Raw genomic sequence first — 72,089 nt, 5'->3', positions numbered from 1 at the left:
GGACTCCGGGATCATGCCCTGAGTCAAAGGCAGACACTCAATCACTGAGTCACCCAGGTGTCCCTCTTTATTTCCTTTTATCTAGTTTTCCTAGAACCTCAATCTGTTCTTTCCCAAGATTTTCATGCTTGTTCCATGGAGGTTATATCTTTCATACTCTGTTGTTGATGATGAGTAGTTTTAACTTTAAATTTCTAACTTATTTAGTAAATCATTTAAAAAATTGAGCCTTTCCTTTGAGTCTTAAGATTTATGATCATTTTTCTCGATATTTAAGATTTTTTTCCTTTTTGATACTCCCATTTTAAAAAATATTTTGGGTGCTCGCTTTGGCAGCACATATACTAAAATATATTTTAAAATATTTTTATCTTCAAATGAGTAGAAATCTTTCCAGACTCCCATGCTAAGAGGCATGTAGATTTTACTTGATTCCATTCACCTGATACACATATATATGGCTTGAATGCCCTTCTAAGACCTATACTTATGGGTCACTTTATTGTCAATTTGTCAACTTATAGGTCAATTCCCAATGCTCTACCCAAACTCTGTAATCTAAGGCAACGTTTTTCTTTTCTTTCTTTTTTTTTTTTTAAGATTTTATATATATAATCATGGGAGACACAGAGCGAGGCAGAGACATAGACAGAGGGAGAAGCAGACTCCCTCTGGGGAGCATGATGGAGGACGCAATTCCAGGACCCTGGGATCACACCCTGAGCCAAAGGCAGATGCTCAAACCCTGAGCCACCCAGGCGACCTAAGGCAATGTTTTTCAAACTGAAGATTATACCATATTAATAGATCCTGAAATCACTTTAGAAAATTACAACTAGCAATGTCAGTGTGTATTGCACATAACTGTTTTAAGTATTGCTTGGCAATGGCTTTTTTCAGTTGTAGGTACATATACATATATATGTTCATAAAATGCATTTCTTACTATAAACATAGAATTGTTTGAAGAGCACTGCTCTTGGCTGGATCTGCTTTGCTAAAGTTGGTTTATATTATAGTCCCACTGTCTATCTAATCCTTTGAAATACTGGAACACTGGGTGTTATGCTACATGTTGGCAAAACGAACTCCAATAATAAAAAAAAAAGTGATCAGATCAAAATATCAAAAAAAAGAAATATTGGAACATAACAAAATTCGAATTCACTTTCAGATCTACATATTTGTTACATATCAGAATACAATAAAACTTCCTTTGATACTCTGACACGTTTCTCCTTGCCTCTCTCCCTAACCCCTTCTGTCCCTGTCCTTAACAAACACTGCTTTTAAAGATTAAATAAAATAAAAGCAGAAAGATGATTGAAAGAGTTTCTGTCTTTCTCCAATGGACAGCATACACAGCTCAGGGACTACCGTTCAATTTTAGGGTTTCACAGGACCCTATGTTTCTAAACAGAGGAGACAAGAATGAAGTGTCTTTCAGCCTTCTTTCACGTAGATGGAGCTGCTGTATCTGTTTGGAACCTATCAACGCCAGCTGTGTGTTCAGTGAAAGAAAATGACAGTAACATTTCTAGTCTGATGACATTTGAAAGCACTTATTTTATGTAAAATTGTTTGCCTGTTTTTTTGTTTTTGTTTCTTGTTATATCTGTTTTTCCTTTACCATCTTTTCCCTTTTGGTTTACTTTACTTTATGAAAGAATTTCGATCTAAAATGGAATCAGAGGATATAAAATGAAAAATCTCGTGCATATGCTCTCTGCACCTAGAAAAACAAAATGTACAAAATTGATTTTCCATAAATGCCTGACTTACAGAAAACTGGTAATGTTGAAATTTTCTTAAATGATAAGGAATTGGTCAAGGGTTATCTTAAATGAAACTTAGGATTTTTTTTTTTTTTTTGTAAAAGTTTCCAGAAATGTGAACAAGAAAAGCCCAAGATCAGGTCAATCACACAAAATAAGGGGAACTGAGCTTTATTTGTACAGTTGAACTGGTTTTGTCTGCTAGGGGAATTTTCAAAGCTGATCTCTGCTTTTGATTTTAACAGTCTGCAAAGTGATCTCTCTCCTCTTTACATTCCCTGCCCATAAATACAGGCTACCCCAAACCCTCATCATATTTCTCTGTAACTTACTACAGTTTGTGCATCCCAAATTGTAATTCCTCTGCTATTCCTATGTAAACTCATCTTTTTTTGACAATGTTAAGCTTCTTCAATTTACCTCTTTTTCAGATCAATATTCCTTGGTATCAGAAGTAGGATCCAGGGATATCTAGGTGACTTAGTTGGTTAAGCATCCTACTCTTGATTTCTTCACAGGTCATGATCTCAGGGTTGTGAAATGGAGCTCTGCAAAGGGCTGGGTGTGGAGCCTGCTTGAGTTTCTCTCTCTCTCTCTAACTCTGCCTCTGCCCCTCCCCACCTACCCCCTGCTCTCTCCCTTGGTCTAAAAAAAAAAAAAAGAAAGAAGTAGGATCTAAAGGAGATGACCATGAGGGATGACAATCCTACAAATAGAGCAAGGTGCTCTCTCTTCTCCAAGCCCCTTGAGCTCCTCGCTTCCAGAAATTGCTGTTTATGATCAGTTCATGTGTCTCTCACATTCTGAGATCCCTCCTTTTAGATGAGCTTTCTAATTTCATGCTAGATCTGTTCAAGAGCTTTGTCTTTTTTGGTGAATACTCATTTGTTTTCTTGGTTTCCAGAAGCATGCTAGAATTTTAGTATAATTCTTTGGAATTCTTTTTTTTTTTCTTAAATTTTTATTTATTTATGATAGTCACACAGAGAGAGAGAGAGGCAGAGACACAGGCAGAGGGAGAAGCAGGCTCCATGCACCGGGAGCCTGACGTGGGACTCAATCCCGGGTCTCCAGAATCGCGCCCTGGGTCAAAGGCAGGCGCCAAACCAATGCGCCACCCAGGGATCCCCAATTCTTTGGAATTCTTAAGAGCAAAACAGAAAATATATGTTGGTCAGCACAGGTAGAACAAATATGCTAGAGGACCCACCTCCTCCTTATGAAAGATTTTGGTGTCCGAAGCAAAGGTCTTATAAGAGGATAAGTTGGTCATGCACAGGCCAAATTGGCATTTAGTCACCTGCCAACTACAAGACAACATTGGTGGGATAAGGGACACCTGGTCATTGTCGGACAACTAGCACAATGGCCAGGAAAAAAAGAAGCATCCCATGAAAGGAACACTAAAAAAAAAAAAAAAAAAAACCACAACTCCCAACCCTAAAAGCACATCCATCAGGCTATTCAGGAATTATTTGTTTTTCTTTGCCCTCAAGAAAGGGATTTTCTTTGCCCTCTTAGCTAAGGGATTCCAACCACTTAAGTGCTCTAACAGTGGGCACATTTAGAGGCTTGAGTGGTCCCTAAGTGGCCCCACCTTGCTAAAGGTAATTTAGAGCTTCAGAGGCCACTACAGGGAACTTTCCATCCTACCTTTTCTTCAGACTATGTTAGAAGACCACAATAATTGAACAAAAAAACATTAAATAGGATAGCTATTTTAATCAATACCTAGAGGATTCTAGATGTATTCAGCATCCTAAATTTGCCTCTTTATAAAATACTATTTCTAAGTTAACTGAAGGAAAAAAAAAAGGTGATTTAAAAAAAATTGAGTCCTCATCTTTAGCAATATGAGCAAAGGTTCCCCCAACTCCATTGCTCCACTTCCTCTAGATACACCATTACCTTCTTCTAACGCCTTCCTTTATCTGAACTCTTCTTCTCTATAGCTGAAACTTTACCAATTGAACCTGTTAAAATTCTCTCTTTTATTTTTTTAAAAGATTTTATTTATTCATTCATGAGAGACAGACAGAGAGAGAGAGAGAGAGAGAGAGAGAGGCAGAGACATAGGTAGAGAAAGAAAGCAGGCTCCATGCAGGGAGCCTGGTGCAGGACCCAATCCCAGGACCCTGGGATCAGGCCCTAAGCCAAAGGCAGACGCTCAACTGCTGAGCCATCCAGGCATCCCAAAATTCTCCCTTTTAAAATAAGGCCTCTGAAGGTCCTGCTAAACCATTGATTTCTTACGTTCCATAGACCAAAGCTGAACTTAGTGCTACAGTCAAAAATTTTCCCAAGGTAACTGGGATCTTCATAGATTTGCCAAAGGATTCAATATTGTAATTCAGATTTACCAACCTGCCTTCTCTGACCTTTATCAATTAGTCCACGTGCTTGTTGAAGGAAGTTAAGCCCAATATTGGGTGAAAACTGCTAATTGGAAAAGCCCTGAACGATCTTTAGAATTCCAGTTAAGTCAACCACCAGATCTTTTATGTGATCAAGCTCATCCCATGTCCAAAAGGCTGCATCTGTTCATGATTACTATAGTAGACTCCAAGTTGTTTTTAAAGAAAATTCTGGACTCCCTGTGCACATTGAATCACCAGGGAAGCCTTTAATTCAGAGTCTAAAATGGCTTAGAGATCTATTTCTGTTAGTCAAGAGAACCTATGTAGCATGGGGAATAGTATCCACCCTTGATCTCATCAAACTACCTAATCTGTTAGCCCACACCCTAGAATATGATTCCAAAGGAAGGGAACTACAATTTTAAATTTCCAAATTCAGTATGTGGAATTTTTTTTTCTCTTGAAAGGGAAAAATAACTCTTGAGTTCGAATGCCTGAACTGAATGTATATCCCTTGAATATAACCCCCTCCCAAAAGTCTGACACCTTTTCCTTTCACATATACTTTACAAATCAGAGAAGATCAAACTTCAGTTTTCTTCTTCATTATTAATTTTAATATCCCTACTCAATGGGCAAAATCCATAGACATACACAGAATTCATAGTGTCCTTCCTATTAAGATCCAAATTGATCCCTTATAACCTCTCCCCCAGATTATCAACATCCTATAAACAAGGAATTTTGCAAGACATAAGACCTATCATAGAGGACTATAGAGTGCTCAGACTTATTATTCCTTGCATCAATGCTCAAAATATCCCTGTTTTACCTATAAGAAAACCTAATTGGGGAAAAAAAAAAGAAAAAGAAAACCTAATGGTTAAAGATAGAGACTTGTCCAAGACCTCCAAGCAATAAATAACATTGTTATTCCTTCATCCTGTTGTTTCTAATCCCATGCATTACTTTCCCTATGAAGGACAATATACCTAGACAGTAATGTACCTGGGTTTTACTGAAAGTTCTTACTTTTCACAAATTTCAATAGGTGATCTAGAAGATATAAAATTTTCTGGAGACCCCACCTTAGTACAATATGTAGATTATTTACTTCTCTGGCTCACCCTCTCAAGCTTCCTCACAAAAAAGACTCCTCTGTTAAAACTCTTAGCCACTAAGAGACACAGGGTCTCAAAGGAAAAGTTGCAATTTATTCAAACTTAAGTACATTACTGGCCCGACATCTATACATCTTATTTTTAAAAAGCAAGAAGTCCTAAATATAACCCCATGATCTAGGAAAATCAAGATGACTTGGCCTTGAAAACTTGATGGGAATTTTAATAAATTAAACTGCTCTGGGATATTCAAATTATTGGCTGCCCTTTTTTGGTTTTGTATATGCAAAGGAAGAAAATGTTCTCAGATATCCCAAAACAAGGGGGCTGCCACCAATGTGTAGATTATTACAGCCAACAATGAGGTTTCGCCATCTGAGGTTACCCCTATGCTTTAGAACCATACTGCCCTTCTGGTAAAGGTCACTGAAAAAATAGTTATCAGACCTGGGTCCCCTGGGTGGCTCAGTGGTTGAGCATCTGCCTCTGGCTCAGGGCATGACCCTGGGGTCCTGGGATGGAGTCCTACATCAGGCTCCCTGCAGGGAGCCTGCTTCTCCGCCTGCCTATGTCTCTGCCTCTCTATCTCATTAATAAATAAATTAAAATCTTTTTTTAAAAAAAGAAAAGAAAAATAGTTATGGGATTCTTTTTGACCATCTCTGTTCCCTCATGCTATCAAAGCTCTCTTGAACTCACACCATATCCAGCACCTCTCAGCAAGTCACCTAGCTTCTCAGAAAATTCTCTTGCTAGCCACCTCTAACCACCTGTCATACCACTCTCATTTATTGTGACAATTTCAACCTTGCTACCCTTCTCTTTTTTCAGGGGACAAAATCTCCTATGACTGTTTAAGTTTCAAACAATTAAGTGATTAGTTACAAGAAATCCCCTTGAAAAATATTGATTTCTCACGATTTACTGATGGCTCTTACCTGAAAAAGGAAAATGGTAAATATTTTACTGGATATGTGATATCGACCCCTTTTGAAGTCATTCAGACTGCAAACTTACCTTTGGCCATTTCAGGCTAACAAGGCCAACAAGCTGAATTTGAGCCTCTACTCTAGCTAAAGGTAAAACCACAAACATCTATACCAATTGCTAAAGGAGCAGCCCATGGTTTTGGAATGTTGTGGAAACAATGAGGTTTCCTAACTTCCAGAAGATGCAAAATTAAAAGTGGTCCTTACGTCCAAAATTTACTAGATGCTATGCTCCTACAGCGGCTCTAGATATTATTACAGGCCCTGAGCATTCTAAATCTGACTCCTGGGAGCCATAAGGAACTACCTTGCTGATGCCTCCACAAAAACCATGGCTCTTATTGTTTTTCCCTGGTGATGACCTAAGAGGACTAATCAGGGAAATACAAAAATTGGCCTCTGAATAGGAAAAACAGATTTGGAAGTCTAAGGGATTATGAAGAAAAGAAACTTTGATTTGAGCTCAATAACAAACCAGTCCTACTAGAAAGATCTAAAAATTTCCTTTATTAACTACACTAATTAAGTCATTAGTCAACTGATAAAATGATAACATTCATGAATCAATATTGGTGGTGAAACATTGACAAGGTCACAAAAAGTGCTTATCTTGCTTGTTCCATCTGTCCTGAATTTAACCCAGGAAAACCTATCTGTACTTCTCCTAGACATTTTAATTTCCTCAATGGACTATTCAAGGTTTGGCAAATGGATTTCCCACGATTGCTCCCATCTTACAGATATAAGTATGTTATTTAGCCAAAAGTATTATTTAGCCAAAAGTAATAGCCAAAAGTATTACTGTTGGTTCTTCTATATCTTATATCTACTTCCTCCAGGACGCATAAGCTTTTGCCTTTTGAAATAATTACAACAGATGCTGTAATTGTCTACTCCCACTTATTTTTACCCACAACTAATAATGGAGGGTATACTTCAGTTTTGCAAAAGCCTGACCAAGCACCTAGAAAATAATCATGCTCTGGTAGAACAATCTTTCCACAGTGCATTTCCAGGAGATGAAGACAAACTCACATCTTACAATGCGGAAACTTGATCTATTGGAAAGACACCGCCAAAGAAACTGTTCAGCCTCACAGGTGAATTAACTAATCTCTGTGCAGCCAGACTTCAAGGAATAGACTCTTAGATGCATGTGTCACATCTCAAGAAAGCCCCAAAACCTCAATGGACTTGTATACCAACTGGTGACTTCAAACTGGGAATATCTGGGAACTGAGGCAGATAGCATCTGAAACAGACAACTTACTCAAGATACACAAATGAAGTCTGTATGACTTTACATTTTTTTCAAAAACTTACTCTACATTCAGTTGATCATATCATTCAGGGCTTCAACTGATCTTTCTCTGGTTTTCCTACTGTTCTTTAACTTTATTTTTTTTATTTATTTATTTATGATAGTCAGAGAGAGAGAGAGAGGCAAAGACATAGGCAGAGGGAGAAGCAGGCTCCATGCACTGGGAGGCCGACGTGGGATTCGATCCCGGGTCTCCAGGATCGCGTCCTGGGCCAAAGGCAGGCGCCAAACCGTTGCGCCACCCAGGGATCCCGTGTTCTTTAACTTTAAAACGGTATTTTATACTCACCTTGCAGAAACTCTGAATCTGCTACCTTACTGATTATTGGATTTGTGCCAGAGCAAATAATGTTCATGATGAACCTAAATTGTGGCCTGGCTACTGTCCTTAGAAGGGTGGTGAAACCTATCTAGTAAAGATAAAGGATTTTCCTATTGTACCTTTGAAACTACATGTCGCTGCACCTGGGTGGCTCAGTCTGTTAAGCATCTGCCTTCAGTTCAGATCATGATCTCAGGGTCCTGGGATCAAGCCATTCAGCAAAGAGTCTGCTTCTCCTTCTACCCCCTGCCCCTTCTCTCTCTCTCTCTCTCTCTCTCTCTCTCTCTCAAATAAAATAAATAAAATCTTTAAAAAAAACATAAATGCCCTCTTTCTAGAGGACTGGTGCCAAATATTATGGCTACAAAACTGTCAAACTATAAATGTGCTTACTGCTTAGCAGGGGGGAACCTGGGCCCTGCTTGGAGAAGAATGTTATTTTTATGTCAATAATTTAAGAAAAATAACACAAGAACTAAAAATAATGAAAGACAATATCAAGCTGCTAGCAGAAGTGGGCCAAACTACTGGAACCTGGGACAGTTTTTATCTATGAAACAAAGGCAATTGGGGAAATTGGCTGAGAAGTATGTTTCAGTCAATAGCTATCATTGGGCTTCTGGTCATCAGTTTAATTGTAGTATTAAATTTCTATCATTTTTGTGTTAGTAAGCAGATGTCTTCTCCCCAAATGTAGGTACAAAATAAAATTCTTTTCCTTTGGAAGGCTTTTCCTGAAACTCAACTGACCATAGAAACTAAACCATCTGTCTTAGAGGCACATAATGGAGATTCTTCATTTTCCACTCTCTCATTCAGATAAGGCCAGGAAAATTCCATTGCATGTCCCTCCTCTGTGGGACAAGACATATGAGGATGGTCCCCCTGGCTTCTTGGAAAAGATACCTGAGAACAACCCTTCTCAGCTCCATGCCAACAGACAATAAAATCTATAAAGAGCTATGCCCTTGACAAAAATTAGCAACACCTGAAAGACAGAATTGGCCAGCATTGTTTTCTTTGAAAGATGTCGATCAAAGGGGGAAATGTGAAGAAAAGAGGGGCATGTGAAAGAATTTCTAACTAAAAAGGAAAATCTCTGGGGCACCTGGGTGGCTCAGTGGTTGAGCGTTGGCCTTCAGCTCAGGGCATTATCTAAGAGTACTGGGATCGAGTGTCCCACATCAGGTTCCCCGAGGTGAGCCTGCTTCTCCATCTGTCTGTGTCTTTGTGTCTCTCATGAGTAAATGGGTAGAATTTAAAAAGAAGAAAGAGAGAAAGAGGAAGAAAGAGAGAAAGAAGAAAGAAAGAAAAAAAAGAAAGAAAGAAAATTGCAGAACAACATCTCTCAGACTCACATTTTTATTTGACAAAAATCAGGGTTTAGAGATTGTGCTGTTACTCTTAATCATTGCTATACCCTATCATTTTATCACAGAATCAATCATGAAAGCATAAACCTGTTTACCACTGAAACTGAGCTTTGACTTTTGACTCTGCGGTCATTCACTGGCTATGGAATGAACTCCCTGGACTCAAAATGGAGTTTTATCATTTTGCAAAATCCTTGTTTGTAATACCACCTCAAAATATAATTATGTAGAAATATTCTATCATCAGAAACAATGGTAAACAAGAACACTGTGAAAGAGAATGGCATTTCTATCTTCCTTGCATTTACCTATTCCCTTCACTATTTAAAAACATGTTTCCATGTATGAGGTATGTATTTTTACCCATGTCATTAAGAAAAAGGGAAGAAAGTCCTTGTTCTGCTCATAAAAGTATGTAATTGAGTCTCATATATGACTTCTTGCAAAAAGACTAACTCAACAATACATTAGGTAAATCTTTATATATATATAAAGATTATATATATATATTGGAGTTCGATTTGCCAACATATAACACCCAGTGCTCATCCCGTCAAGTGCCCCCCTCAGTGCCCATCACCCAATCACCCCAACCCCCCGCCCGCCCACCTCCCCTTCCACTACCCCTTGTTTGTTTCCCAGAGTTAGGAGTCTCTCATGTCACATTAGGTAAATCTTAACCCATTCTTAACCCTTGAGATGTTGTTCTATGTTAAATATATACATGCAATTCAATGTATTCCCTTATAATTGTTATATACTTTATAAGAGAGAAGAAGCAAGTGTCATGTCTCATGGGCACATGGTTCTTCATTCATTTACTCAACAATGATTTTGCTGGATATAAGTGCATTCACAAGGAACAGTGACCAACAAAACAAAATCAATTTATATTCCAGTGAGAGGTGCCAGGCAATAAACAATAAATATAATAAGTAAGGCATTATATAATATGTCAGAAAATGGTAAGCATTTAAAATTGTAGTCTACCTCCTTATCTTGTGCCACTACTGATCTCCCTTGCTCTGCTAGTAACTGCAAGCTTTAAATAATTATTTGTTGGGACCCTGGATGGCTCGGTAGTTGGGCGTCTGCTATCAGCTCAGGGCATGATCTTGGAGTACCAGGATCGAGTCCCACATCAGGCTCCTCTCATGGTGTCTGCTTCTCCCTCTGCCTATGTCTCTGCCTCTGTGTGTGTGTCTCTCTCATGAACAAATATATAAAATCTTTTTTTAAAAAAAGAAATGTTTAATAATATATAAATAAATATTTGATGAATAAATGAATGAAAAATAATGTACCCATGAGACATGACACTTGCCTCTCACTGAGAAGATGCTAGGTGAGCAAAGGTATAAGGTGAAGAAGTTAGCTATGTCTACATCTGAGAGATAGTAGTGGCAAGCAAAAAGCACAAAGTCTTTCAGATAGGAAGACTTCTAGATCCTGGAAGAAAGCAAGTTCAGTACAGCTAAAGCAGACAAAATAGAATCAGCAGGTTGGGGTTGTGGCAACTGAGGATCAGAGGAATGTGGGGGAAGGTTGTGCAGGTATGGAAAACATCATCCTTCTGAACAAAATTTCCATTGAATATTCAGAGGAAGAAAATTGAGCCACATAGAACATTATTTTTTCACTGGGGCAATTTTTAATGAAGAAAATACAATTGCAGTCTAAATAAAGAATCACAGTTCAGTTGACAAGCCCACTGACCCCAATCTCTGAATCAGCATGGTGATATTAAACATGAGTCTTTGTAATAAGACCCCCCAAAAAAGACATTTCTTGTATTCTTTTTATCATTTGTGTTGCTTCTCAAAATCTGTGCCTGAACTGTTATATGTGAGTGATGAATTACCAAATTCTACTCCTGAAACCAATATTACACTACATGTTAATTAACTTGAATTTAAAAAATAAAACCTGTGCCTGGAAATCCTTGATGCATAAAAATGTGTCCTTCAAGCTTCAGAATTTTCCAGCCTACTCTCTACTAGGCCAAGTATTCACAGGGAGAAAAACATATACAGAAAATCAGCAAGTTATCATAAAGGATAAATTACCGCAGCCAGGATTCCTCTTTCTTTTATTCATTAAAAATATTTTTATGAATGTCCCATGTGTATTAATATGAGTTTCAATGTTATTCTGGCAATTCTCTTAACTCTACCCCCATTCCATGTACACTAATATGACAAGGACACTCATTCTCACCCACTCACAGTTGCTCAATGCTCTGTAAACACATCTTTCTTTGGAAATAACATTGGTTTAGAAATATGTCCAAAGGTAATGATGTCTTTTGTAGAGTTTCTTTTAAATATCTTTATTTTAATAATAAAAATCATAAAGGAATTATTATTATTAAGCCAATTTTACAGATGAGGAAGGAGAAGTCGTGTAATTTGCCCAACACAGCACAGTAAGTAAGGATTTCACCCCAGGCAGTTTGACAGGTGACTCTATCCTGTTAACCCTTGTGTTGTCCAATCCTAAATCCAGTTAAAATACTCCCACAGGTGCCTGAGTGGCTCAGTCAGTTAAGCATCAACTCTTGATTTCCACTCAGATTATGATCTCAGGGTTGTGAGATCAAACCCCATGTCGAGTTCTGTGCTCACCATAGAGCCTGTTTGACCCTCTTCCTCTGCTCCTTCTCATTGCTCTCTCTCTCTCAAATAAATAAAGTCTTTTTAAAAATATCCCACATTGTATTTAGGATTTCTTCTTTTCCAGATACTTTTCTTGCTTATATGAACTTTCTTGCTTACCTTTCTTTTAGCAGGAAATGATATCAAATGATTTTATTTATTACTTCATTTCACAAATATTTATTGAGTGCCTATTAAACTGATGACTGTAATCTTATCACTGTATTTTCATTTGTGTGACTATAGTGGCTACTTACCATTAAAAATTGGAATGCTGACATTGATCCCTGACTTTGACGTTTGGCTAAAATCTGCCATTCAGATTCAGCTTTGGCCTCAACCTATTTGAACATCATTTCTGGATCCTTGAAACAGTGTATAATCAATAAACCTATGATCTTTGTAAGTAATGATTATATAAAAATCACTATTATAATGCTAATAACATAATCAAGGCATAATTTGCAGATCTATTTTAATATACAAATATTCACTTTTATGTATTTAGATTTATCTTGGAGTGGAAAATTCTTGGTGGTCTCTTTAGAAAAGACAATTCAATTGATATTTGCAAAAATTCCCTTAAGACTCAAAGCCCATTATTGGCCTTATTTATCCATCTGTCCTAAATATACTCCCAGAATTAAAAAATATGACATTATAATCGGTAATTTAGGGCCATTTTTTAATATTCTGTATTCTTCGTAGGGGTGAGTGGCAGAAATGATGACAATTTTCATTTAAAACCCCGCCTCCTTTCCCCAATCCTTTTCAATTCCTATTGCCCAAGAGTTAGTTCCATAAGAATAAAGCAGAAAGCGTGGGAAGAAATACTGAAGCGGAAATGTCTTGCTGCATCTAGATAACAAATAACCAGCAAGATTCTAGCTTATCTTAGAATTTATAAGTCTAACAATTATCACAGAGATGTATATTTACGAGTTTATTGGAATTAAAAGTGAGGCATTATTCGTCCTATCAGAAATGTCTCATTTTTTAAAATAGATTTTATTTATTTATTCATGAGACACACACACACACACACACACACACACACACACACACACACAGAGGCAGAGACACAGGCAGAGGGAGAAGCAGGCTCCATGCAGGGAGCCGGATGTGGGACTCCATCCTGGGTCTCCAGGATCATACCCTGGGCTGAAGGCGGGGCCAAACCGCTGAGCCACCGGGATGCCCAAAAATGTCTCATTTGACCAGTTATTTTGACAATGAGAACTGGCTTTGCAAAATTAGGTCATTGGAGAACATTTTCTAAAAATTTAATCAGCTAAATGTATATTTTTAAAAAATAAGTTAAATAATTTTATGAGGTTTTATATTTACAAAAGTATAACTGAGTTAATAATATTTAAATTTTCTAAAAACAAAAAAAAATAAATAAATAAATTTTCTAAGACTTCTTAAGTGTATTAGGCATCTTTAAGTAAGAAAATAGCAATCAGTAGCCATTTATAAGTGCTGGTAAGTCTTTTTTGCATACTTTCTAGAAACTAAGAATGAGATTGATTCTAATGACTGAGTTCCAAATTCTTTTGCAATTGACCTAGTTTCCAGTGTTTTGCTTTCAACGAAATTAAGAAGGCTATTATTTTCAACTGATAGATAAATAAAATTATATTTAATGATAATTATAATGTGAACTTTGGCTTATAACTTAGATGTATAAATAAATATTGTTCTAATAGAATGTCTCTCATTTCTCTCTTTATGTAAATAAGATATCTTGGTGCTTACACCTATATGATAGGGAATAGAACAGGAATATTCTAGAAGAGAAATAAAATAGAATAGAAAAAAATAGGAGGTAAAGAGATAGTGGAAATTGTCTCAATTGACCAATAAGTAATATTCATCCAAGGATACAAAATCTGATTGGGAAAACCAGGTGGATGAAATGTACAATTTATTTCATTAAGAAAGCATTTTCATGTTGGCAAATTGAACTCCAATAAAAAAAATTTTTTAAAGAAAGCATTTTTTAAAAAAAGATTTTATTTATTTATTCATGAGAATACACAGAGAGGAGAGAGAGAGAGAGAGAGAGAGAGAGGCAGAGACACAGGCAGAGGGGAGGGGGAAGCAGGCTCCATGCAGGGTCCCAACGCGGGACCTATCCCCGATCCCCAGGATCACACCCTGGGCGGTAGTCGGCACTAAACCGCTGAGCCACCCGGGCTGCCCAAAACAAAGCATTTTCAAACAAAGTTTTATCTTATGCATTTCATATGTATTAAGATTGTAGTATATGTATGGGGGGGTTGTATATTTTTTTATTGGAGTTTGATTTGCTAACATATAGTATAACACCCAGTGGTCATCCCATCTTCATAAGTAATACATTGACAACACTAGTAATGATAATTCAATCCAGAAAAATTGCATTACTACTCAGAACCTTATAGGTACAAAAACTTTTTTATGATTTTGATTGTCTTTAGCTATAGAAATGAATGACAAAATGTTCATTAAAATATACTGAAGAACAAAACACCGGGATAAAATTATGTGGGAAATTAGAATGGAAATACAAGATCAAGAAGAAACAAGAATGACTTAAAATTTCCAACTGGTTACAAAAGAATTCATGTATGTTTAAAATGAACGATGGTAGGCAATAAATGACTAATGGTATTTAAGTCACATTGGATATGTTTAAAAAGTGATATTACAGTTTTATTTTTCAATATCAGTATTTATAATACACTTTTTATCATCTCGCATATGATGAAAAATTTTAAGTTAAGGAAGTGTGAGGAGTTACATGTTTAATCAATTCTTGCAAATAAGAGAAAAAGGTTGAAAACCAAAGAGTCTAAAAGCCTTAGTTGAGAATGCTAAGAAAAGTATTATTTATGCCACATAATATATATTTTTAATGTGCCTAATAAAATTTGCAATAAAAAAATCAAAATGATTAAATTTTGATGACATTCAATTTATTCTTCCATTCCTGAAGTTCAAGATATGATGATGATTTATGCTTCATACAAATATGGATTCTTATTTTTAGTCATTAAGCATTTGGACAAAATATAAGTTTGTTGCACATCCAGTAAGTTTTAATTATCCCTGGAAGAGGTAACATAAGGGCCTCTTAAAATCATTTATTATTTATTATAAGTTAATTTATCCCACATTGAGCTGGTGCAGAGTAAGTGTATTATTTATGACAGTGCAGGAGTGGAGGGTGAGAATAGTAGGGAGCTCAGAGAAGAGAAAAGAGCATAAAGATTCTAGTGAGAGAAGGACCCAAAATGACACAGAAGAGTTTTATATTCATTCAGCAAACATCTGCCAACTCCTAAGAGCCAGGACAATATTTTATTAGAGTTTATGCTGTTTGATTTGGCATTATATATCCCCTAGTTTATTATTCTCCTTGGAATTTAAATACCTTACATATCTGTAGTTTTACATACAGTTCACAAGGGTTGCCATGTACATTATCATCACTTCTCACTCTCTCAGACCATTTACAAAAATGTACATCAAAGGAGTGCCTGGGTGACTCAGTTGGTTAATCGTGGGACTCTTGATTTTGGCTCAAAACATATCTCTGGGATCTTGAGATTGAGCCCTGCAGAGGGCTCAATGCCCAGTCATGACCAGAGTGGAGCCTACTTGGGATTTTATCTCTCCCTCTCCCTCTCCCTCTGCTTCTCCCCCTGCTCATGTGCTCTCCCTCTTTCTCTCTCAAATAAGTAAATAAATCTTTAAAAAACAATGTATGGGGGATCCCTGGGTGGCGCAGCGGTTTGGCGCCTGCCTTTGGCCCAGGGCGCGATCCTGGAGACCCGGGATCGAATCCCACGTCAGGCTCCCGGTGCATGGAGCCTGCTTCTCCCTCTGCCTGTATCTCTGCCTCTCTCTCTCTCTCTCTGTGTGTGTGACTATCATAAATAAATTAAAAAAAAAAAAAAAACAATGTATGTCAAAACAAAATAGACCTCATCCATAGAAGCGCCTGTTTCTCATTACATCATATTTTAGAGTTTAAACTGGTTCTCTATTCAAAATATGTACACTTCATCTTGTGAGTTCCTAGTTAAATTAACGTAACAGTGTGGATCTTTCTTATTTTTTAAGATTCCATAAAGATAGATTCCTCAATCTCCCTTGGAAAGTAAATAGGATGATGAATCACTATTGATAACATTTTTTTTAAAAGACTGTTTATTGGAGAGAGAGAGAAAAAAAAGAGAGAGAGTACAGGCAAGAGGGAGAGGCAGAAGGAGAGGAAGAAGCAGACGCTCCACTGAGCAGGGAGCCCTACGCTTGCGGGGCTCCATCCCAGGACCCTGAGATCATGAGCTGAGCCAAAAGTAGATGCTTAACCAACTGAGCCACCCAGGCACCTTGATAAAATATTTTTATATTGCTCAAAGTAGAATTAAATAAGAATGTTCATCAAGAATCATGAATTAATTGACTTTCTATTCTAAGTGTTCAATGAACTAAGAAATAATATGTATTACATGGGCTGTATCCAAATGAACTATCATTCTCTTTATAAACAAACATAAGGAGAGCTATAAAATGCAAACATTAAGTGGTTAAGCAAGGAAGAGATTGTCTTCAAATTTATCGTGTCTAAAACCCTGTGATAAACTTCACTTCTTTGTTTCATTAAAGAACCATAGAGGATGAAGCTCAGAGGAATATGTGATGCTCCCTGGACTACCAAGAACCAATTTGGTATATGTATTTCATTAATAGCTCTTTAAAAAAAGAAAATGCAAGTCAAGAATATTAATTGAAAAAAAAGAATATTAATTGATTTCATCAAGTCCATATAATTTATTTTGTTTCTTCTTGAAAATATTTAAGATACTGATTAATAATCAGAGCTAAAATATAGGCTAACAGCAGTATTTTTAAAAGGCTTTGAAAATTTGAGAAAGTGGATAAAAGAATACTGATGGTCATAGAAATAATCTGGAATTGATTTTTTTATACTGGAAGTAGTTAATATGTTACAAAAATAAATGGTTAGCAGTTTACTTTCACTGCCCATCAGGTAAAATAAAAACAAGTGATTCTGGAACAAGAACAGAGTTCAAGGAATCAAGGACTGAGAATCCTATTATTTCCCCTTTCTCTCCACACCATGAGGAGAAATCCACTGCCCATCCCAGTCTTGATTCTGTTTTTCCTGCTCCTTCCCAGAGATGCTTCCACTACTTCAAAACCGTAAGCAACATTTCTATTAAATTCTACTGTCCTTTTCTTTCTCATTGTGTTATCTGCTTCTTGATATGTCTGTCTTACTTTTCTGATTTCCTGTGAAATTATCTGCTGTTGAAGGGGTTTGGAAAGGTCAGTAAGTTGTTATGGCTCATGTGGAAAAAAAGCATACTCCAATTCTAGAAAACACGGAGACATAGGTCAGTTACATTTGTGAAATATTCACCTAATAAGAATACAGAATTATACAACATTCATTAAATAATAATACAGAATTTCTGCCCAAAAGGGGAAAAAAAGGTACATTCTTTATTGTCTCATAAAAAAGGCTGCAGTGTCTCATCCACTGTAAAATGACTCAGTGTCTGTATTTTCCCCCAGTCAGGATCACCAAGATGGATTCATGACCTTCAGACAAGCCAACATTTGTGTGTCAGATCATGCAATTCTTCAGCGAACCTGTGTGGGCTGGCATTACACCTTGGGAATATACAGATTTAACAAAATGTGGATACTGCCCTCAATTTCTCACGGTACATAGAGGAACTAGTGTACAGAGAAAGGAATGCGGTGCAAAACCAGAAGCAAGCATTGCAGGATTCTGTGAGAATGCTCACAGAAAAATCTACCTCCTCCGGGAGCCTTTAGGGGATACAAGAGAAAGGGGCATCACCTAAGTCTGCAGAAAGTTGTTTTTGAGATAAATCTTATGATGCAAATAGACTGTATCCAGACAGAAAAAGGCCACTTCAGAAAGAGAGAGAGGCATAAGGAAACCAGAGCATTGCAAAGTACAGGGCATTTGAGTGGTTGTAAATGATGGAAAAAGAGCAACAAGAAAGTGATATTTTTTTCTGGGTGCCCATGATAATATATTTGGTGATTAGCCTTGCCTGGCTCTCTGATATCAGAGAAATAGAGAGAAATAGAAAAGAGCCTAAATTACTTCTGAAATAGTACTGAAAAGCACTTCAGCTCCTCCTTTTCTATGATTATTTCTTTAGTGTCCTGGAATAAAGAAATTCATATCATCCACATGAAACTCAAGACCCCATGTAAATAGGTTATTAACACTTTCAATGATAATTAATTGGTTAATTACATTTTGTCATTGCTAAAAAAAAGTTTTGAGCTTTATAGACATAATTGACAAAAAATTACAAAAGAATGAAAGTATACCACATGATGGTTTCATATACATATATAATGGAAGGATTCCTCCCATTGGGTTATTTTTTTTTAATTTTTTTTTAATTTTTATTTATTTATGATAGTCAAAGAGAGAGAGAGAGAGAGAGGCAGAGACACAGGCAGAGGGAGAAGGCAGGCTCCATGCACCGGGAGCCCGATGTGGGATTCGATCCCGGGTCTCCAGGATCGCGCCCTGGGCCAAAGGCAGGCGCCAAACCGCTGCGCCACCCATGGGTCCCCCATTGGGTTAATTTAAATACCTATCTCCACCACCTTCTTCTTCTTCTTCTTCTTCTTCTTCTTCTTCTTCTCTTTCTTCTTCTTCTTCTCTTCTTCTTCTTCTTCTTCTTCTTCTTCTTCTTCTTCTTTTCTTCTTCTCTTCTTTCTTCTTCTTCTTCTTTCATCTTTCTTCTTCTTCTCCTCCTCCTCCCCCTCCTCCTCCTCCTTCCTCTTTTTTGGTGAGAACATTTAAATTCTATAGTCACCACATTATACATTATGTCCTCAGACTTTGCTTACCTTACTTTAATTGAAAGTTTGTACCCTTTTACCAACCTCTCCCTATTTCCTTCAACACCCTCACCCCGCCCCAGCCCCAGGCAGCCATTTTTCTACTCTCTGTTTCTATGAATTTGACTTTTTTCTAAAAGATTCTACATATAAGTGATAGCACGCAATATTACCTGTCTCTGACATGTTTCACTTATAGTACCCTGAAATTCCATCCATGTTATTGCAAATGATAAGACTTCTTTATTTAAACTGAACTATATCCCATAATATATAATCTCAGCTTTCTTGATCCATTTCTAAATTTGACAATAATCCTTTTTTACTCCACTCAGCACTGGGTGTTATACTATATGTTGGCAAATTGAAATTCGATAAAAATAATCCTTTTTTAAAATGATTTTATTTATTTATTTGAGAGGAAAGGAGAGAGGGAGAGAGAGAGAGCATGAGCAATGGGGCAGGGTAGAGGGAGTGAGAGAGTCAGGCTCCCCTCTGAGTAGGGAGTCCACTGTGGGACTTGATCCCAGGACCCCAAGATCATGACCTGAGCCAAAGCCAGACACTTAACCAGCTGAGCCATGCAGGCGCCCTTGAAAACAATTTCTATCCAAAATACATAATGACTCAAGGATTGTTTATCTATAGCTTATGCAAATATTGTGAGGGTGAATATCTCCACAACACAAGAGAAGCATAACGTTTAACTTGTTGGAGGTTTCTGAGTTTCTAAGATCTTTTGGATTGGGCTTTGAAGAATATACTCCTCCGCCCTCTTGCTGAAACCTGGCTCTGTTCTGTGATTGGTGATTACAGAAAAGATGATCTAGAAAACAGCCACAAAAATGACATCTTTTTAACTTCTCCTTGGTTGATCCAGACCCCTATTCTCCACAGGCAGTACCTAGTGCTGGTCCCATCACAGCTGTACGCTAAGGTTCCTGAGAAGGCCTGTGTTATGCTTAATGACCTGAATGAGACGGTGACAGTAAATTTAATTCTGGAGTATGCAATGCAAACCAGAACCCTCCTCTCAGACGTGGTGACAAAGAATTCCTTCTACTGCAGGCCCTTCACGGTCAGTATAATTCATTGGTATATGGGTGCACATTAGAAGAAGAGCATATTCGCTGCTACTTTGTGTTCTGACCCCCCAGCAATAAAAAAAGCATAAGTACAAAGTGAACTTCAAATTCAGTCCTAAAAATGAACGTCCTACTGAATATGCTTTCATGAATCTACAAACAATTCTAGCACAATAAGCAAAAAGTAGTGGTAGCTATAGGAAAGATAAACTTGTGAGGTAAATAAAGTTCTTGCCATTACCCATAAAAACTCTGAAACTCATAATTTAAGTGACTTATTTAAGATCTCACAAGTGGTTGATGGTTAATATCTTGTCCTTGTAACCTTTTATTATGTAAGGAATTAAATAGGTAATCATACTGGCTTACTACCAGTGATAGTATATAATGTCGATGTTGATTATTGGAAAATAACATTTGGTAATTATTTTAATAGCATTATATTGCTATGGAAATAAGAGCATGTTATTTTCTTCACTGTCATGACTGGAAGAACTAGTTTGTTTTACTGCAATGACATTTTCCCCTTAAATCAACAAAGCATTACTGTCATGTTACATAAGCATGAGAATCTATAAGTCCAGGGACATAATTCTTGACTTATTCCTTACTCATTCTCTGGGACTAAGCAGAGAATAAGAAAGTCATAAAGGCTGAGACATTCAGAAGTAGATCTGGGCAGATTTTTCAACTCGTTTCTGTTTTACAGATTCCAGAGTTGCCATCGTCCCCAGTGCTCATTACCGTGGAGGTGAAGGGGCCAACCCAACTCTTCATAAAGAAGAAGAAAGTACGCATCACAAAAGTAGACAGCCTGATCTTTGTCCAAACAGACAAACCCATCTACAAGCCAGGACAAACAGGTCAGGAACCAAATGAGCAAGACCAGCTTTAAGGGGTAGGTGGGTGGTTCTCTATAACTTATTCTGCAGTCATGAAAATCCAGCCATGTCATTATCTGTGTTACTGTGGTGGATTCCCATTGGAGGGTTTCATGGGAAAAAATCTTTATGTTTCAGTGAGATTCCGTGTTGTCTCTGTGGATGTCAGTTTTCATCCTTTGAATGAAAACGTAAGTCCCATAACAGTGGATGAGTTGGGAGGAAACAGGCAAAAATGTCAATCCCATCCTTTTGGAGAACCTAAGACCCGTATGATCTCATAAGAGTACCACTGCCAGAAGATGGGGAAATCAGTTCATCAGCTGCACTATTAAAATAAAATATTCAGTTGAAATTATGCATTTCAAGATCCCAGTAATTTTTATGAACACAAGAAAACAAGTGCTCTTGATTTCTCCCTTAGAGAAATGGAGACTTTCTCAGAGATAAATTTCATCTGTAAAATAAACTTATAATTTGGACTTTTTTACCTTAGTATACATTTCCTCAATTGTATAGTACTTCATAAAAGTAAAGTCATGATTTGTCAAGAGATATATGTCCCAAACTAAACATATAAGTTGCTGTGACCCAAAATGGGGCATATTTCCTTGTTTGGACAAGAAATATGCAGACTCACTTCCTCTGATTCAGATATTCTATATTGATAGATCCTGATGTCATGCCTTTCTTTTTCTAACCTCTATCTCACACTCATACTATTTTTTTTCTTTACAGTTCCCGGTGGTTTATATTGAGGTAGGTAATATCTTATATCTGTTGGGATGAGGCCTTACGACAAGTTCTGTTCCATTGCTACCTCCTTGCTCCTCACCAGCACTTCACCAAGACTAAACAGTTTTTCCTGTCTATTTTAAGTCCTCTGGGCAGTGGGTAAGATGTAAATGAAGGAACAAAATCCCCTGAGCTGGTACAACTTAGTGGCTCTTACGGAAGAGCCAAATTCCTAACCAATTTGGGTATGCATAATCTCAAAAAGAGGTACTACAATCTGTAATATCTCATAGCTGGTAACCCTGCCGCCCTTTCCTCAGTGTAGAATTCCTAGACAACTTTGCTCAGTACCTTTGATGTCAATTTACAAAACATCTACTATCCAAGCCCCAATGTGCCCTCCCTGAAAAGCTGTCCCTCTACTCAAAATACATATTTTAATTTTTTCTATGAACTCATAATGTTCTAACCTATAGAATCCCAAAAGGAACCGAATTTTCCAATGGCAAAATCTCAGATTGCAAGGAGGACTCAGCCAGCTCTCCTTCCCACTCTCAGTGGAGCCCACCCTGGGTGCTTATAAGGTCAAGCTGGAGAAGGAGTCAGGGGAAAAAATAGAGCATCCCTTTGAAGTGAAGGAATACGGTAAGAATTCTACCTGTATCCAAGACATTTATGACATTATTTAAGAGTGTAAGAGTTTTTACACATAGGTACTAGCAAAAATCTAGCATATGATAGTTGGAAATTAGCAATTTTTTAATTTACCTAAATATTCACTATGCCATTTTCATGCACTATCTCATTTAATCCTCTTATCAACCATCTGAGGCAGATACTATGTTATCTCCATTTTACAAACGAGTACATCAATAACTAGTACAGTTAGTAATTTACCAAAATTACAGAGCCAGCAAGAGGCAAGAGAGATTTTAATAGGTCCATTACTCTATTCAAACAGAAATTGTGAACCAAAACAATAAATATCTGCATGCATCTGTTGAACTATAACTTATAGCTGAAGGCACCTCCTGGTTGTCTATGACCTACACCTATACTACTCTAATCAAAGCAGCCAGGTACTGAAGCCATTTTATGAGTTATCAGTCATGTGGATTTTCTAATATAAATTAAGTATATCATGCCATGGATGAAGAGACTTACCACAAAACGTGATTCCCCAAACTCACCTGGATTGTCATGAGGATTATAGGACCAGGATTTGTTATAGGAACAGCTAGTCTTGTACAACTGTGAGAGAGGCTAGAAAAGTAAGGGCCCAGCAGGAGGAGCAGGTGGATTGGAGGCACTCACTAACCAGTTCTCCTGAAGCATTAGTGGCGATGAATAAATTATCACCTGTAAGGGTGCCTTCAGATGCTAAAGTGACCATGAAGGGAAACTGATAGAACAATCGATGGAAAACTGTATGTACATGTACCACTTCAATACTTCCGTAATCAAGTTTCTGGTGATGAGTATGGGGCTTCCATTAGTCAGTAGGACCAGCAGTTGGAAAGAACTGGACACACAGAGGGAAAGAATAAGAACAAACTGGAATCCAGAGGCCTCTCTGCACCTCTCACCACATCTAACCATGACCATCTTCAGAGACTAATGGTGCTGCTTTTTCCTTCCATCTTTGAAAGGAGATCCTAGGAAATGTAGTGCCAGCTTAACCAAGTTAACGTGGTACAAAATACCCATGATCATAAACACATCTCCGTTGTCAGTACAGTTCTGCTGCTTCTTATTGTAATTGTAATCATTTCATGTGATCCTATGTTATAAGGTTCTGTAATAGAGTCATTACTAATACTTGCAAGATATCCTACCCACCCACCTTCACCTCTTTCTTCCTTCTGCTGACAACAGTTTTGCCCAAATTTGAGGTCCAAGTGAAAATGCCCAAGACGATTAGTTTTCTGGATGAAGAATTTGTAGTATCCGCCTGTGGCCTGTGAGTTATATTTATTCCATCCCATTTCTATCTCCCTACTCTAAGTGCATTGCAAGTAATTGTTACTGGACTTCAAGTATTTGAATTAGAGAATGACTTTTTCTCCGACATGTCTGAGCTCCAGAGAGTGAGCAGGGGTGGTAGCACAGGACACTTACTTCTACCAATAACAGTATTTACTGAACACTTAAAATGTGCCAGATAATGTTTTAAGTGCCTTGTGAGATAGGGATAGTTACCTTTAGTTTGCAAATGAGGAAAATATAACACATAGTGTTCAAGTTGCTACATATAATAAACATCAGATTGGAATTTAAATCCAACAGTCTGACTCCAGACCCTGAATTCTTCACCACTATCCTATATTGGCTCTGCAATTGAAAAAAAAAAATCTAGCTTCATGAAGCATTCTACATGCCAGACACTGTCCCAAACTGAACACAGGACATTCAGCTCAAGCTCATGCTCATACTCATAACATCTATGCTATTCTTTGTCCTATTGCCCCCATTTCTTATTGCTCCTGATTTCTTAAGCTTTGGAAAATTAGGGGGAAAAAATAAGCAGATCTTCTTAAACTATGGAAAATTAGGGGGAAAAACTAAGCAGATCTTCTTAAATAAATATATATATATACATAATGTAGAATTCACAATACATGTCATAGTTATTTCTTCCCTGATTGCTTTTTAGTTCACTAAAACATATTCCACATGCACTGAGGAGAGACACTTTACCTCTTGCTTTTGAAAACAATATGAGGATCATATTTTCATCTTTGTCACTAGTTTTGGTGCTTTAGATTTTTCCCTCATGAGAGAGAGCCTTTTGAGTCAGATTTAAAGATAAGATTCAACAAAGTGAGATTTAATAAATAATTTATTGCTTTATCAGTACTTCTAGAAATTAGGGAGAAAAAAAAACTATAATGAGGGGATGATTAGAGCTATCAAAGCCAAAGCTCACCTACCTCGCAGTTTTGGCCAAAGCAATAGGCCTCAAACTTAGTGAGCATCAGATTCTATGGCGGTGATTCATTAAAATGTAGACTCCTTTGGCCCCAAATCTAAAGATTCCAATCATAGGGTGTCTGGGTGGCTCAGTGGCTGAGCATCTGCCTTTGGCTCAGGTCACGATCCCAGGGTTCTGGGATCTAGTCTGGCATCGGGCTCCCCACAAGGAGCCTGCTTCTCCCTCTGCCTATGTCTCTGCCTCTCTCTCTCTCTCTCTGTCTCTCATGAATAAATAAATTTTAAAAATATATATAAAAATTTCAATCATAAACCTAAGGAAAGATTCAGGACTCTGAATCTCAATAAATATCTCAGGTAATTTCAGCATAGGTGTTCCATAAAGCACACTCTGAGAAACAAGACTAAGTTTGGCTTCCCATAATATCTTACTTCACTCAGCCTGCTATGACAAAATACCACAGAGTAGGTAGTTCATAAAAAACAGAAATTTATTGCTCATAGTTCTAGAGGCTAGAAATCCAAATTCAAGTTACCAGCATGGTCACATTCTGGTGAAGCTTCTCTCTCTAGTTCATAGCTGATGCCTTCTTGTCATGTCCTCATGTGGTGGGAAGGGCAAAGGATCTTGCTGGAGCCTTTTTTATAAAGACTCCAACCACATTTATGAGGGCTCCACTCACATCATCAACATACCTCCCAAAGACCTTACCTCCTAAGACTATCATCTATGGGTTTTAGGATTTCCACATATAAATTTGGAGGGATGCAAACATTCAGACCATACCGTAGCATATCTTTCCATCAGATTTGGCATAATCAGACTAAGTTATTATGATACTGTTCATTTATAACATATCTGTTCTGTGTGGTCAGTGCTTTTGAATATTTAAATTCCCATTCAAGTTCTCACTTATCCTCTTAAAATAAATATGAATTAGGGAGGACTTAGAAATATACTGTCTACATATCCTTAAATTTTGCCTTAAAACACCTTAGAAGGTGTTATCAAAACTGGAATTATTACCTAGATAATCTGAAGGCAGAGAAAAAGGAAATAAGATAGTCTTAGAGTAAAACCACAGCTAAAAGTAAGGAAAGATCTGAGAAAAACTACATTGTTAAATTTTCATTTAGAGGTATTTTAAAAAGATCCAGTAGGCATTTTCTTAGAGTTGTAGACATGGGTAATAATTAAAATAATTAGATAATTAAGATGTAGTTTCAGAATAAGTGCTTCTAAAGTACAACTGCTATGTGAACAAGATGGCTATATGTGTGGATCAAATCATGTGAACAAATATCTGAGTTATTTATATTAAATATCCCATTGTATAACTGCTTTACCATTATAGATACACGTATGGAAAGCCTGTCTCTGGTGTGGTGACAATTAACATATGCAGAAAATACTCACAATATCATTTTGCCTGCCATGGAATGCATTCGCAAGGTGTCTGTGAAGAATTCAGTCAACAGGTATATGGAAACCATTCTTCCCAAGACACCAACACCAGAGCCTGTTTTCTCATGGATTATAATGCAATAAAGAATATCATACAATAGAATACAATACTGTATTGTGAAAACAGGACAACAGAGAGCAGTGTGGGGTAGGGGAAACACTGTAAGATTGCCAGGCAATGTTAGGAGCCTACTTGAGAATTTGGTTCATTAATTTATAGTGGTATTTATTTGGCCAGTTTTGTAATTTCCTTCTGACAGCAATTAACATGCCAAATATAAAGGCATTAAATAATGTGAAAGTATCCAAAGTCGGCTTTTATCAAACAGATAAAAAGAAAAAGAATGTGGCAGGTGTTAAGAATTTGGTTAGTGGGAGGAGGTGCCTGGCTGGCTTAGGTGGTAAAGCCTGTGACTTTTGAATTCATGGTCATAAATTCTAGCCCCATGCTGGGTGAAGAGCTTACTTTAAAAAAGGGGGGGGGGAGGAATTCAGTTAGCGGGAGAATTAAATTACTTGCTATGGGATCTAAAGCTCATATGGAAGAATATGAAACCCACATAGAAAGATAACATAAAAGCCCAGAGAATGGCAGTGAGTGTAAGGATATGAAAAAGAAAGTTATCAAAGCTGCAGCGAGGGGTGCCTGGGTGACTTAGTTGGTTGAGCATCCAACTCTTGGTTTCAGCTCAGGTCATGGTCTTGGGGTGGTGGAATTGAGCCTCACTTTGGGCTTTGTGCTGAGTCTGGAGCCTGCTTAAGAGTCTCTCTCTCCCTCTGCCACACATATATGTGCATGAAAACAAATCTTTCTTAAGATGTGGGCCCCAATATTTAATTTGGAAATCTAATTACTATGATGATTCATCTATTCAATGAATATATATCTTTTTATTAATGTCCTAGACATGGAGAAATACAGTTAAAAAATATAATCCTTAGTCAATATGTAGATGAAAGCGGTCACAGAGGAGATGTTATATCTGAGCTGAGTTTAGAAGAGCAGTAACTCTTAACCAAGATAAGAATGGAAGAAAGAATGTTATCACTTGTGAAGCAATGTATGCAGAGAGAGTACACTGGTACATTTAGAAACTAGGAAGTTTAATTTGGCAGAAATGGGATAGGCTTTCAGAAGAGAAGGGGGAAGGCAGAGGTTGGCAATGAGTAACTCAATGATCAATGAAGAAACTGGATGTCATTTTTGGCTTGGGAAAGGGTAAGCACCTAAAGGATGGTCAGAATATTTGTAAAATTTCCTTTGGCCAACAAAAATCTTTCACAAATTGATAACTGACTTTTTTTATATCAAACTGGAGGACCCAGGAACTCTCTTTCTTTCTCTTCAGGCAGATAATAAAGGCTGTTTCACACAACTCGTGAAGACCAAAGTATTTCAGCTGAGACAAAGGGGGTATGACATGACAATACAAGTGGAAGCCAAAATCAAAGAGGAGGGAACAGGTTTGTTTGTATTACTTATAAATATTAATTCATTAAGTCACCAATATATTAAGCATCTATCAAACTTCCATTCCATGTAAAACACTTTGTAGTTTCTGGGGACTATGAAAATAACATGGTCCCTGCTGTTAAGGAACTAGAAATCTAAGAAGAAATTATATATAGGTTTGTATATATGTATATGTATACTTGTGTGTATGTATTTATAACCACAACAGAATTTTCATAAGAAATGTAAAAACTAACAGCCAAATGAGTATGAAAAGAGAAAATTAATTTTTATATAGAAACAAAGAAAGTTGATAAAGTAGCATGTGAGCTGATTTGGATAATATTTTGAAAGCTTGTGATGAACTGGGAAAGCATGATTCTTATAAAACAAATATGTTTAGTCTCAGAAGAAACTGAAAATGTAGGTTGGGGCTAAGGTGTGTAAAAAAAAGTAAATCATATGCTAAAAAGATTATATTTTGGGGATCCCTGGATGGCACAGCGGTTTAGTGCCTGCCTTTGGCCCAGGGCATAGTCCCGGTGTCTCGGGATCAAATCCCATGTTGGGCTCCCTGTATGGAGCCTGCTTCTCTCTCTGCCTGTGTCTCTCATAAGTAAATAAATAAAATCTTTTTTAAAAAGGTTAAATTTTATTATGGAAAGCCTTAGGTATCTACAGATATATTTGAGGAGAATGTTCTAAATATATTGATATTTTGAAAATATAGTTCTAGCAGACATGAAGAGGACAGGGTAGATGAAACAATTTTAAGGTGTTACAATTTGATACATCAGATTATTATTCAAAATTGCCCGAAAGATTACAAACCTGGGACCTGGGAAATGGAAATGCCATTAATCAAAGATAAGAAGTAGATAAAAAGAAATATAATGAAATGGGTCAAAGAAAATTCATTCAACAATGAATCATTACAACAATGAGTTATTGTAATCTGGAACATCAAGATAGAAGTTGATTCATTCAGCTTTAAAAATAATTTTAAAAAATAAAAATAAAAATAATTTTTTAAAAAAATCAGAGCAAAATCAGGACCAAAATTGATTCCCATTGTATCTATAGCTCCTAAGAGTAAGGGCAATCATTCTAAAAGTGAACTCACTTAGCATTGCTAAATTGAAGCTAGAGACAGACAAGGAGAGCCCAACGACAGAAACAACTACATTTAGGACATAGTATCAAATAAACCAGCATAATAAAATTAGAAGTCACTGGCATGGGGGAAAATAATAAAGTACAATTTCTTAGAAGACACTGGAAGAGTCTCGGTGGCACTGATTTATAAAGTACTTCTAGGAGTTCATTCATTTTGATCAAGTCTGAGATGAGAATGCTATACTGGGAAGGGTGCCAGGGTGGCTCAGTTGGTTAAATGTCCAATCCTTAACCTCAGCTCAGGTCTTGATCTCAGGATCGTGAGTTCAAGCCCTGCACTGGGCTCCACACTGGGCATGGAACCTAATTTAAAAGAGAGAGAGAGAATATTATATTTGGAGCAAATAAGAGATCTTTTAGACTTTGATAGACCAATGCTTTAGATAATGAAGCCAAGGTACAGATTGCATTTCACTAACTGGAAAGGCACCAGGTGTTGGTTATACTGTAGAAGGGGCATACAGAGAAAAGAAGGGTCTTGCTGGGGAAGTAGTTTGTGATAGACATGTAAACATGTTCTGAGACCAATGTGAAGAATCCTGTTGTATGCAGAAAGTCATGGGGAGAGGAGAGGGATCTGAGAGAGGCTGAAACAAAAATGGAGCAAGATCACAGATCTGAGAAGAGCTTAAGAACACAAATGGAACAAATAAATAAGATACCGGTGAAACCAGAAGAATTGGGAAATTAGGTATAATAATTTTTATCTTGAAGGTGAAGCTAATGTCAAGTTGCTTGTATTTTCTAAGTGTGAAAAATTCTGGAAAGAGTAAGAAATAGAATAGGGATAGTACTTTGTCATGACAAAGCAAAGCTGGAGTGGAAGTAGGAAGTGAGTTGAATATATAGAACAGTTCGATTTCACTTCTTTCTTTTTCAGAGGTGGAACTAACTGGGCATGGATCATGTGAAATCACAAATATCCTGAGCAAGCTGAAATTTACAAAAGCGGATACATATTATAGACCTGGGCTTCCTTTTTATGGGCAGGTAAAATATCTTTTCAATAAAATTCATATTTCGGGAGAGGTGGCCATTAAGAAAATAAATTTTACTACCACAAGAGTACAATTTATTACGAAAATACAATTTATTATAAAAATAAATATTTATTTCAAATGGGGAAAGAAATGGTAGCCATGACAAACTTAAAAGGCAAATAACATCATATCCAGAAAAACAAAGCACACTTTTATTGACTAACTTCCTAACACATCTCTGAAAGACATTTTTCCTGTGTAGTTTGGCTGCATACTCAGATTACCCCTTTATAAACAATGATTTTGTAATACAATTCTTTTTTAAAGATACTCTTTCATCTAGACGATTGAGGGTTTTTTTCATATTGATAGTTTTTAAAAGTTTTTTTTTCCAGTTTCAAAGCTCTGTATTGGTAATAATATTGGTAAGTTTTCAGACTGATATCTAACTTAGTAAACTATCAGTTTTCTGTCATATAAGAGATATAAGGTTTCTAGGCATTTTAAATTTCCTTTTTTAGTAACTAATATTTGAATTGACAGCTGATAGGCAATTGACAGTTGATAGGCAATTTCTTCATTAACTGTGAAACTCCTAAGTATTTCATAGTTGATGACATTACGAATTTTGTATTTTCTTCATTTATTACAGTATTATGTTGCAAATTGGCAAGAAATTAATACATGTATAGATATGATTGGGCAAAGCCATCTTGGAACAAGTGAAGAATGTGAGAAAACTGAATATTAAAAGGATGAATATGACTTGGCCAGAAATTTAAGAAAGGGGAGAATGGTCAAGGTCCTAAGTGTGAAACAGCTTTTAAAGAGCAACTATGTGACAGGCTGAGGTAGGAGATATAGCTGGAGATGGCTGTAAGTAAGCCAGAACAGATCTTGAGGGCTTCATAGAATATGTTCAGAATTTTGATGGGGTTTTGTTTGTTTGTTTTTCTTTTTTTTTTCTTAAGAATTTATTTATTTCAGAGAGACAGAGATGGTGACAGATATAGCGAGAGAGAGCACAAGCAGAGAGGAAAGGGAGAAAAGCATATTATCTGCTGAGCAGGGACCACCCTCCCAAACATAGGGCTCGATCCCAGGACTCCGAGATCATGACCTGAACCAAAGGCAGATAGATGCTTAACCAATTGAGCCACTCAGGCACCCCTGCTCAGAATTTTGGATTGAGAAGTTATTGAAAGTTTTAAGGAGAATAACATGACCAGTTTAGCTCAGGCCATGGAGAGGGTGATTTGAAGCAAGCATGAAGCAGTAAGAGAATGAACCGTGGAAGATTAAATAAAAAGCTGTTGGAAATCAGATGGGGGAAAAATATTATGTTTTGTCTGTGGAGGAAAGAAATAGAGCTAAAATAAAAACAAGACATCTATTTGGAGCCTCAGATTGCAATTCAAAAAACATGGATTTGGGCAGCAATCCACATAGTGTATCTTCTCCCTGAGAACAGATATCAATGGTTTTAAAGACAAAGGAGGATTCTTGTACATGTTATTCACGAGGAATTTTGATTGGTGTTGGTGGAAGAAATCTAATCTTGACTGAATATAATTGGTTGCTAAGGCTTTCACTGAGCAAAATCTTCTGTAGCAGGTTACAGGCATTTGGGCTGAGTTTGGCCCAATTCAAAAGTTCATGGTTCCTCTCAGCTCCACTGTAAACCCTTTGATAAGTGATCTCATTTTATTTCACCTTAAACAGATTTTAACTGGAATGATAGCAATGGGTCTGAAGAGAAGTAAATAAAATGTGTTGAACAGAGTAAGAGATAGCACTTGGCCTTGGGTTAGATGTAGTCAGCAAAAGAGGGGAAATGATATTGTTGGATAATCTATGGGAATGGATAGAAGCACTGTATCCTGAGATAGAGCACACAGGGATGAAGAAAATTGAGAAAGGTGATATTTTGAACTCATTTTTGCATATTCTTAATTGTTATATGCTCACGGAACATCTAAATAGAAATGTCAGAAAGAAAAATAGTTTAGAGCCCAGAAAAACAAATCTTATTTTCAGATTCTAAGATCTTTAGTAAATGACAGTGGCCAATAGGTCAAGAGGTGAACACAAGAGAGAGTGGAAGATGTCATTGCTATGTAACCCTTGACACCAGCTATTACTTCCACTTCTAGGTTCTTCTAGTTGACGAGAAGGATCAGCCAATGGCCCATAAAACTGTAGTCGTCAGTGTGGACGTAACCACATACCAATCCAGCCTTACCACGAATGAACATGGTTTGGTGAACATTTACATTGATACCACCAACTTTACATCTTCTCTCTTTACAGTTATGGTAAGTGGGAAGGGCCATCTGGGACTGAAAAGACATTGCTGAGGCCACATAACTTAAACATATCCGGGAAGCACATAAATTCTAGGAAGGAAAGAAATGGCAATAAAGAGTAAAATAGAAATTAAGCAAATCAGAGACCTAAGTTATAAGAAAAAAATTATCTGCCAGAAAACTTTTACTCTAGCATCGTCTAGTGTCAGGAGACACTTATTAGATCATCTTGATATCCCCATATAAAATTCAATATTTTTACAACATTATTATAGCTTAGATGTTATTTGGTTTCTTTGGTGTTACCACCATTTTTTATTTTTGTAAAAAATTTAAATATCTTTATGCAGTTTAGAGGCTTAAGAGTATTAAGAAAAAGTAATTGATCTCGACTATGAGGGAATATTATCTATTAAATCAGTATAGCACAACCTTAAATAAACTTAAGGAAAAGTCACAGATTATGCTTTATTTGGGACAGCAGACTATGATGGAATCAAACAGGCCTGGTTCACATAAAATCTTCAGTACATGACATTTCAGGGTGACCAAGATATACATAATGTACATTAACAAATAGCCTTTTTAAGACCTTTTATCCTTTACACTAGGTGACTTACAAACAGAATGTCCACTGTTTTGATAATTGGTGGCTTGAAGAACTTCATAACCAAGCACATCACACTGCAAAGCATATTTTCTCCCCGAGCAAGAGTTATGTTCACCTTGAACTTGTTGCTGGTACCATAACTTGTGGACAAACCCAGGAGATCCGGGCGCACTACATCCTGAATGGACAGATTCTGAAGGATGAAAAAGAATTAACCTTCTATTATTTGGTAAGAATGGAAACCACTATAGCTCTTTCTAATCATGTGGAGATTGAGTTCCTATCTAAGTAATGTGCTGTGCTAGGTATCAGTGTGCACCTTTTTTTTTTTTTTTTTTTTTGAAGAAAAGTTACTTCCTAATAAAATTCCTAATGCTTTAATTTCTTACTTATGCTCTGGTCCCTACTGAAACTTTTTAGTTTTATGAGTTCCAATGGAAAATTATTGAATGAGAGGAAAAAGACTAAGAAAAAAATGCCTTCTTAGTCAAAAGGAATGTTTTTCTTAGAACTTAACAGATAAATAAGCAAAGTATAAGAAATCAAGAACTAAGGAAATCAAGAACTATAGGAAATAAAAATTATAAACATTTGGGGACTTATGTGGCTCAGTTGGTAGTTAGGCATCCAAGTCTTGATTGATCTCAGCTCAGGTCATGATCTCAAGGTTGTGAGTTCAAGCCCCATGTTGGGCTCTGGGTTGGGTATGGAGTGACTTAAAAATATATATATTATAAACAATCTTCTAAAAATGTTCAATTTTGACATTAATTGGAGAAGTGAAAATAAAACAGTAAAGCAGTAACTAACATTTTACACCTATAAAGCTTCTGAATAGTTTACAAAGTTCTTAATAGTGCATTTGAAGGAAAAAAGGACATTGACGGGCATATTATAAATCGGTATCATACTTTTGGGGTCAATAAACTTATTTGTGCCCTGAGATTAAAAATATGATCCAAAACTGGTAGTTACTCAAGTAAGTCATTTTAAGAAAAATCAATGTGTAGGAAATACTAGGTAGGATTAACTATAAATAATGTTTTTTAAAAATCTATGAAAAAGCAAAAAGAAATTGACAATAAGAGTCTTAGTTTTATTGCTTCCTAGTTATGTGACTTTGGGCAATTTATATAATCTCATTTGTAAGACAAATATCAGTCATCTTTCTTAAATACTAGGGATAGGATTTATACCTACTTCATGTGAATATTGTGCACATTAAATAAAATCTTAAAACCAAATTATTTAGTTCAACGTCTGGCACATACAGAGTGTCAATACATTTAGGTTTTTAACAATAGAGAAAACTTACATGTACTTTATATCCTCCTGTACTGCATATTGCTTTGTGTATGTTTAAAATATTTATTGAAAGAATATGTAAATTTGAAGTATTAATATTCAAGAAAAGTAGCAAATATTAAGTAAAACACTAAAACATTGCAAAATATATATTTCTTACTTAAAGTGTGTAACTATACATACAGGAAAATGCTGAAAAATATTCAAAACTTCTGGGTTGGGGGATCTCTGGGTGGCTCAGAGGTTTGGCGCCTGCCTTCTGCCCGGGGCGTGATCCTGGAGACCCGGAATCGAGTCCCGCATCGGCTCCCTGCATGGGGCCTGCTTCTCCCTCTGCCTGTGTCCCTGCCTCTCTCTCTTCTCTCTCTCTCTCTCTCTCTCTCTGTCTCTCTCTGTGTCTTTCATTAATAAATAAATAAAATATTAAAAAAAAACTTCTGGGTTGGAGTAGTGAGATTATTTATATATTTTAAATATGTTTATGTAAGTTTACTATGTGCTCTTTAAGATGATAATGGATGTATTTCCCTCTTCAGATCAAAGCAAGAGGAATGATCTCCCGATCAGGAACCCATGTGCTGTCCATTGAACAAGGAGACTGTAAGTACTTCCAGGATTTCCTTGTTTTTCTCTCATATACTCAGATCCTAAACATTTTAGCAAGATGGAGTTACTTTTACATCTTACATTTTACATGTACATTTTACAGAGGCAATGGTCACCAATCTTCTTCCATCAACCAGAGATGAGGAAGCTAATATAAAAACATGGCATACTAGATTCATTTTTTAAAAGATTTTATTTATTTATTTATTTATTTATTTATTTATTTATTTGACAGAAAGGGAGTGAGAGAGCACAAGCAGGGGGAGGAACAGAGGGAGTGGGAGAAGCAGGCTCCCCACTGAGCAGGGAGCCCAACTCAGGGCTTTATCCCAGGCCCCTAGGACCATGACATAAACCAAAGGCTGATGCTTAACTGACTAAGCCACCCAGGCACCCTCATTTTAGTCCATTTAGTATCTTTTCTTCATTTTATAGCATTTCTATATTTTAAATTTTATTCCTCAAGTAAAATATATTCATTTTATAATTAAATGTCTTAAGATGCATAAAATAATTTAAAAGCACAGAAAATCACTAAAGAAAAATCTTACTGTGTAGGTCTTTTTATTCGTTTCCTATTGCTGCTGTAATAGATTGCCACCCTCTTTCTGGCTTAAAACCATGCAAATTTATCAGCCTATAGTTTTGTAGGTCAGATGTCACACTGGACTAAATATCAGGGTGTCCAAAGACTGCAGGCTTTCTGGAGCTCTCAGGAATTAATTATCCATTTCCTTTCCTAAAGACCTCCTACATCCTTCAGTTTCTATCTTCAACAACAGAAATACATCATCTTCAAATCTCTCTCTTTCATTTCTGCCCCCTCTTTAAAGATTACTGTGATTACATTGGGCTCATTTGGATAATGCAGGATAATCTTCTCATCTCAAAGTCCTTGACTTAATCACATTTGCAAAGTCCCTTTTGCTATGTAACATAACAAAGTTTTTGAGATCTATCTTTGGGAGACATTATTCTGCATACCACAAACTGCCTCCTGGCCCCAGAGATTCACATCCATCCCATATGCAAAATGCATTCACCGCATCCCAACAACCCTAAAAGCCTCAATCCTTTATAGCATTAACTCAAGTCCAAAATCTCATGTAAGTCTCATCAGCTTGAAAGGCCCAAATATCATCATCTCAATTATCTAAATTAGATACTGATGGGGCCTTGGGTGTAATCCTTTCTAGGATGACAGAGTCATCAGTCAGAAGAAATTTTGAAAGCAGTTGGACAAACAGCATTAGGTTTCAAGATACTGCTTTGTCTACATCTTACAATTATTTGCATGTGATATTTTCATTTATGTTCAGTACAAAACATTTTCAAATTTCCCTTTTAATATCTTCTTTGGACTATGGGTGATTCATAAAATAAATGTTATTTAATTTCCAAATACCAAGATATTTTTCAGAGATTTTTCTTATTTATTTCTAATTTAATGCTGCTGTGATTATTTCTTTAAAATTTAGTAAGTCATGGGACACCTGGCTGGATGGCTCTGTCGGTTAGGTGTCCAATTCTTCGTTTCAGCTCAGATCATGATCTCAGGATGGTGAGATTAAGCCCCAAATCGGCTCTGCACCCAGCATGAAGTAGGCTTCAGATTCTCTCCCCACAAACCTCATCTCCCTGCTCCTGCATGCTCTATAGATTCATACGTACATGCATACATACAATCTTTTTAAAGAATTTTTTTAAAAATTTAGTGAGACATATTTTATGGCCCCACATATGATCTATCTTGGTAAATGTAAGAATTTCTATTCTTCTGCTCTTAAGCAGAGTGTTTTCTAAATGTCATTTAAGTCAAGTGATTCACAGCATTTCTATATCTTAGATAATACTTTCCTTCTGGATTTTCTTGAATCATTAACATCTCTTAATGAAAGAATAAATAACTTTTTTAAAAAATGATCTGTTACAAAAAGATGAATACATTTGGTCTATTTATTTATTGCATGTCCCCAGTCTAAATCTCATAATTAGCTTCCCTTTTTTCTATTCATTTGAATGATTATAGGCTATCATTTAGCTAAGGCAAAATAAAATTTTTTATTAATAGAGCATATTTAGGGAGATCAAAAAGCTCACCTACCCAAAGTAAGTCAGAATATCTAGGAAAAAATGAAGAATACCTATTACAAAAATTAAAATGTATTTGTCCTTTATCTTCGAAACCCCATTTTTTCTATTAGTCCTTGGCATGCTTGTGGGTACATAATAAATATTTTAAACTAATTCATCAGTGAAGGATATCTCTTTGTTTACAATTTGTGATAGCTAAACTTTATTTGAAGTTTATATATTTGAACTATACTTGAAGAGAACTGAATTTGAAGATAATATATCTTTCTTCATATATCTCTATAATAAGGCTTTTGGATAAAAATATTAATAAAATATGGTCCTTGCCTTCAAGATGCCCTCAGGATATTATGTTTTTTTATGTGCCCATTATATGGTTTAGTATTATCATTTCAAATTATTTTATGAAGTATAGTTAATATAATGGGATATTAATTTCAGGTGTACAATATATTGATTTGACAATTCTATACATTACTCAGTGTTCACCATGATAAGTATAGTCATCATCTGTCACCATACAATGTTATTACAATATTATTGACTACATTCCCTATGCTGTACTTCTCAGCCATAAAAAAATGAATGAGATCTTGCCATTTGCAACAACATGGATGGCCTCTAGAGGGTAATATGCTAAGTGACATAAGTGAGAAGTTTCAAGTTTATTTCAACCCTCCTATTTCTATGTATTTTCACCACAACCTTTCTTCAAATTTCCTATAGATATAGGATGGCTATAATTTTTAAATAATTTCATGATACAAGAAACTTAGAACATTTATGAGAAAATTAAGTGGGCATAACTATAAGCACTGCGTATGCACACAAAAAGGAACCACCAAATGCAGGAAATTCTCTGATAAAAATCAGAAACATGGCATGTTTTGTATATGATTATTTGTACCTATATCTCTGCAGTATTGAAAATGGCCTGAAGTTAGAGATTGTGTTGCGTTCTTTGAATTATCCTCATGCATATGACAGGAATTGTGTTGATTTGGATCATAGATAGAGATAATTAAAGACGTCTAGAGATTCTTCTCTCTTGACTTTTTTTCTTGAGAAATATTTTTTAGGGGCACCTGGCTGGCTCAGTGGGTTAAGCGTCCAACTCTTGAGTTCAACTCAGGTCACGATCTCAGGTTTCTGGGATAGAGCCAAGTTGGGTTCTGCACTCAGCGAGGAGTCTGCTTTCCCCCTGCTTGTTCTTTCTCTCAAGTAAATCTTTAAAAACAAAAACAGAAACAAACAAAAAAAAACCCTCCTTTTTAATTTTTTTGGGGGGCGGGGGGCGGGCAGGAGTACCGGGCGCCCTGCTCCCGCCCCTGAGGCCCGTCCCGCGGGCTCACCGGGGCCCCCCCAACCTCCTTTTTTATTTTTTTTATTTTTTTAAAGATTTATTTTTATTTATTTATGATAGAGAGAGAGAGAGAGGCAGAGACACAGGCAGAGGGAGAGGCAGGCTCCATGCCGGCAGCCCGACGCGGGACTCGATCCCGAGACTCCAGGATCACGCCCTGGGCCAAAGGCAGGGCGAAACCACTGAGCCACCCAGGGATCCCCCCCAACCTCCTTTTTTCAATTGTAAAACAGAAATGTGTATGAAATGTATTTTTTCTACTTAAGCAAAGGAAATAATTTATCCTACATCTTTGAGGAAAACTATTGATGGTTTGGCATGTAGGTGTTGGACACTACTACATGCACAATGGTATAAATGCAAATCCTCTCTTTAGTGTGCTCCAGATTGTGAATAAGTGAAATAATTGGAGAGCCTCTTCCTTATAAAATTGAGAACTCTTCCTTCTTCCTAATCAGTTATCTTGAACTTTCTTTATTCTCCAGTGAAAGGGGTATTTTCCTTCTCCTTTCGAGTGGAATCAGACATTGCTCCTGTAGCCCAGCTGCTCATTTATGCTATTTTGCCCAATGGAGAAATTGTTGCCGATACTGAGAAACTCGAGATTGAAAACTGTTTTGCCAATAAGGTGGGTCTTTTGTATAAGCAGTTCTTTTATTCATCTCCCCTTTTGAAGTATGGAAAAGAAGGAAATTGTATACATTTTTTAAACTGCCATAGAATGCTCCTAAAACTACCCTCTGTAAGACCTCCAAAGGCAGAGAATGATGCCATACCCTGCCTGAGAGGGTTAGTGGAGAAATCTGGAACAGGTGGCCATAAGTCCAATGTTTTCAAAGTTTCTTGTTTTATCTTAAAATTCATATGGAATTCAAAATATGCTCTGCTATAAAGCTTTCATAGTGTTAATTTTGAAATATTTGTTCCCCAATGTTTCATTAAAAATGATGCTTCACAAGGACCTGACAGTTTTATCCCATCATCCCCCCTGACATACCTCCATATACTATTTGATACCAGCAACTCACTGTGAGTTAAATTCTGATAATACAGAACAGAGGTATATGTGTGTGTGCCCCATTTTGAGAAACATAACCTGAGCACTCTAATGAGAAAAACCAAACTTGCAAATGGAATCTTATATTTCCAAAGAATACATAGCTGTAATAAGAAGCCTACTGAAATATAAGGCTTTATCTCAAGAGAGTTTTGTGCTATAGTCATAACATTACAATCAGATAGCATTCACCAGCTTCATATCTTTTTTAAAATATACTTATAGAGCATGAGTTTTATGGAGATTTAAACTATGCATTACAGCAAATGAGCATTTCTGCAATGAAAACTATATTAGATTATCCCTCTTTAAATATATAAGGTCTAAATAAATAAATAATGATCCAAGAAAAAAACACAATGGATGCTGATTTAATTTTAATTCCATCTTATTAAAGATTAAACCTGGACAGGTATCCAAGAGCATAGTTTCTGTTCTACTTGAATGTACCGTGTGTTCCTTGTGAACCTAGAGGAGATTCCTGTCTCAAACTTCAATGCCCTTACTGCTAATCATGGGTAGTTAATTATTCATTAAATTCTCGAATGGCCACGTTATGCTACAGCTTTTGTCACACTTTGTTCATTCCAGCAGTGGTTTCTCTCTGGTACAAAGCATGTGACACCTCCTGAGTAACATCAGAAAACTTTCACGCAGAAGCATAAGTCCCTGGACGTTATTCTCAATCTCTTCATGTTAAATATCTTGTAACTTAGTCATCAGAAGTAGAAATGCTGAGGCACCTGGGTGGCTCAGACTGTCAAGTGACTGATTTCTTGCTTTCGGCTTAGGTCGGGATCTCAGGGTTGTGGGTGCATGCTCTCTCTCTTTCTCTCTCTCTCAAAAAAAAAAAAAAAAAAGAAAAGAAAAGTAGAGAAAGCTATTAAAAAAGAAAAGTATTTAGAAGAAAGTTGACTATTTTTATTTACCACTAAAAGTTAGAAAAGAGAGTTATTAAAGTTATAAACTGAGGATATTACTTGATGCTACTAAAGTATCTAAATTCTAAATGACTTATTTTATATTTTACTCAAAATATACTCAAATTTTTACTCAAAATTTACTCAAAATAAAATAAAACTCAGATTCTACTCAAGAAATGTTTACATAAACATAGGGAACTGATAGACTCACTTATCAGTGAGTTTCTACTGGCCAAAACAGAATCAAATCTGAAAAAATTATTGCACAATTTTCCATTATTTTGTAGTTCTTATTCTTTATTCACAGTTCTTTGAATTATCTCAGCCAGTTAACTCTCAGGATGCATGTTAGATGTTCAATTTTTTAAATGACCCAATAAATCCCGGATCCTGATAAATAATAAAGCACCCTTCTAGAATGTCAGATGACTAAGACTGCCCCCTGGAGGAGACTTCAGGTGGCTGGTCTCAGAGGCCGAGCATGACTTTTCAGGGCACCATGCAAACTACACACATTCACCACAAAAACCTACACAGAGAGAAGTCAACTACAGCAAGGTATGTATCTTTGTTAGTGGATGTGTTCTCATTCCCACTCAGGATTCTATTTCAATGTGACCGAAACCAATTTACATTTCACCAGTTATTTTTTTAAAAAGATTGTATTTATTTATTCATTAGAGACCCAGAAAGAGAGAGAGAGAGAGAGAGAGGGAGATATGAAGGCAGAGGGAGAAGCAGGCCCCATGCAGGGAACTCGATGTGGGACTCGATCCCGGGACTCCAGGATCACGCCCTTGGCCGGAGGCAGACGCTCAACCACTGAGCCATCCAGGCATCCCAATTTCACCAGTTATTAAAGGAGCAGGAAACCTGAGTTAACTGGAACCACATTTCCAGTTCATTCCTGAGATCGTTAACTGGTAGTCCCGCAGTGTACACATCTCTTAAGCCTGGTCTAAAACGGATGAAAAAAAGCCAAGTGAGGAAAGAGCTAGCCCTAGCCTGGGGTAGAAGAGAGTGTTGAGGTTGTAACACTTAGAAAATTTGCTGCCATAATTGTATTCTCTTTACAGGTAAATTTGAGCTTCTCCTCAGACCAGAGCCTGCCGGCCTCACACACCAACCTAGAGGTCAGGGCCTTTCCTAACTCCCTGTGTGCCCTCCGAGCAGTAGACCAGAGTGTTCTGCTGATGAAGCCTGAAACTGAGCTCTCCCCTCAGTCGGTGAGTCTTGCATGTCAGAGCACGCACACAGGAGAAGACCAGTTCAGGAAGCTGGAGGTTATAGCTGAAAGGACATGTGTTCTTCTAAGTGTCAGGCATGGTGTAGTAGGTTATGTATGAAACGGAATATAATTCAGTTCCACAAAAGACGTTTTGCACAAATGCTTTCCATGTCTCACTTCACTTCATTCTCTGTTATAATATATTCTCATTGAGGGAGCAACATGGCTCCCCACCGCATTCCCTGCCTAGCCCAGTACCTTATGTAGGTACAAAGATGCTAGTACATTGCAAATGAATGAATACATGAGTAATAATTCTTTCAGATGGGTATTATTACCTTAATTTTATGAATGAAGAAAACATAGCTAGGATAGATAAAACCACTACAAAAGGAGCAGGCCAAAAATATATTTTAAATGTGGAATTTGGAATCAGATTTCTTATTCAATGCTACCTTTAATGTACCACGTTTCAAGGTAGTTTGTGAAATGCCTGATTTTTAAGCTTGCTCTAAAAATCTAGGCACTTACTCATTGGTTTGAAATATGGACAAAAGAGAGTTTCCATTCAAACTAGTAATGAAGCACTTTCAAAAAGGCCTTGTGGTTTACTTTCATTGTCCCCTAATAAAGGGACAATGTTCGCTTTGTGACAAAGCGACAAATGTTAGCTATATCTTGACCAGGGGCTGGATCCTGCTCTAGGAACAGGCATTCTATTGGTGAACAACCAGATGTGGTTTTTGACCATCTTAGACTTACAGTCTTATGAGGTATTAAAATAAACAAACAAGCAACAGGGGACACCTGGGTGGCAGAATAACACCCAGTGCTCATCCCATCAAGTGCCCCCCTCAGTGCCCATCACCCATTCACCACCAACACCTGCCCTCCTCCCCTTCCACCACCCCTAGTTCATTTCCCAGAGTTAGGAGTCTTTATGTTCTGTCTCCCTTTCTGATATTTCCCACCCATTTCTTCTCCCTTCCCTTATATTCCCTTTCACTATTATTTATATTCCCCAAATGAATGAGGACATACACTGTTTGTCCTTCTCCGATTGACTTACTTCACTCAGCATAATACCCTCCAGTTCCATCCACGTTGAAGCAAATGGTGGGTATTTGTCGTTTCTAATGGCTGAGTAATATTCCATTGTATACATAGACCACATCTTCTTTATCCATTCATCTTTCGATGGACACCGAGGCTCCTTCCACAGTTTGGCTATTGTGGACCTTGCTGCTATAAACATCGGGGTGCAGGTGTCTCGGCGTTTCATTGCATCTGAATCTTTGGGGTAAATCCTCAACAGTGCAATTGCTGGGTGGTAGGGCAGGTCTATTTTTAACTCTTTGAGGAACCTGAACCTGATGAACCTGGAATCTGAAGAGTTTTAAACAGAAGAATGACAATTCAGATTTCTCTGTTAAGGAGATGCTGTTTGCTGCTGAGAGGATAAGAACTGAATTGAAAGAATGGGAAGGGTTAGTAGGTTGTTGTCGTAGCATAGATAAGAGATGAACGCAGCCAGATTAAACTGTCTGCACAGAGGCCAGTATTTGTTTAATGACCTGGATACCATGTGACTAAGCAGGTACCTGACACTAGGCTCTGGGCAAAGACTGAACTGCAAATGGTTTATTTCTAGGTTGCCTATGCACCTAGTTTTTTCTCAAACTAGACATCGTCCCAAAATAGTAGACTAAAACAAACAAAAAACTTCATTAGAGTTGGAAACAGTTATATAAAGTGGGGAAAGGAATTAATCAAGAATTTACAATGATTATTTCTGAGTGATAGGATTATGAGTGGCTTCTGTTCTTTCATCTCACTTCTCTGTACTGTTCACATTTTTGGCTTCCTTTTTTTTTTTTTTTTAAGATTTATTTATTTATTTATTTGAAAGACCGCACAGGCAAGTGGAGGAGGGGAACAGATGGAGAGGGAGAGGAAGAATAACAAGCAGATTCCCCATTGAGTGTGGAGCCCAAAAGGGGCTCAATCTCATGACCCTAAGATCATGACCTGAGATGAAATCAAGAATTGGACCCTTAACCAACTAAGCCACTCAGGCACCCCTCTGCTTCATTTTAAAGGAAGGCATTTGGGCTAGGACATAGGAAACTTGAGTTTTATTTTTAACCAAAATGGGCTGTGAGACTTTGATCAATTAATTTGATTTCTCTACGTATTAATTTCCTTTGCATAAGAGGATTAGGATCCATAACTCTTATTATTTCCCCATGATTATCTGTGTTGCTTTTTATAACATCAGCATGGGAGTATTAAACAAACACCATGATCTTCTAAATCCCAGGTTGAACATTATCACACTTAAAATAAAATTTAAAAAAAAAAACGAATTTTCCCTCTTTCTCTCCATTTTGCAGGTCTATAATTTGCTACCAGTAAAGGGTATCTTTAGTGTTGGTTATGGAGATTTCAGAAGAGAAGATGGTGAGCAATGTATCCACGCAGAAGACTTAATTCACAAGGGGATCATTTACACGCCAAAGCAGATCCTGGATAATGATGACATTTACAGTATTTTTGAGGTAATTCATCTTTCTGAAAATATAACTAAACTGAGTTTCAAGTCTTTACTAAAATGGAGAATAAGTGGGCTTCTGAGCTCTAGAATCTGGTCCTGTGCTCCCTAAAACAAAGCTAAAATTAATAGAAAAATACTGAAACATCAGAGGCATGGAGAACTTTGTACACATACTGATATTCCATCACGAATTTATCTGGCTCTTTAAAGAGCAAGGGGTGTACTTTTAGGGTTCACAACCTCAACCAAGTGGATCCCAAAGCTATTCACTACTGTCATATCCCCTCTCAGCCACTGTCAGAGATTCTAGTATGTGAGGATAACAAAACATTTCCCATATGTTGGAAAGGTGAATTCCTTATTGGCAGCCATCATATCAGTCTGATGCACAATAAATACATATTGAATGAATACATGACTGAACATACAAGTATGATACTTTCATCATCTTCAGCAAGTGCAACAAAATTTCAGGAAAACTTGAAGGTAATCTTTCATGAAGAAAAGATTCACAAAATTTGGGTAGTAATGCTAGTATTACAGGTATGTTAGATAAAATATTTATCTTTGAGATTAACTAGGCAGTGTTGTGAAAGGAGAGTTTATCTAGTTTGTGAGATTAAACCTTATCACACCAGAAGGACTGTCAACTCTCTTTACACTTTGAGGAAAATATGTCATTCTGCAGAGTAGCCGACAGCAATTTAAATCTGTCTCTTCTGGAGCCTCCAGAATCATAAATCAGTTGGTGGTAGGGAAAAGGAAGAGGACTTCTTAGGTTTCCTAGCTTATTGTTTAATCTTTAAACATGTATTTCTGACTTCTTTCTATCTCATGTCACTACCACCACTGACAGCTGTGCCTCAGTTCTCACAGTCTCTCACTACACTGAAATAAGACAGCAAATAATATTTACCTGTGGCTAATATTGAAAAAAAAAAAGGCAGCTGAGACCAGGTGGGTTGTAGGAACCAGGTGACTGCAGGCATCTGCATGTCTGTTTTGGATACAAAGATTCAAGATACTTAAAAGAAAGGGAGAAAAAGAAATAAGAATAAATTATGAAAGAGCTGAGTTGAGCACAGAGATTCAGGGAAAGGCATATTTTCCAACAAAACATAAAGAAAGCAAAGTTTACTAGGATTGTGAAGAAAAATCTCCACTATGCAACCCTATAATTTCAAATGAAAAGAAACAAAAAAAGTACTCTGTGCCGTAAGACCATGACTTACACACACAGACACACACCGGCACACCCACATTATATTTGTTTGAAGGGAGAAAAGAAAGGAAGCATAAACATCCAAGTGTAAAATATTTAGTTTCTTTGATGCAAAAGATAATTAAAGGGGCATCAGCATATAGCACACAAAATTCAGAAATAGGAATCAGAAGACATGAGTTCGAATCCCAACTTCTCTTCACTAACTGGGTGAACTGGACTTTCTGTGACTGTTTTCATATTTTAAAAATAGGTCTCGAAGGGGAGGAGGATGGGTGTTGGAGGGGAATGGGTGACGGGCACTGAGGTGGACACTTGACGGGATGAGCACTGGGTGTTTTTCTGTATGTTGGTAAATTGAACACCAATAAAAGTTAATTAAAAAAAAATAGGTCTCTTCCCTATTGTGTGGCATTTTCATGAAGATCTTATGAACTCAGTACATAATAATGATGAAAGTATAATAGTGTCAGGAAGGAAATATTCTTCCTCAGGGTCTTCCAGCTGAACTAAGAATTAAATTTCCATGAGACAGATTAAGTAGAGAAAAAAACAATTTTATGTACTCATGCAAGCCCAATAATGAAATTGAGACCTAGAGAAATGAACAAGCAGTTCTCACACTTTTTAGACAAAGACAAATACATTTGTGAGAAATTGACAGGATAAGGAAAGCAGATGTTGGGAACTCTAGAATTCTAAATGGAATTTGGGCTGAGGTCATAGATTAGAAAAAAAATAACAGGGTTCGTTTCTATAGCTTTCTTGGCTTTAAAGTTTCTATCTCTGCTGATAAGGAATTTTTTTTTTCATTCTTACTACAGGGAGGGTATTTCTCACAGGGGGGTGTGTTTCCTGCTCTGAAAGGACAGAGGAGGGACTTAGTGTCCTAGTACCAACTGTTTCTCAAGTAGCTTCAATTCCAAAAAATCAATATGCCATGTGGTTCATTTTGGGGCAGCCTGCTCTTGGCCTCTTACAGTACAAATGTAAGACAATATTCCACTCTTACGATTGGATTGCCAATATGCTTTAATCATTCATTTTCATCCAGTCCGCAGGATTATATATTTTTACCAACTCAAAAATCCACAAGCCGAATTTTTGTCAGTTGCCACAGCCGTATCCGGGAGTGCCTATGGCCCATGCAGGAATTAACGGTGAGATTTATTTGCCAGGTAGGATAATGGGAAAAAATGATGTTTTTCTGTGTATTGAATGTGATGACTCTGGAGTGATTTCTTAGTAAATTTTCCCCCAAATAACATCTCCACCCCCCCCCCAAAAAAATAGGACCTTTAAAAAGATTATTGTTTCTTTTTTACTGTCTCTGTCTGAAATCAAATTTGACTGCCTTTTTGACTTAGCCTTCAATAGTCGCTATTTCAAGTCCTTCTTATCCAAGGTGGTTTCAACACCTAAATTGGTCAGGATAAGAGAAACTGTACTACAGTAACAAAGAAACCCCGAATCTCAGTGGCTAAGCATATAACAGTTTATTTTTTGCTCACATAAAACTGCTTTTTGAGTCCAGTAGCTGTCCAGAGCAGCTTCTTGCCAAACAGTGAGTCAGGGATATCCATTCTGCTTTCATCTTGTGACTCCATCTCCAATGCAACAATTAAGATCATGGGAAAGGAGTTGGTTTGCACAGGCCTTTTTTGGCCAGCTGTGCAAGTGGCATATATTACATCTGTCCTTACTGCAAAGGAGGCTGAGAAATGTGAAGGACACGAATTGTCTGTGTCACATTCTTTTATGAAAACCAAAGTGAGGGCAGCCCTGGTGGTGCAGCTGTTTAGTGCTGCCTGCAGCCTGGGGTGTGATCCTGGAGACCCAGGATCGAGTCCCACATCAGGCTTCCTGCATGGAGCCTGCTTGTGTCTCTGCCTCTCTCTCTGAGTAAATAAATAAATGTTTAAAAAAAAAAAAAAGAGAGAGAAAACCAAAGTGATTTTGACATATTGGACAAAATAGAATAATCCAACTTTCAGCAGATATACTACTAGTCTCCTTGTGTATTTCAAGTGTATCTGGAAAGGGAAATGAGGGAAAGTTGGAAAGATTCTGAGTATTCTTTTCTGTTTCTGTCAGGCCTAGAGAGAAGTCTCTCACTGCATGTTTGTATAACTACTAATCCTACTTCCTAATAAAAAATGTGCTGTAAAAAGTGTTTCTTAAAAATAAACACATATTTTAACACAGTAGAAATTAGTTACCAAAGAAGACAAAGAATAAAGTTCTAGTTGACAACAGAGAAGTAACTAAGAATATTCCCTTAACAGAAAGAAAATTTTGTGTACAGGGGCACCTGAGTGGCTCAGCAGTTGAGCATCTGCCTTTGGCTCGGGGCATGATCCCAGGGTCCCGGGATAGAGTCCTACATCAGGCTCCCTGCATAGAGGCTGCTTCTCTCTCTGCCTATGTCTCTGCCTTTCTCTTTGTGTCTCAAATAAATAAATAAATAAATAAATATAAGTTTTTCTTTTAAAAAAGAAAAGAAAATTCTGTGTATGGAAAAAGAGCACTGTGCTAAGAGTAAAGGGACATATTCTCATTATACTCCAACATGGTAGGATATATGGAACTTCAAAAATTCACAGACTCATAAGCTATCAAAGGCTCAATTTCTTCGAACCTAAATTAAGAGTGATAAAGTCACTGAGCATATATGTGAGCATAGATGAAGAAAATAGAATTATGATTCCATGAATAGTATGTTTTTTAAAAAAATTGTAAAGCACTATTACTTTATGTTCATATTCCTCTTAATACCAAGTAGGTATTTTCTTGTCAATCCTAAGAGAAAACATGGTCATAGAATGATCAAGAAAACCTGAAAACAGAGTACCTTCATTGCATTCCTTTTTTCTTTTAAAGATTTATTTACTTATTTGTGAGAAAGAGACAGAGAAAAAGAGGAGGCCCATGTGAGCAGGGGGAGGAGTAGAGGGAGAGGGAGAAGCAGACTCCTCACTCCTCAATCCCAACCCTGAGATCACAACCTGAGCAGAGCGATAACCAAGAGTGGGACGTTTAACCAATTGCGCCACCCATGGGCCCCCATCATTACATTCTTATCACATAATCTGTAAGGCTCTATGCAAATTTTGCAGTTGTATTTATCACCTATCCATTCTTTCCTTTCTATTCTCAGTAACACCAGCTTAGTCTTGTGCCTCATTATTTCATAAAGAAATGATTTTAAAAACCATCCTAAAAAAAATAAAATATAAATAAAAACCATCCTAACTTACCTTTCTTGCCTCCAGTCCTTTTCCACTTCAATCTGTCCTCAATACTGTGAAAGGTGTCATCACCCTTAAACTTTGCTTTTATCACGTCACTTATTTTTCATAGACAGTCACTATTTCCAGAATTCATAAAATTACTGTCCTTGAGGTTTGAAAAAAGAATGTCCCATGTTATTATTTTATATATGTATATAAAATATAAATGTATATATTTATCACATTTATATTTATATATTTATACCTGTAATCTTTATATATCTTTTGATCTCTGAAGTATTGTTATTTTTAAATCAAGCTAACTCCTACTTTAAAGGATCTAATTTATTTGCCCTAATCTTCAAGGTGTTTCATTATATAATTACACCTACTATTTCCTCAACACAGCCCTAAAATAGACATCCTACTCCATTTTCCCTATGGAGCATCCTTTCTGACTTCGGTGTGTGTATTCGTTAAGCCATTTCCATCAAATACCTATTCCATGTTCCTCTGATTCTCATTCTTCAATGATCATCTAAAAGTCTACTTTGGTGAAGTCTTCTCTGGCTAATCTAAACTTCACTTTTGGTCCTTTGCTGAATCTCTACTCTCTATAACACATACTTAACTGTTTCCTAGGGTTTGTGTCCATATCTTATTCATTGTAAAATAAAAAAGCATTTCAGAAATCCTCTTGCTGTAGCTACTCTTCATTCTTCTTGTTTGATTCTCACTGCAAATGGAGATCACGTGCTTTCAGCGTTAAAGCAGCATTTGGTGCATTAAATTACTCTTTATTCTTTCCTTTACCCATTGAATAATCAGCTTATAGAGAGCTACAATTGTTTTCATGTATAGATAAAAATACATTTTTTATAAATTTATTTTTTATTGCTGTTCAATTTGTCAACATATAGAATAACACCCAGTGCTCATCCCGTCAAGTGACCACCTCAGTGCTCGTCACCCAGTCACCCCCACCCCCCGCCCACCTCGCCTTCCACCACCCCTAGTTCATTTCCCAGCGTTAGGAGTCTTTCATGTACTGTCTCCCTTTCTGATATTTCCCACTTATTTTTTCTCCTTTCCCCTTTATTCCCTTTCACTATATTTTATATTCCCCAAATGAATGAGAACATGTTTGTCCTTCTCCGATTGACTTATTTCACTCAACATAATACCTTCCAGTTCCATCCATGTCGAAGCAAATGGTGGGTATTTGTCGTTTCTAATGGCTGAGTAATATTCCATTGTATACATAGACCACATCTTCTTTATCCATTCATCTTTCGATGGACACCGAGGCTCCTTCCACAGTTTGGCTATTGTGGCCATTGCTGATAGAAACATCGGGGTGCAGGTGTCCCGACGTTTCATTGCATCTGAATCTTTGGGGTAAATCCCCAGCAGTGCAATTGCTGGGTCGTAGGGCAGGTCTATTTTTAACTCTTTGAGGTACCTCCACAGTTTTCCAGAGTGGCTGCACCAGTTCACTTTCCCACCAACAGTGTAAGAGGGTTCCCCTTTCTCCACATCCTCTCCAACATTTGTTGTTTCCTGCCTTGTTAATGTTCCCCATTCTCACTGGTGTGAGGTGGTATCTCACTGTGGTTTTGATTTGTATTTCCCTGATGGCCAGTGATGCGGAGTATTTTCTCATGTGCTTGTTGGCCATGTCTATGTTCCTCTGTGAGATTTCTCTTTATGTCTTTTGTCCATTTCATGATTGGATTGTTTGTTTCTTTGGTGTTGAGTTTAATAAGTTCTTTATAGATTTTGGAAACTAGCCCTTTATCTGATATGTCATTTGCAAATATCTTCTCCCATTCTGTAGGTTGTCTTTTAGTTTTGTTGACTGTATCCTTTGCTGTGCAAAAGCTTCTTATGTTGATGAAGTCCCAATAGTTCATTTTTGCTTTTGTTTCTTTTGCCTTCGTGGATGTATCTTGCAAGAAGTTACTGTGGCCAAGTTCAAAAAGGGTGTTGCCTGTGTTCTCCTCTAGGATTTTGATGGACTCTTGTCTCATATTTAGATCTTTCATCCAATTTGAGTTTATCTTTGTGTATGGTACAAGAGAGTGGTCTAGTTTCATTCTTCTGCATGTGGATGTCCAATTTTCCCAGCACCATTTATTGAAGAGACTGTCTTTCTTCCAGTGGATAGTCTTTCCTCCTTTATTGAATATTAGTTGACCATAAAGTTTAGGGTCCACTTCTGGATTCTCTATTCTGTTCCGTTGATCTATGTGTCTGTTTTTGTGCCAGTACCACACTATCTTGATGACGACAGCTTTGTAGTACAACCTGAAATCTGGCATTGTGATGCCCCCAGCTATGGTTTTCTTTTTTAAAATTCCCCCTGGCTATTTGGGGTCTTTTCGGATTCCACACAAATCTTAAAATAATTTGTTCCAACTCTCTGAAGAAAGTCCATGGTATTTTGATAGGGATTGCATTAAACGTGTAAATTGCCCTGGGAAACATTGACATTTTCACAATATTAATTCTGCCAATCCATGAGCATCTCTTTGTGTCTTCCTCAATTTCTTTCAGAAGTGTTCTATAGTTTTTAGGGTATAGATCCTTTACCTCTTTGGTTAGGTTTATTCCTAGGTATCTTAGAGTTTGGGTGCCATTGTAAATGGGATTGACTCCTTAATTTCTCTTTCTTCAGTCTCATTGTTAGTGTATAGAAATGCCACTGACTTCTGGGCATTGATTTTGTATCCTGCCACACTGCCAAATTGCTGTATGAGTTCTAGCAATCTTGGGGTGGAGTCTTTTGGGTTTTCTATGTAGAGTATCATGTCATCGGTGAAGAGGGAGAGTTTGACTTCTTCTTTGCCAATTTGAATGCCCTTTATTTCTTTTTGTTGCCTGATTGCTGAGGCGAGGACTTCCAGTACTAGGTTGAATAGCAGTGGTGAGAGTGGACATCCCTGTCTTGTTCCTGATCTTAGGGGAAAGGCTCCCAGTGCTTCCCCATTGAGAATGATATTTGCTGTGGGCTTTTCGTAGATGGCTTTTAAGATGTTGAGAAATGTTCCCTCTATCCCTACACTCTGAAGAGTTTTGATCAGGAATGGATGCTGTATTTCGTCAAATGCTTTCTCTGTATCTATTGAAAGGATCATATGGTTCTTGTTGAGAAAAATACATTTATGTCCAGACTCTTTGAAGAAGAGGATTAGCTTTCCTAGAGGACAGAACAGATAAATGTACAAAGTAACAAGCTGGTGTGTTAAGTTGTTCCAATAATAAACCTTCCCTGAGCAAATGACCTTATTCTATTTGAGAAATTAGGCAACTCTAAGCAACTCATGATAAAAATGAGGTTTACATTGGGCCCTTTGTACTGTCTTTCCACAGTCCTGCCTCTAGCACGTGGTAGTGCAGGAGCAGTTTATCCGGTGGTCATGAGACACAGTTCTCTAGCCGTGGAAGTGAAAGAGACAGTGCGGAAGTACTTCCCTGAGACCTGGATCTGGGACTTGGTACCAGTCGAGTAAGTTGTGTATTGCCCAGAATTTAGTTCAGGAGAAGATGCGACCCATCCTCTATGATTCTGGTGTTCCTCAGCCTTTTGGTTCTGCTCCACTTCTTCCTGGTAAACATTTAGGTTCATAGTTCATTGATCTCAGAGCTTAAAATGCAGTTTTTTCCTAATTTGGTCCTGATAGGTCTAAAATCATGGAAAGTAGGAGACTACCTTTGCCCCTAAAAGGAAAGGGTGAACTTTCAGAGACTTTGCTAGAAGTGCCCAACCTTGTATCAGGTTTAGTGTTGACCACACTAGGTGACTAGGTTACCAAGCTCCATAATCAGCTAGGGTCTGTGCTAAAAAAAAAAAAAAAAAAAAAATGCTGACTCACAAGTCTCCCTCTCTTTCCCTCCTCTAGTTTATCAGGTAGAAGTGAGCTGGCAGTGAAGGTCCCTGACACCATCACAGAGTGGAAGGCCAGTGCCCTCTGCTTGTCGGAAACGACAGGGCTAGGCCTCTCCCCCACCATCTCTCTTCAAGTGTTCCAGCCTTTTTTCCTGGAACTCACTCTTCCCTACTCTGTGGTGCGAGGAGAAGCCTTCACACTCAAAGCAACCGTGTTCAACTATTTGTCCCACTGCATTCGGGTAAGGACACTCCTCTGGGAGCGAGCAAAGTGCAAAGAAGACACATGACCGCCACTTAATATCTGGATCTCCTGGGTCATCTCCCAGGGATGGTAGCTGAAGAATGCTGTAGCCAAACTGGGGAATGGAATAGGTGTTAAGAGCAAAGCTCCCTGATTGATCCAAGGTGATAAGGTCATATTCACTGAGGGCTGTTTCCTAAATTCAGACATTAACAGCCACCTGATTACCTTATTATTTTTTTTCACTCTGACTAAAGCATACATGTCCTCCTTGTGTTGGCATGAAAGCCTAAGCCCTGGGAATATCTCAATTTCATTGGCTTTTCAGTTTCCTATGGGTAACAGCTATACTACAAAGCGTGGGACAGGATTTACCTCATTTGAACAATTCCTCGAAGCCTCTCAGTTGGTTCACATTGTCCTTTGAAGCTCCTTTCCCCTGTTACTGTCCCTCTGCCTGTGTTCTTTCTCAGATTTGTGGGTGGGTGTGGGGGACAGGTCAGTGTGCAGCTGGAAGCCTCTCCTGACAAATCGGCTGACCTAGTGAGAAAGAACGAAGAAACTCCCTGTATCTGTGGAAATCGCCAGAAAACTATGTTCTGGGCTGTGACCCCAAAGTCACTGGGTAAGTGGTAAAGTTGTTAACAAATCCTACTTCCTATGTTGTAATGATTTTTTTCCACTATGACCCAGATACGTGCTTTTTTTTTTCTCTTCCTTCAACAATGATGAGCTGAAAGAAATTTTATATATACATAACTATATATATATAATATATCTTCAAAAGGCAAGCCATGCAATATGGAATCACTGTTTAACTCCTTAAGAATCTTATTCCCCAGGAAAGATGAATTTCACAGCTACTGTGGAAGCCTTGCAGTCTCAGGAATTGTGTGGCAATGAGGTGCCAAGAGTCCCAGAACTTGGACAGAAGGATACTGTAGTCAAGCCCTTATTAGTTGAGGTATGCAGGTATACTTTCTCTGACTCTCAGGGGCCTTATCATATTATATAGCATTACCCACTATGTCTGGGACAATCACATTTCATTTCCCAAAAATATAGATGTGTCTACAACTCAGTTTCTTACTAACATTTTCTCTTCCACTTTAAAGTGGTTGATGTTTTTCCTATATATTCAGTATTACCTTACTTTTTCACCTTTTTTTTTTCAATATAAAGCCTGAAGGAATAGAAAAGGAGGAAACTTTCAACACACTCCTCTGTGCAGCAGGTGAGTATCAAAAACAAACAAAATTCTCATGTTAAGCCACTTGCCAAAGTGGATAGTGGCAGAATGCTATTTGGGGGTATATTTTCCTCTGGAAAAAAATTAGCATACTCTCCCATGTGCAAATCTAAAAATCTTTGATTCAGAACAATTTTTTCCTGATGAAGGCTTAAAGAAGTAAAAAAACTTATCTAAAAGCTCCTGACTAACAATGAGAACTAAAGCTGATGACCGTAGAACAGGATTCTTTCCAACACTCAAGCTTCTTCCTAAACAATTTTCAAAGTGTTAAAATATCTGTGTGGCAATAGTACTATTTATTATTCAATTAATAGTTTAAGGATACTCAAGTTTAACTTATGTAAGTTACTTGAAGAAGAACTTCAGGTCAATAACATATATAGGAAACCAATGTTTTATTAATACCATTAATATAATCATATAAAAATTATCCTTAAAATGTTTCACTCTGCACCATCTAGAATCATCTTGGGATGATGCTCAGTGTGCAGATCTCTCTTCTCTATCAGCATCCCCTGATAATCTCATTTAGTCACAGAACTTGAACGAATAACTTTGTACTGGAGACAACAAAATGTACTACTTGGGTCCATGCCCTTTTCCTAACTCAAACTCGTTTATTCAGTTGCCCACTAATCATCTGCACTAACAGGCCTAGAGGCTAATAGGAATCTCAAAACCAGCATGTTCAAAACTACACTTCTGCTGGTCTCCACAGGCCCACTCCTCCTATGGTTTTCTCCATCTCAGATTATGGAAATTCCATTTTTTTCTACTTACTTTAGATAAAATCTTTGTAGTCACCCTTTATTATGTTCTTTCTCTTAGACTCCACAACCAAACTATTTTCAAATCTAATTAGCTCCACCTTCACATTATATCCAGAATCTTCCCATTTCTTACCAAGTCCACTTCTACTCTAGTTTTTCCGCTCCTGGATCATCTCAAAAATCTCCTAACTGATCTCCTGGTCATCTTCCCTTGATCCTGTACAGCAAGAGGGATCATTTAAAGCACATGTCAGATCATGTGGCTCTTCTGTTCAAATCTTCCAAGAGTTTCCCATGACCTGAAAGTTAGAGCCTATATCTTCAATGTCCCATCCAAAGCCTTGCTACTGCCATAACTTCATATCCTGTTACTTTCTCCCTCACCCTCCTCTGGCCACAGTGGACTCCTAGTGTGGTCTTGCAACACAACCAGTATGCTCAAATTTCTGGAGTATTTTCACTTTTTGTTCCTTCTTTTTAGAAGTCTTTTCCCCCAGATATCTATAAATCTTACTCCTTGACACATACGAAGTCTTCAATCACCTATGATTTTGTTTTATCAAAGAGGGGAGCCCGATTCCCACACCCTATACTTCCTGATTTATTTTGTCATACTAGCTCACCCATATTAACTCTCTGCTTTAATTTTCTCTATAGAGCTATATTATTACTATATAGAACTATATATTGCTCTGTAGAACTATATCTCTAACATCTATCATAATAAATATTTATTTGTTATTTTATTACTCCCATTAAAATAAAAATTCTAGGAATTCAGGAAATTTTTTTGAAAATTGTTTTATCATTGCACTTAAAACAGAACCTGGCATACAGTATGCACTTAATACGTATTTATGACATGAGTGGTTTTTTTTAAGATTTTATTTTTATTTATTTACTTGAGAAAGAGAGATAGTAAAAGAAGTAGGAGCCCCCTGAGGAGGGAACCTGATGTGAGGCTCAATCCCAGGATCCTGGGATCATGACCTAAGCCAAAGGCAGACACTTAACAGACTGAGCCACCCAGGCACCCCAGGAACATTATTTTTAAAAAACACTAATAATAAATATTGACATAAACAATGAAGGAAAAGAAATAAGCATAACATAAGGTATATGCTTATTTACTGTAAGGAAATCTATAAAAATTTAGCACAAACATATATTATTATGAACTTAACTGACATGAATCATGACTTTAGGAGAAACTTAGGTTACATCAAATAATGTAACTTGGGTTACATTATTATAGAATAGTCAAGAAAAATGACAGGTTGGAATTTGATCAACAAGGGGGAAAAATAAAAAAAAATAGAACATTTCTCTCATTCTTTTTCCCTCTCTTATATATCTTTGTCTTCTTTCATTAGAAACTGATGTACCTGAAAAGTTGTCACTAAAAGTTCCTTCAGATGTGGTTGAAGGATCTGCCAGGGCGACATATTCGGTTTTGGGTGAGTCGGCCAGCCCAAGGCAAGCAGCTGTCCATCTCATTATTCTAGTGCATGTAGCCTCACCATCCACGGTTAATGAAGACTTCGGGTGTAGGCACTGGATTGAGAGAAAGAGCACTAAGCTAAGAATTGCTTTGTATATTAGTCAGAAAGGGGGTTGGATAGATGTTGTGCTATTTATTCTACCTTGACATACTTGAAGGAATAAGAAGGGTCACCCCTCTCTGCCCTCATCTTCAAGAGTTAGACTAGGTGATGATGCTTCCTAATAGTTTTGAAAACAGTTAGCTTTTCCCAGACATGCAGTTCATCAGAAAAGATGTGCCCTGCCATTATTTTTCCCATCCTGGAATCATCAACTTTATTTTTCCCACTTTTTTCTATCCTTTCTATTTCCTGTTTCTCTTCACCTCTTACACTCTTGTCCTTCCCTCCATAAGTGATTTGACCTCTCATTTAGCTAGTAATCTATCTTCCTATCCCAACAGAAACCAGCTCTGATTTTTTTAAAGATTAATTTATTATTTTAGAGAGCTCAAACTAGGGAGTGGGGGGAGGGACAAAGACAGAGGGAGAGAATCCTCAAGCAGACTCCCCACTGAGCACAGAGCCCAACTCAGGGCTGGATCCTGCACTCATGAGATCATGACCTGAGTGGAAACCAAGATTTTTTTTTAAGATTTTATTTATTTATTCATGAGAGATACACAGAGAGAGAGAGAGAGAGAGAGAGAGAGAGAGGCAGAGGGAGAAGCAGGCTCCATGCAGGAAGCCTGATATGGGACTCGATCCTGGGACTCTGGGATCACGCCCTGAGCCCAAGGCAGACGCTCAACTGCTGAGCCACCCAGGCATCCCGGAAACCAAGATTTGGACACTTAACTGACTGAGCCACCCAGGTACCCCTCCTCTGATTTTTTAATATCTTTCATTCCCCAGGTGACATTCTAGGCTCTGCAATGCAAAATCTTCAGAATCTTCTCCGGATGCCATATGGTTGTGGAGAGCAAAATATGGTCCTATTCGTCCCTAACATCTATGTTCTGAACTACCTGAATGAGACACGACAACTGACAGAGACTATCAAGTCCAAAGCCATCAACTACCTCATCAGTGGTGAGAGATAACTCCAAAAAGAGAAATCTTAATTGATTCCCTAAATATCTCTTTCAGTGACCTCAAATCAACATCTGTTTGGTTAAGATTTCATAATCACTGTTGCTTCCATAGCCAATAAAATGTCTGACTCTACTGCCAGGAAATTCAATGGCATTATCAAGCCATGGAGACATCTTAATAAAATAATAGTTTTCCTTCCTATGATTCCTAACCAAGTTTTTAGGGAAAAAACTGATTAATTCTCCAAAGTCTCTGCTATTTCATAAATCTATGAATACTTCCTCTTTAGGGTACCAAAGGCAGTTGAATTATAAGCACAGTGATGGTTCATACAGCACCTTTGGGGACCATGATGGAAGAAGTCAGGGAAACACTTGGTAAGATCGTTGTTTCCATATGTTTGCTATGGGTCCATTCTAATCTGGAATTCTGGAAAGGTCTTTCATGGAAATGTGTTATCCTTTAAAAATCCATATGTCTGTCATTCTACTGTGTAATATCACCATTTTGTGTATGAATACACACCAGCTGTGGGAGCACAGTAAATAGCAGGAAAATAAAGATTGCTCGAAATGAAAATATAAGGCAGAAAGTGTTATAATGTGAAATGGTAGTAAGAGAAGCTTCTATATTGTGCATTAAGGGAAAGGACAGAAAGAGACTGTGATGATATTAAAATCATTCAGGAGGGCATCTGGGTGGCTCAGTGGTTGAGCATCTGCCTTTGGCTCAGGTCATGATCCCGGAGGTCCTGGGATTGAGGCCCACATCAGGCTCCCCACTCTAGAGCCTGTTTCTCCCTCTGCCTCTCTCTTAATGTCTCTCACAAATAATAAATAGCATCTTTAAAAAATAAATAAATAAATAAATAAATAAATAAATAAATAAATAATAAAATTAAATCAAATCATTCAGGAGTTGGCATTTTGGGTGATGGAAAGGTTTGGAGGCTCCAAACAAACATTTCATGAGAGAAAAAAAGAGTAAAAGGCATTAATTCTGTAGAAACCAATAAAGTTAAGATTTTTTAAAAGACGCTCATATTTGCTGGACAAACAAATGAATATTTAGGGGATAAATGTCATTTCCCCACCAATTCTTCCCAAGAATTTCCTCTACTGGATGGCAAAGACCAATGACTGAGAGAAGAGCACTAAGCTAAGAAGTGCTTTGTATATTAGCTCACTAGTTGTCCAAAGTGAGCTTTAAATGTGAGATGGTCCTCACATCTGTCTCTTCTGTGCTGGACAGGCTCACTGCATTTGTGCTCAAGTCTTTTGCTCAAGCCCGGTCACACATTTTTGTGGAGATGTCACACATCACGAGTTCCCTCACCTGGCTCTCACAAAGACAGAAGGAAAATGGTTGTTTCCAACGCTCTGGATCACTACTAAACAATGCTATTAAGGTGGTGCCATTAATTTTGTTCTGGTCCCTGAAAATAGTGAGGTGTAAGAGCAAAGATACACCTGTTGATTCTTCACGTCTTGGCGACATAGCTTTGAGGAAGGATGGTAATCTCTAAAGCTTCTGAAATCTGACAATAAATTAGTAGTTATTTATTGAATTATAAAACCGCATGCAAAAACCCTAATATATTACTGAAAGTGAGAGGAAATGATGTGAGACAGATTCAAGAATTTTCGGGTGGAGGAGAAAGAGGGAAAAATCAATAATGTTGCACAAGAAAAAATGCTTTCTGGTGAGGAGTGTGCAGGGGGAAAGTAGAATTAGCCAACTCCGGCTAATGAATATTGAAGTGTTTGAATATCTCTGCCTCTGATCTTTACAGGGTGGGGTAGATGATGAATTGACGCTCTCTGCCTACATCACCATTGCTCTGCTGGAGATGCCACTGCCTGTCACTGTATGTACCAGCACAGTCCCTCACAAACACAAGGAATACAAATCTTGAAACTATGAGTAAAATGAGGTGCGGTTTTTATGTTATTTAATTTTGGTATATTTCACTGGAACATAAAAGACTAGATCCTTCTGGAAACTGCAGAGGAAATTATTCTCTGGTCAGAACCATGATGTTACATGATACATTGTGCCTTTTAATCTGGTATTAGCCTACCAACAATTCATTAGCCTGGTTCTGCTACCTAAAGATCTCTTTTTATCTTCCTTATAGCACCCTCTTGTCCGCAATGCTCTATTCTGCCTGGAAAGTGCCTGGGGATCCATCTCAGAGGCCCAAGGAAGTCTTGTCTATACGAAGGCATTATTGGCTTATGCCTTTGCCCTAGCAGGAAACCAGGTCAAGCGAAATGAGCTTCTTAAATCACTAGACAAAGATGCTGTGAAAGAAGGTAAGGGCTGCTATTGCAAAATTTACCTCCAAAATCACCAGTGATTGAAAGAAGAAGGAAGATCCATCATGATTATATCATATCATATATCATATCATATTATATTATTATAAGGATAAGAACAATTATCACTGAGGCACCTGGGTGGCTCAGTGCATCTGCCTTTGATTCAAATCATGATTCCAGGGTTCTGGGATTAAGTCCTGCATCAGGCTCCCTACTGGGAGCCTACTTCTCCCTCTGCCTATGTCTCTGCCTCTCTCTCTCTCTCTGTGTCTCTCATGAATAAATAAATAAAATCTTTTTTAAAAATTTTTAACAAAAAAAACAATTATCATTGATCCAACACTTTAATTCTGTTACTAACATGGATCATTTTTTCAGTTCACACATTATAAACTATACAGCCCAACTTCTAATATCACACAAAAATGTAATAGACACAAAGACAAAATGTGATTTGCTAGAAAATTAATTTCCTTTTTTGGCAAAGATTTATGTGATATTTTTACATCAGTTTACCAGGTGAGCTCTGATTGTAATGATCATTCATGAATTAGATTTTTAAACCATTCTTTAAATTTAAGAGCATATTCTTTTCCATTTCAAAGAGGACTCAATCCACTGGCAGCGTCCTGGGAAAGTTGAAGAAGTTACGACATTCTATCAACCCCGGGCTCCTTCAGTTGAAGTGGAGATGACCTCTTACCTGCTCCTTGCCTATCTTACTGCTTGGCCTGCCCCATCTTCAGAAGACCTGTCTGTGGCTTCACGTATTGTGAAATGGATCACCAAGCAACAAAACGCCAACGGGGGCTTCTCTTCCACTCAGGTCTGTGAAGAGACGCTAGGAAGAAAAATAAATATATTAATACATAAACACAACTATATTCTAGGAATTGAATAATTGGATAATATTTTCTAATTCATACTTTCTCCATTCCTCCACCACCGGAAAGATTCCAGCCTCATTATTTTATATATTCATTGTTGCTCTGTTCTCTGTACCGTCGCTAATATCTTTTCTTTTTAATCAACTCTCAAATATAAAATAGATCAATCTTCCTAAAGCAATATTTCATAAACTTAATTTCCTGATAAAGTAAATCTTTTCTTCATACAAAGACTAAAATTATCTAACATGTTATTCAAAATATTTCCTCTCCCCCAGTAAACACGGATACTCCTATCTAATGAGGCTAATCCCAACCCTTTTTCTGGAATTGGCTCTCTCCTTTCTCTGTCTCCACATAATATTTCCCACCCTGGTAGTTCCTGATGCCTCTCTTTCTATCCATATAAACCTTTCTCATGAAACATACATAATTTTATTTCTTCTTCATGGTAGCTTCTTCAGTAAGTCTTCTTATTTACCGTCTCATTAGTAAGTTTTCTCTTACTAATCTAGTTCTGCTTTCTTCTCCTTTCTCTGAATATTTACAACAAATATTGTGTATTGTTACATAAATTTATAAATTATTGAAACAGCCTCTGGTTTATGTCAGCTGTTTGAGTCTAATCTCCATTATGTATAAACTATTTGAATGGGGAGACTTTTTCATGTTCCCCTCAAGTACATAGAGTAGTTTATGGTTAAGAGCAGGGAGGGCTGTGTTTGTCATGAAATAACTCAGAGAAAATACCGTTGATCTGATTTACATCTAGTATGATTTTGTTACTTTCTCTCCTGTGATTTCTGCCCCATCTTTTTTCAGGATACAGTGGTAGCTCTCCAAGCCCTGTCCAAATATGGAGCAGCAACTTTCAGTAAAAGGGAGAAAACAACTGTAGTCACTGTCAAGTCTTCAGAGACATTCTCCGAAAAATTTGAAGTACACGATGCCAATCGCCTGTTGCTACAGGAAGTCAGGTTGCCAGAGATTCCAGGGGAGTACAGCACAACAGTGTCGGGGTCAGGATGTGTGTACCTCCAGGTGAGACTTCTGGGATTTAGGGAATGCTGCAAATGAGAGAATAGGTCTCAGGAACTACATATGAATCTCCAAGTTGCAGAAGAAATATGAACTAAGGAGAGATATGAATCATCTAGAAGAGACAGACTATTTGCATGCAAAGATAAAAAAATTTTTTTCAATTTGTTTTAGACATCCCTGAGATACAACATCCTGCCCAAGAAAGAAGGCAAAGTTCCCTTCAATCTGAAGGTTGATACTTTCCCCAAGAATTGTGATGGAGTAGACGCTCACAGGAAATTCCAGATTCACATCAACATTAGGTAAATCCTAATGTCTCCTAATATGGAGAAATTTATTTCCTTTGCTGGGAAACTGCATTGTCCAAAGGCACACAATATGAATATGAATATGAATATGAATATGAATATGAATATGGAATTCTTGCAAAATTTACTAACAAGAAAATTATCTTCACTCTTACTGAAAAAAACCTTAACATTGAGTGTGTGATGTTGCCATACTGGCAGTGTGAGTTCAAAATAATGGGTTTTTGTAACAAGCATAGCGGAACAAATAGAATGGATGGGGACGCTGAGTGGTAGTTAAGGATCAGGAACACCAGAAATAAAAGAGAAGAGGGATGGATTTCTGTCTTTGTTGAACTCCAAAGAATTTTGTTTGAATACCTTGTCCCTATGCTTTGACTTCATAGTTATACTGGGGAACGATCAAGCTCCAACATGGTCATTGTTGACGTGAAGATGGTATCAGGCTTCATACCTGTGAAATCATCAGTGAGAAAGGTAAACCTTAAATATCTTATGGATAGCAAAGCAATGATAAATGCTGACATTTATGCTTGTCAATTTTATTTCACTGATTGGGTTTTCAAGAGGTTTACTCCCTCAAACTCACTTCTCTAGAGTGTCTTCATTATTTTAATAGTGGATAGCCCTGTTATGCAGTCTCCAGTGTAAGACATAAATCATAGACATGGTTAAAAATGCTCCAGCAAGCCCTGAGACATCTAAATATGTGGAGAGGTACTGAATTATCTTCCTATCATACATTTTAAGAAGGGAAAATATATAATATACACATATGTATCATATAAAAATATATCTCACATACTCATATATACACACATATATGATATATGATATTCTTCCTTGTTTCTTTATATATATATATATAGCCTTCATATATATATATATATATATATATATATATATATATATAAATGCTAATGCTCTCTCTTATATGCATGAAAATATATATGTTAGAGATAGATTGGATAGGTAGATGGTAAGTTGACAGATGATAAGCAGCTGGACAGACAGATACAGGTACACATAGATGATACATAGAGATACATAAGTATAAATAGATGATAGAGATGATAGACAATAGAAAAAGGGTTTAATAAATATTGCTATTAACCTTGAAGAAATCACAATTAGCAGTTTGGATGTTTCTGAGCAACCAGTTAGATCATAAGTACATAAAACGGGCTCTCAGCCGGTAATTTCCTCATCCATATGTCTGGCTTATCCTCTTGGCCAACAGCTCCAAGAAAAGCCTCAGATTCAAAGGACTGAAGTGAGCACCAACCATGTTCTGATTTACTTTGAAGAGGTAAGATTCTGTGACTCTGCTGGACCTGAGAAAACTGCTGGAGGTTCCAACACACCAATCCAGATTCCAGATAATGTTTTACACACACATAGGTGAGGGAAGAGAAAATAGCCATAGAGGGAAATGAAGACTGGACCAGTCAACGAGGCTCAATTTACTACAATTTACTGTTCATAAAATCATCTCTTTTGTCCTCCTTGTATCTGCCACTGAGTGTATGACCTCAGTCTCAAAATGTCCCATCCTTTCCATAGGTTTTGGGGCAGATGGATAGCATAACCATAAGATTTGATAAAACCATAGGAAGACAGGATGGTAACTATTCATGATGTTAATCTTTGATTCCAATCCCATTTTCCTGTCTCTCCAGCTAACCAATCAAACTCTGAGTTTCTCCTTCTCAGTGGAACAAGACATCCAAGTTGACAATTTAAAACCAGCTACTGTAAAAGCCTATGACTATTATGAGACAGGTGAGTGAGATTCCAGGGGAGTACAGCACGACAGTGTTGGGGTCAGGATGTGCTTTGAAAGAAAAAAACTGACTAACTTGGTAAAAGTTCACCTTAACTAAATCGAAATTCCACAATCTTTCACTGGAAGAGAAAGTGAGTTTACAGACACTGGATAATCATGTGCCTCCTAAACTAGTCTTAGAAGCATTCTTCTAGATCAATCATAAAGCAATATTAGTATCAGTTCTTTCTAAATTCTCCTATAAAGTTGTTTGTTCTGGTTTGAATTATTCCAGAAATATAAGTAGAGTAGCACTAACTAAAAAGCATCTGAATATTGATTTGTGATATGAGACTTAAAATCTGATCAGTTTTTAAAAGATTTTATTTATTATTTATTTATTTATTTATTTGAAAGAGAGTGTGCACTGGCAAGAACATGACCAGAGGGGAGGGGTAGAGGGAGAGGGAGAAGCAGACTCCACGCTGAGCAGGGAGCCCACCATGGGGCTTGACTCCAGGACCCTGAGATCATGACCTAAGCCAAAAGTAGACAGTTAGCCAACTGAGCCACCCGGGAGCTCCAAATTTGATTCATTTTGACTTGTGCCTTGAGTAGTCTCACAAAAGTTGGGAAACTGTAATATATCAGTAAATTCTTCCTTTTGCTCATGACTTTGAACTAGAAACCAGTGTCTTAGCAGCTGATCCTATTAAAACTTGACTCCTTCCTGGAGTGTGAAAGAGTTCAGAGAGGAAGTTGTTTAACTCTCCAATAAAGAGAACACAGCTATGGAGTGGGCCATACATTATCCTATAGATAGATAGTCTTTCACTATAAAAGTGAAACTTGCCCCTGAATTCTTGAATTCCCCAAGCCCAATATTCTCCTCCTGTCCCCTCCACCAGTCCTGCATGGTTTAGTACAGAAGTCATTTGCTTTCAATGGCTCCATAATTGTCTTTATACTTTCTTTCCTAGCTTATACAGTATATTTGTAATTACTTGCTCATATGCCTACTACTGAATGTCTTCACCCTTGCTGTCTTATCATTTTGTATTTCAGAGGAATTCACTATTGAAGAGTACAGGGATCCCTGCAGTGCTGGTAAAGTATAAACAGTAAAGCCCAATGCCAACATAAAGAAAATAAATAAAACATCAGTTGTCTGTATAAGTTTGCTTCTTGACCATATCCTTGTCATATTATAAAAGCCCATGGTGTATCATTTAGGAAATTAAACTATTTAAAATGTATTATAGACTTTCTCAGTAGGAAAAGAATGCATGTGAAGAAAAAAAAAGAATGCATGTGAAGTATAATTACTGGGCCTGGGGTGACTCGTTTGCAGATGAACCCAGAAATTTGCCACGTATAAAAACTAAATCATCTAATATTTAGTTTATAGTCTATCCCTAGTGGTGATATATTTATCACCTATGACCTTTTTAGGATGTTTCTAAACTTATACTAGTTAGGGTAAGGAAAGCTTTCCCTGTAATTTTCCATGTAGCACAGCATGAGAGATGTGATCTACAAGATTTTCCTTTAGGCAAAGGAAAATCAATGTTCATCTTTGACAGTATAGCACTTGCTATGAGACATTCACTTCTCCATTCTAAAATAGGAAACAAAAAACAAGAACATACTTAACGTTTAAAATAAATTCTATTAAGTTCAAATATTCACAACTGAAATATGAAAAAATCATTCCTTTAGTAGATGATAGAATTTTCCTAATTTCCCCACCTTTTATTCTACTGTTTAGAATCTGAACACAGAACTGTTTAAAAATGGAAGCTTGTGGACCTTATCAAATGACCTTCTCCAGTTGCAAAGGACTCATCAGGAGAGAAGATAGTGAGAGAAACAAGGGACAGGAATTGGATATATAAAAAATTTATATGTTGAATAAATTCATGACATATACACTTCTACCATTTCCTTTGTTTTTTTATCAATGTGATATTTCCCTTCTGAAACATGTATCTATTTCCCTCAGTATTTTTAAAAACACTATAAAAGCTATATGAAAAACTGGCTCAAAACACTACAGATTAATCAAAATGGAATTCCAAAATATGTTCAAGTAACCCACAGGAAGATAGGCAAAAGATAACAATGTTTCCAAATACTGGAAACAATCAAAATGTCCCCTAATATGTGAATGGTGACACTAGTGGTACATTCATGCCATGGAATAAGACTCAACAATAAAAAGAAACAAGCTGTTGATCTACACAACTATTTGAATGGATCTCAAAAATATTATGCCTGGTGAAAATAAAGCCAATTTCCAAGATCATACTGTATTATTCTTTTTATTTAACAGCCTTGAAATGAAAAAAAATACAGAAATGAGAAAAAATAGTGATTTTCAGGGATTAGGGATGGTAAGGCAAGAGGAGATTGACATGACTATAAAGGGATAACTTTAGAGAGATCTTTGGGGTGATGAAGTCCTGCATATGTTTCTTTGCAAGTAAAATATTTGCTTTTCTTTAGCTTAATAAAATGTTTTAGTAACTACTAAAGGCAGGGCCCCTGGGGGTCTCAGTCAGTTAAGTATCTGCCTTTGCCTCAGGTCATAATCCCAGGGTTTTGGGATTGAGCCCCCCATCAGGCTTCCTGCCCAGCAAGGAGTCTACTTATCCCTCTCCCTCTGCCCTCCACCCCCTCATGCTCACTGTCTCTCTCTCAAATAAGTGAATAAAATCTTCTTTGAAAAATTAAAAAAAGAAACTACTATGGCTGGTTCCTCCCAACTCTCTGTTTTTATCTTTTTTTTTTCCTGCAATGCTGTTTATTATTTTCTTTGAAAATAAACTTTGAAATCTTTCATCAAGTTAATTATCCCCATAATCATACTGGGTACTGTTTAGTGTTGCACTGAATATAAATCAAGTTATAATGATTATGAATATCAGTAGTTTACAATATTTAGCCTTCCCTATTCAGATATAGTTTTATTTTCATTTATTCAAGTCACATGAAGTGAATTCTAAATTTGATTTACTTTCTGAATTTGGACTGAACTACAAAGTTGAAGGTTAACTTCATGAATATACATAGTATGCTAAGTTGAAAGCATAAAACAATGTATACACGGAGACAAATTAAAAAATATGTGCAAGAATAAGATTACAAGATAATGAAATACTAGAACAATATTTTTCATTTGTTGATAGAAACCATTGAAAGAGGGATGCCAATGAGGGTGGCTCAGTGGTGGAGCGTCTGCTTTGGCTCAGGATATGATCCAGGGTTCCTGGGATCAAGTCTTGCGTCAAGCTCCCCACAGGGGGCCTGCTTCTCCCTCTCTCTCTCTCTCTCTCTCCCTCTCTCTCTCTTTCTCTGTGTGTGTGTGTCTCTCATGAATAAATAAATAAAATCTTTCAAAAAAAAAAAGAAACCATTGAAAGATTTGAAGCAAGAGAATATTTCACCTTAAAAGCCATCTACGAGGGATCCCTGGGTGGCGCAGCGGTTTGGCGCCTGCCTTTGGCCCAGGGCGCGATCCTGGAGACCCGGGATCGAATCCCACGTCAGGCTCCCAGTGCAAGGAGCCTGCTTCTCCCTCTACCTATGTCTCTGCCTCTCTCTCTCTCTCTCTCTCTCTCTGTATGACTCTCATAAATAAATAATAAAAAAAAAATTTTAAAAGCCATCTACGAGCCCACAGCAAATATAATTCTCAATGGGGAAGCACTGGGAGCCTTTCCCCTAAGATCAGGAACAAGACAGGGATGTCCACTCTCACCACTGCTATTCAACATAGTACTGGAAGTCCTCTCCTCAGCAATCAGACAACAAAAAGACATTAAAGGCATTCAAATTGGCAAAGAAGAAGTCAAACTCTCCCTCTTCGCCGATGACATGATACTCTACATAGAAAACCCAAAAGCCTCTACCCCAAGATTGCTAGAACTCATACAGCAATTTGGTAGCGTGGCAGGATACAAAATCAATGCCCAGAAATCAATGGCATTTCTATACACTAACAATGAGACTGAAGAAAGAGAAATTAAGGAGTCAATCCCATTTACAATTGCACCCAAAAGCATAAGATACCTAGGAATAAACCTAACCAAAGGATCTATACCCTAAAAACTATAGAACACTTCTGAAAGAAATTGAGGAAGACACAAAGAGATGGAAAAATATTCCATGCTCATGGATTGGCATAATGAATATTGTGAAAATGTCAATGTTACCCAGGGCAATTTACACGTTTAATGCAATCCCTATCAAAATACCCTGGACTTTCTTCAGAGAGTTGGAACAAATTATTTTAAGATTTGTGTGGAATCCGAAAAGACCCCAAATAGCCTGGGGAATTTTAAAAAAGAAAACCATAGCTGGGGGCATCACAATGCCAGATTTCAGGTTGTACTACAAAGCTGTGGTCCTCAAGACAGTGTGGTACTGGCACAAAAACAGACACATAGATCAATGGAACAGAATAGAGAATCCAGAAGTGGACCCTCAACTTTATGGTCAACTAATATTTGACAAAGAAGGAAAGACTATCCACTGGAAAAAAGAGTCTCTTCAATAAATGGTGCTGGGAAAATTGGACATCCACATGCAGAAGAATGAAACTGGACCATTCTCTTTCACCATACACAAAGATAACTCAAAATGGATGAAAGATCTAAATGTGAGACAAGATTCCATCAAAATCCTAGAGGAGAACACAGGCAACACCCTTTTTGAACTTGGCCACAGCAACTTCTTGCAAGATACATCCATGAAGACAAGAAAAACAAAAGCAAAAATGAACTATTGGGACTTCATCAGATTACATAATAAGATTACATAATTCAATTGCTTCTCAGCCTTTTGGCTAAGATCAAGTGTAGTATCTGTTCTTATCAGTTTAATATCTGATACATCCTCTATCCGAGGACAACATATTAAATGGATTTTTGGAATTAGAAGATGGAATAGGAGCTTGCTCCATCCACTCCAAGCATCGACCTGGTATTGCAGTACTTCCAGGAACGGTGCACCCACCTCAGGGGAAATAAAGGTTGCTTAAAAATAAAAATAAATAAAAAATAAAAGTTCACCTTCTAGGCAAAGGGAAGAAGGAAATTTTTGCTGATATCCAAATACACAAACCATTTGTTTAGAGCTGGGCTTTCTTCTTTATACATAATTAAATGGTTTAGCACATTATCTCTCTTCCACATTATACAATTCCACACTTTAAAAAATTGTTTTCTGGGGCACCCAGGTGTCTCAGTCAGTTAATTGTCTGCCTTCAGCTCAGGCCATAGTCTCAGGGTCTTGGGATCAAGCCCCATGTAGGGGTCCCCACTCAGCGGGTAGTATGCTTGGCCTTCTCTCTCTCCCCCCAACTCATGCTCTTCTCTCTTTTCTCAAATAAATAACTAAAATCTATTTTAAAAAAGAGTAATTAAAAAATTATTTTCCTCTCATCTATAACTGAGACATCTTTGAAAACCAATCCTGTATCTTAATCACATTTGCCGCCTGTTCACTCAGCACAGCACTGTGACTATTGTAGGCACTCAGTGAAACAAAGGAGTGGCTGAATGGGTCACTGGTCAAGTGAATGTATTCCCACAGGTAGCTAGGTAGAGGAGAAATGGATGAACATAAAGTGTTGGAATACACTAATAAAGCAAATGAGCTACAAGGGTTGCTGGAGAGGAAGAGATAGGGGGATGTGCTAAGTGGGTAATGGGCATGAAGGAGGGCACTTGAAGTAATGAGCACCTGGTGTTTGTATGCAACTGATGAATCACTAAATTCTACCTCTGAAACTAAAAAAGAATAAAAATAAAAGAACATAGAAAAAAAAAAGAAAATGAGCTAGAAACACCATTTCAGTCAAATTGTTTAATGCTTCACAAATATTTTATGGGAAAGATATTCATACTTTTCCAAAGTCAAATAAATGAGGAGGAAACAGAATTTTGGTTATTCATTGGCACTTTAAGCAAAACTTGTTTAAAAGTAATTTTATATATTCACCAAGCTCTAAGAGGAAAATTGTTGCCTCTGTCTTGCAAAACTAGCTGTCAGCAATCATCAAAAGGGTAAATACACATTATATCTGTTGTGAGTTCAACTGTGTCACAGAAAAAGATATGTTGAAGTCCCAAATCCTGGTATCTGTGAATGTGACCTTATCTGGAAGTAGGGTCTTTGCTTCGCTCTCTGCCTATGTCTCTGCCTCTCTCTGTGTGCCTCTCATGAATACATAAATAAAATTTTTAAATAATAATAATAATCTTTTCACTACTGGCCCAGTTTACCTAATTCATTCTTATTTGTCTTTTAAATTAGAACAAATAGGTGCACCTGGGTGGCTGTCAGTTAAGCGTCTAACTTTGGCTCAGGTCATGATCTCCGATCCTGGGTGGAGCCCTGCGTCAGGCTCCATGCCCACTGTCGGGTCTGCTTGAGGCTCTTTTCCTCTGCCCCTCCCCTCACTTGTGCTCTCCCTTCTTCTCTCTCTCTCTCTCTCTCTCTCTCTCTCACACACACACACACACACACACACACACACATAAATAAATGATAAAAATATTTTTAAAAAATAAAATAAGAACAAATAAATGAGCATATTCCAAATGATTGAATGGTGGAAGGAGAAGCCAAGAAATTTTCTTTTTGTTTTATATATTCCCACACAGTTTAATAATTAAATATCTTGTTCCATAACTTAAACAAAAATTAAGATGAGATATGGGGTCTAGTTTTCACATCTAGTCTTCTGCCATGTTTATAGCTTATCTCAAAAAAGAAGAATCTCTTCTTGCTGTTAAAATTCTCCAGGAGAATTTTCTCATATATTTCTCCTTTGGTCATAAGGAAAACAAAACGATTCATAATACAAATAAATAAATTCATGAGTCATTAATATTGCTGAACTTCAAGGTACATTTGGGGGAAAATGCTGATCTATAGATATTTATCTGTGCTAGTACCTCCTTCAAGGACTATTTGTTTAGTACTTAATACAAAGTAGAAGTATTCTTGTAGACCTTTCTTCTTAGTGATTTTAAAAATATAAAAGTAGTCATTGTTACTTAAATAACAGTATGAAAATATCTTTATGCTTTTCACTTAATATTCTCAGGCCCTTTTCTTATAACATTTAGGAATCAGAATTAATGAGATAATATTAAAATAAAGAATACTCAAGCCACTAAATGCTAAAGGTCTGCAAGGATTCAAGTTATTGTTGAACAAAGCTTGGCCTCAGAAAATCCATGCTAAGATCAAACGTGTGTTTAATCTGACAAAATGAAACTTGTCATGTCCAGTAAGTGATCTTTGATTACCCAAACTCTGTTAATATATAAGCCACACAAAAGATTTTCATCCTCACTACACTTGGATATCACTTGGCTCAGAAATTCTATCCCAAAGATACAAAGCAGCTGAATAGAAAATTAAATTGCCTTTTTAAAAAAGATTTTATTTATGTATTCATGAGAAACACACATAGAGAGAGAGAGGCAGACACACAGGCAAAGGGAGAAGCAGGCCCCATGCAGAGAGCCCGACATGGGACTCGACCCCAGGTCTCCAGGATCACGCCCTGGGCTGAAGGCAGGCATCAAACTGCTGAGCCACCCAGGGATCCCAAATTGCTTCTTGATATCAGGCATAAAAAAGAAAAGATTAAAAATAAAAGAGAATGCCTTTGCCAATTTGTGTAAAATCTTTTAAAATTTATAGTAGGACTCATAGATGAATACTATTAACTATGGTATCTTATTTTAACAAATTATTCATCACAGTATAATTTTCAAAAAGAAAATATATATTCATATATATACATATTTACTTTATATTCTCAAGCAAACATAAAGTGAACACATGTCAAAGATTTTATTTAACCCATTAACCACTAAGATGTTATAACTATTTCAAAAAACATCCAAAATGCTCAGATATTTACAGACAACTTAACAAAAACTATTAAGATAAGAAGGATAGGTTAGGTATAAAATTAAACAATATAAAATATGCCATAAAACCTTTGGGGTTATTTGTTCCACAAGACAGAAATTATTTGCATGTGTACCTGACAAAAATCAATAAGTAGCTTCACGGAGTCTGGAGCCTTTCATTTGTAGTAAATAATGAAATGAATTAAGTATATTTTCCCTGATAATCTTTAAGTGACCCTTGCCCCCAAGTTGTACTGAAAGAATGTGAAACCTCCTATTTTTGCCTTATTGCTGAGTTTCTGATGGTTTCCCCTCTCCAAAGATCATTCTTGACTTAAAAAAAAAGATAAGTGGCAGTCTCATTAGGTCTGTACTAATTGTTTTCATAAGTGCTAGGAGGGTTAATCGACCATGTAGGCCTCCTGGATTTTGTCTGCAAATCTTGAGCCTTCAGTATTAAACAACTACCAAAGCCACATAATTACCTTCTGTCCAGCAACTTTCATGAGGAATCTTGGTTTAGACCTTTAAGACCCTCTAGGACCTACTATTTCACCTATAGTACCCACAAAGTTAAATGAATGTCTCTCATGTAAAAGTCCCCCAATTCTAGGGTCCTTGGCTTGCAAGGAAACGATCTTACTTATACTTGTGAGACTGAAGCCTTGTAAGTCAGGTACCAGGTCAATTTCATAAAAGAACTTTGTACACATTGACTCCACCAATACTTCTCAATAGTGAACTTATCATGTCTGATTGAATGAGAATTAACTTCAAATATCATTTCTCCTTGATTACACAACCTGTCCAATTACATCCATTTTAAAAGAAAATAGCAGATTCTTATTAATCCATGCAATATTTGCCTTGAAAAGTATATAGATTTGATGAAAGTATGTGTTTGAACTCTAAGGAATCAGTGGGAGTCAAATATCATTTTTAAATGTTTTATTTGCATCCAAAGAAATAAAATCTACTAAATTAGATACAATATAAAGAGAATGAGAAAAAAAAACTTTTCCTATATTTGTTAAAAACACAATATTTAAAATAACACTTACCATATTCCAAATAGAC

General features: G+C 37.1%; 1 protein-coding gene and 1 non-coding gene across 3 annotated transcripts; both read left to right on the top strand.

The window, feature by feature from the left end:
- The first annotated feature begins 16,972 nt into the window (after nucleotides 1-16,972).
- LOC121480015 (pregnancy zone protein-like) lies at nucleotides 16,973-65,383 on the top strand. 2 transcript variants are annotated; one of them, XM_041736243.1, is made up of 37 exons: nucleotides 16,987-17,126; nucleotides 17,502-17,653; nucleotides 19,719-19,899; nucleotides 20,616-20,769; nucleotides 20,926-20,978; nucleotides 21,526-21,546; nucleotides 21,999-22,167; nucleotides 23,398-23,482; nucleotides 25,809-25,932; nucleotides 27,268-27,382; nucleotides 29,428-29,537; nucleotides 31,681-31,842; nucleotides 32,445-32,672; nucleotides 34,285-34,348; nucleotides 38,297-38,439; nucleotides 40,868-41,017; nucleotides 43,413-43,577; nucleotides 45,850-45,955; nucleotides 51,398-51,533; nucleotides 51,928-52,156; nucleotides 52,657-52,783; nucleotides 53,001-53,122; nucleotides 53,341-53,392; nucleotides 55,554-55,637; nucleotides 56,577-56,753; nucleotides 57,046-57,133; nucleotides 58,008-58,164; nucleotides 58,549-58,623; nucleotides 58,894-59,071; nucleotides 59,683-59,903; nucleotides 60,787-61,005; nucleotides 61,177-61,307; nucleotides 61,700-61,790; nucleotides 62,554-62,622; nucleotides 62,993-63,095; nucleotides 64,144-64,185; nucleotides 64,847-65,383. In XM_041736243.1, the coding sequence occupies exons 3-37, from the start codon at nucleotides 19,780-19,782 to the stop codon at nucleotides 64,867-64,869; spliced, it is 4,293 nt and encodes a 1,430-aa protein (XP_041592177.1). In that variant the 5' UTR covers nucleotides 16,987-17,126; nucleotides 17,502-17,653; nucleotides 19,719-19,779; the 3' UTR covers nucleotides 64,870-65,383. The 2 variants fall into 2 exon arrangements, with proteins under 2 accessions (XP_041592176.1, XP_041592177.1); XM_041736242.1 differs by lacking the exon at nucleotides 17,502-17,653 and having other exon boundaries at nucleotides 16,973-17,126.
- Nucleotides 65,384-67,904: 2,521 nt separating this feature from the next.
- LOC121480455 lies at nucleotides 67,905-68,095 on the top strand. The gene has a single exon (XR_005984974.1). It is a non-coding gene; the product is annotated as a U2 spliceosomal RNA (small nuclear RNA).
- The last annotated feature ends 3,994 nt before the right edge of the window (nucleotides 68,096-72,089 follow it).

The sequence above is a fragment of the Vulpes lagopus genome, chromosome 21, assembly GCF_018345385.1.
Source record: "Vulpes lagopus strain Blue_001 chromosome 21, ASM1834538v1, whole genome shotgun sequence".
Taxonomy (NCBI): domain Eukaryota; kingdom Metazoa; phylum Chordata; class Mammalia; order Carnivora; family Canidae; genus Vulpes; species Vulpes lagopus.
This window is presented reverse-complemented; position numbering and strand designations above follow the sequence as displayed.

Excerpts from the sequence above, each read along its gene's own strand:
- LOC121480015 (XM_041736242.1), top strand. The coding sequence starts at position 17,044 with ATGAGGAGAAATCCACTGCCCATCCCAGTCTTGATTCTGTTTTTCCTG. Across the intron at positions 20,979-21,525 it reads TTCATCCTTTGAATGAAAAC|TTCCCGGTGGTTTATATTGA; the intron begins GTAAGTCCCATA and ends TTTTCTTTACAG. Across the intron at positions 57,134-58,007 it reads AGAAGTCAGGGAAACACTTG|GCTCACTGCATTTGTGCTCA; the intron begins GTAAGATCGTTG and ends TGTGCTGGACAG.